At 42.7% G+C, this 72,089-nt stretch overlaps 2 protein-coding genes and 1 long non-coding RNA gene across 3 annotated transcripts; 1 reads left to right on the forward strand and 2 right to left on the reverse strand.

The window, feature by feature from the left end:
• Positions 1-4,927: 4,927 nt before the first annotated feature.
• On the reverse strand, positions 4,928-9,866 carry LOC120322336. The gene is made up of 2 exons (XM_039377384.1): positions 9,099-9,866; positions 4,928-5,060 (listed from the first exon to the last, which is right to left on the reverse strand). The coding sequence occupies exons 1-2, from the start codon at positions 9,758-9,760 to the stop codon at positions 4,964-4,966; spliced, it is 759 nt and encodes a 252-aa protein (XP_039233318.1). The 5' UTR covers positions 9,761-9,866; the 3' UTR covers positions 4,928-4,963.
• Positions 9,867-26,819: 16,953 nt separating this feature from the next.
• Positions 26,820-40,692, reverse strand: LOC120322338 (piezo-type mechanosensitive ion channel component-like). The gene is made up of 6 exons (XM_039377387.1): positions 40,323-40,692; positions 37,404-37,681; positions 37,128-37,295; positions 36,828-37,064; positions 27,252-27,453; positions 26,820-27,190 (listed from the first exon to the last, which is right to left on the reverse strand). The coding sequence occupies exons 1-6, from the start codon at positions 40,622-40,624 to the stop codon at positions 26,893-26,895; spliced, it is 1,485 nt and encodes a 494-aa protein (XP_039233321.1). The 5' UTR covers positions 40,625-40,692; the 3' UTR covers positions 26,820-26,892.
• Positions 33,308-33,977, forward strand: LOC120322340. Its single transcript, XR_005562118.1, has 2 exons — positions 33,308-33,632; positions 33,701-33,977. It is a non-coding gene; the product is annotated as an uncharacterized LOC120322340 (long non-coding RNA).
• Positions 40,693-72,089: the final 31,397 nt, after the last annotated feature.

Below are 72,089 nucleotides of genomic sequence, written 5' to 3' on the forward strand. Positions count from 1 at the left end.
CACACCCGTGACGGCCAAGTTGAGGGCATTCACCAGCGAGACGTGGATGCGACTCACGGGGCAGCACGGATCCACCAAGACTCGCACATCGAATGTCTTCTGCTCGGACCCAATGAGCACGGCAGCGGTCGGAAGGATGCTGACGCTCGTCCGCACCAAGCTAGGCGCGCCCGTCGGCGTTGACAAGGAGCTGCGGGGTGGGGAACTATCCATCGGCGAGGCTGAGCGTCGTGACCCGGTCGAACCCACCTCCTGACGCCGTTGAGGCTGAGGCGCTGCTTGTGGCTCGCGCTTCCGTTGAGGCCTCGAAGAGCCTGGCTGTTCACCGCGGATGTGCAGCAGAGTGTGGTGGGCCTCTCGGCAGATGCGGCACCTCGCTTTGCTGCGACACGACCGACCCGAATGCTCGTGGGCCAGACAGTTAGCGCAGTACTTGTTAATCAAGACTGCCCGGAGCCGCTTCACAGCCGGCAGTTGCAGGAATCGCTGGCAGCTCCTCAATGGGTGAACCCCCCTGCACACTCGACAGCGGTATACATCGTGGCGGATCGCTGGAGCCATTGTATATGCGGCTACATAAGAAATGGGCAAAATAAAGAAAATAGATGAGATAGATGCGGATGATCATGACACATGGACGACGTAGGACGACACAACTTAGGACTCGTCAGTAGCAGGTTTTTAAAATACTTAAAGTATGGAGGAGTCATTCGACTTATTCGGGCTGTCCATTGGAAGGCGGATCATTTTTGCCACTGGTCTTCGGACGACCCCCCGTGCTGTGAGAGCGTCTGCCACTCTGACCTTGCCGTCCACGCCGGGACAGACCACTTGGATACGCCCAAGTCGCCACTCGTTGGATGGCAAGTTCTCCTCTTTGATTACCACCATGTCTCCAGCCTGGAGATCTCGCGTTGGGAACTTCCATTTATTCCTTTTGTGGAGTTCCGTTAGGTATTCCTCCTTCCAACGCAGGCAGAACTGCTGATTCAGGGCTTTCAGCCTCCGCCACCGATTGATAATGGAGCTGGGACCTTCTTTAACCTCAGGTTCTGCTACCGCAAGTAATGGTCCACCGATTAGAAAATACCCAGGGCTCAGAGCGATAAGGTCCGTGGGATCTTCGGACATTGGCGAGATGGGCCTGGAGTTCAAACAGGCCTCAATCTTCGCCAGGAGGGTAGTCAGTTCCTCGAACGTGTATTTCCCAGCGGTTGTGTACTTGTAAAAATGCGACTTGAAGCTCTTCACGCCTCCCAAAGCCCTCCCATATGAGGTGCGCCAGGAGGGTTTAAATGCCAGGACACATTCTGAAGACTGAGCTGCGATAAAACCGATGTTCTGGTAGCTTCAATGAAATCCTTTGATAAGGACGTGGAAGCTCCGACAAACGTTTTCCCGTTGTCAGAGTAGACGTGTTGTGGACACCCACGCCGAGCGAAAAAACGGGAGAATGCGGCCAGGAACTTCTCTGTAGTCAAGTCCGAGGTCGCTTCGAGGTGGATAGCCCGGGTAGTAAAACACACAAAAACGCACACGTACCCCTTTGTGATTTTGCAGGCTCGACCGACATAACTCTTGACGTCAAATGGTCCTGCGAAGTCCACTCCCGTATGGGTGAACGGTCTGGAAAAGGTGGACCTCGCACGGGGCAAATTTCCCATCAACTGCGTCTGCAGTCTCTTCTTGTGAATAACACACACTCGGCACGAATGTATTGTTCATTTCACCAACATTTTAAGCTTGGGAATCCAGAATTTGGAACGGATCAGTCATTGATCATTAATTGATTCCCCCCATGCAAAGATATGCGATGGATAAACAAGACTTGAAGTTCGGCGAACCCACACCGTGCAGGAAGGATGATCGGATGTTTTTCATCATAACTAAGCATTTCAGATGCTTGTAACCTGCCGCTTGCTCTCAAGACCCCATTCCCGTCAAGAAAGGGGCTTAGGTTCGAAATTGCGATTGCGGGTGGAACTGGTTGCTTGTTGCTCAAACCCTTATATTCGGCGGGAAACTCATTCTTCTGAGTGAGCACAATTAGCCGCTCCTGCACCTCCGACAACTCCGCCGCAGTGAGTTCTGCCGATGAGGCTACACCTTCCCTCCGGCAACTTTTCACCAAACGAAACACATAACCAATAACTCGCAGAGCTCGGTCAAAAGCTGAGAACCTCTCTAGGATTTCAACTGCTAAGGGCACTGCGACCGTGTGACTTTTGACGGGGCGCTGCTCAAGCTTAGTCTCCGGATGGACCAACAACTCACTCGGCCACTGCTCCTGTTTGAGGTGCAACCAAGCTGGCCCACGCCACCACAGTGCGCTGTCCTTCAGCTCTTGGGGTGAGACGCCCCGGCTTGCCAGATTAGCTGGATTGTCTTCGGATCGTACATGTCCCCACTTGCTTCCGTCGGTACACTGTTCGATTTTTGCGACCCTGTTGGCAACGAATGTTTTCCAGGTGCACGCTGGCTTACTCAGCCATGCAAGAACGATCGTGGAGTCGGTCCAGTAAAAGGTCTCATAAACATGAGGAGGCATTTCAGAAATTACTAGAGCTGCCAGCTCCGTGAGCAGCACTGCTCCGCACAATTCCAAGCGTGGTATGGAGATGGATCTGACAGGAGCGACTCGGGTTTTGGATGTAAGTAGATGGGTACTACAACAGCCTTCCTTCGTTTCGATTCGGACGAAAATAGCAGCCCCATAGGCGTCCTGTGACGCGTCGCAAAACGCATGGTACTGAAGTTTCGCAGCTGTATGGAAACGTACCCATCTCGGAATACGAATCTCCTTCAGGGCAGGATAGCCTTCTAGGAACTCCCGCCACTGGGTCGTGAGATCCCTGGGGAGTGGCTGATCCCAGCCCAGCTCCCGTAGCCAAATTTTCTGCATAAAAATCTTGGCTCGGACTACGAAAGGTGATAGCCATCCTGCTAGGTCGAACAGTTTGGCTATCTGAGATAAAACCTCTCGTTTTGTGTAAGCAGTTTGGAGGTGGATCACCATTGGAATAAAAAAGAAACTATCGGATGTAGCTTGCCAACGGATCCCAAGAGTTTTCGCCGTGCTAGCCTCTTCAAGCTCCTCTGCACTAATCAAGTGCTCCTTTGGAACCTCTTGTAGGAGTTTTCTTTCGTTCGAGGTCCACTTCCGTAATGGAAAACCAGCACTCTCAAAAGCCAGCCGAAGCTCCTCGATGGCTAAAACTGCAGACTGCTTAGTGTGAGTGCCTGCGAGCACATCGTCAACGTACATGAAGTTCGAGATGATGTCACTTGCCAAAGGATATTGGCCTCGGATATCCTGAGCCAACTGTTGTAGTACGCGGATGGCTAGGAAAGGCGCACAGTTTACGCCGAAGGTGACTGTATCGAGTTCATAGTCACAGAGCTCTCCATCCTTATTGCGAAAGAGGATTCTCTGAAAGCGCGTATGGGTTGAAATTACCCGAATTTGCCTGTACATTTTTGTGATGTCCGCATTGAACACATACTTGAAGAAACGCCATTTTAGAATCTGGATAGTAAGATCGGACTGCAGTACGGGCCCCGCATGAAGGATATCATTGAGGCTGTTCCCGTTTGATGAAGGATTGGAAGCATTAAACACAACGCGAACCTTCGTTGTGGTGCTGTCTTGTTTGAAGACAGCAAATAAAAATTATTAGAGTCGTCCGGAGAGACTTGGTGCATATGACCTAAATCTAAATACTCTTGAATGACTGAGTCGTACTGCTTTTTTTGACGCAACGTCTTTATTCAGTCGAATCTCGTTTCGGAGGAACTGAGAAAGTGCGATCGACCTGGAGTGCCCAAGGATGATATTGTTAGGCTCTTTAAAGGGCAACGAAACCACATACCTCTCATCCTCGTTCCTTTTGGTAGATTGGACAAAGTTTTCCTCGCAAATCGAGGTGGATTCCCTAACCCGCTTCACTGGAACATATGCTGAGTTGACAGCGCTTACGGGGCTGAGCCGCAACAGTGAGGTTGAGCCATGAAACTTGAGCATGGATGGATTCATAAGGCAACTTAATCAAGTTGAACAAGCGTTCTGAAATAAAGGTTGGCTCAGAACCCGAGTCAATAAGTGGCCGTGCTGAGTATTTGATGCCTAAATGGCAAATCTCTATTAAAGCTGTACTCAGGAGGACCCCTTGAGTGTTTACAGCCAGAAACGTTTGCACATTCGGTTGATTCGTTAATGGAGTGGACTGTATATCTTGCTGGTGGTTAAATGTGGATACGTGGGCCTGGTGGTCAGGATTGACCGCTGACTGGACTGGTGCAGTGCCGCATCGGTGCAGGAGAGTGTTGTGGCGCCCTTTACAAGTATTGCAATTATGCGTGCTAGTGCAATCCCTAAGCAGATGCGTTCTAGCAAAACAGTTTAAGCACAACTTCTGCTGTTTTATATATTTCTCCCGCTCTCCGACTGGCATTCGTAAGAATAACGGACATACTCGGATAGGATGGTTCTCTTGCGAACAAAGTTTACAGGATTGTGGAGTTACCGTCACTCTATTCTCAAAGGTCTGGATCGCCCGCGGGCTATTGTCAGTCCGCAGTGCTCTGGATTGAGCGTTTGGCTTAAAATCTTCGATCGCCTCGAGCGTTCGATGACGATCTTGTAAGAAAGCCTGGAATTCAGCCCACAGTGGAATTTCTGTCTTACTCATAAGGGATTGTTCCCATAGAGACAGCGTTAGCTTTGGCAACTTGGCAGAGCACAGAAAAACGAGCAGGCAATCCCAGTTAGAGGTGTCGTTTTTTGCTATTTTCAAAGCTGTTAAACAATCTTGAATTGTGCTCTCTAACTGTTTTAAGGAATTGCCGCATTCAAGGCCAACAGAAGGTAAATTAAACAAAATCTTAAGCTGACTGTTGACCAGTAGCCTCTTGTTTTCGAAACGATTCTGCAAGTTTCTCCAGGCTGATTCGAATCCATCATTGGTTAAGGGTGATAAGGCCACAATGGATTTAGCCTCACCACTAGTTTTAGCATTGAGATGGAACAACTTTTCAACTTCTGAAAGCCGAGGGTTGTGTATGTAGATTTTTTTTTTTTTTTTTTTTTAAATGCTTTGCTTTTATTTATTGAATCTTCTCATTTACGAGACTAGCAATAAGTGTATCAAATCTTATACTATAACCTAACTAGGAGTCATGTAGACTGAGACAGTGGCCCTGACAAGTTATGACTGGGTTGGAAGGTCTGTACGTTGCAAGCGGGTTCGGCTGGAGAGCCGAGTCAAGACCCTTGCTAGAGGATTTGGGTGGACAGATAGTTTTTCATTGTACGACGCTTTTTGTTGTCTATTTCATCTTTTACTGCGAGAATGCCGAGGTCCCTGTGGATGTTTTGGTTACGAATATACCATGGTGCCCCAGTGATAGTTCGCAGGATCTTTGATTGGGCTCGCTGAATGATGTCTATGTTGGTTCTGCTCGCGTTCCCCCACAGCTGGGAGCCATACGTCCAGATTGGCTTAAGAGTGGAGTTGTAGAGCAGGACCTCGTAGTCCAGGCACAAGGGCGATCGTGAGTTTATAATCCAGTGGAGGCTGCTGGCTTTTAGTTTTAGGTGCAGTTTCTTGCATTTGATATGTCTATGCCATGTTAGACGTCTGTCGAGGTGGATGCCGAGATACGTTACTTCATTAACTTGGGGGATCTGCGTGCTATTCATACAGAGCGGAGGGCAAGTTTGTCTGTTAAGGGTAAACGTTATGTGTTTACACTTTTGTTCGTTTATTTTAATACGCCAGTCAGATAGCCACTTCTCGACTACCACGAGATGGTTGGCGAGTTGGGTTGTTGCACCGACTGGGCATCTGGAGCGGCTAAGGATCGCAGTGTCGTCGGCGAAGGTGGATGTTGTTAGTCGGTCACTCGTGGGAATATCTGCTGTGTAAAGGACGAATAGAGTTGGCCCAAGTGCGCTACCTTGAGGGACCCCAGCTTCGATAGTGTAGCTGTCGGAAATTGTTGTATTACATCTTACTGCGAAGGCTCTATTGTAGAGGTAGGATTCAAGGAGTTTATGGGTGTACCCGGGCAAGTGTGTTTTGATTTTATGCATGAGACCTTTGAGCCAGACACGGTCGAATGCTTGAGATACGTCGAGAAATATCGCGCTGCAATATTCCCTATGTTCGAAGGCTGTGCGAATTTCTGATGTTATTCTGTTTACTTGCTCTATAGTTCCGTGTTTTTCTCTCAAGCCAAATTGATGGGCTGGAATAATGTTGTGGGCCCCCATGTATGGTATTATGCGCGTTAGAAGGCATTTTTCGAATAATTTGGACAGGCATGATAGTAAACTTATTGGTCTGTAGGATGACGGAATCGTGTGATCTTTTCCGGGCTTCGGTATCATTATAATAATTGATTTTTTCCATTTCCTTGGATAGTAGCCGAGACTTATGATTCCATTTAAGAGTTTACAGATGACCTTAATAGCACAGTACGGAAGTTCCATTATCATTTTTGTAGTTATTAGGTCACCGCCTGGAGCCTTTTTTGGTTTTAGCTCCCTGATGACTTTTTTGATCTCGTTCGGCTGAAGTGTAGTTGGCGTGGATTCAGTTTCGAGGTGGATTTGCGGAGGAACATAATCCTTTGCTGCAGGGTTCGGCTGGAATACGCCTCTGAGATGTAAGGCAAATGATTCGGCTCTATCTTTGTCGCTGCGGGCCCAGCACCCTGAAGAATTCCTTATAGGGGTGACGGTTTGAATTGGAGAGCTTAGATTTGGGTGAGCCCTCCACAAGGGATGCTTTGTGCTAGTTGGCGAGAGTTTTCCAATATATTTAAGTTGTTCATTTTCAGCTTCTTGCTTCAGGGCCGGTTTAGATTGCGGGTGGCTTCAGTAAGACGTTGCTTTGAACATGGCGATCTGCTGGTTTGCCACGCTCGTCGCAGACGCCGTGGGCCTTGCCATCCGAATGATCTGTGCGGTAAAAGGTATAGCCTCTTATATAGAAGTTATATCTCCCTGTGAGGTGCGTTTCAACCAGCAGCATGGCGTCGATGTGATTTACGTTTAGGAATTGAGTTATTTCAAGTTTATGCCGTGAAATACCGTTGGCATTCCACATGGATATACGTAGGTTAGTCATTTATTATTTGGACTGTTGTGCTACAAGCAACTGAATTACCATGTTCTGGTTCTGAACAAGGGTTTGCATGGTTGTTTTCATGAATGACATAAGTTCCATCATACTTTGTTGCATGGTGAACATCATAGATTCCAATTTGCTTTGCGGCTGCACTGGAACCTGCTGAACATTTTCTGAGTGAGGCTGGGGCGGATTTTCCATGCCTGTTCTTAGTGCTTCGGCGTAGGAGATTCCCTTGGTTGTATCTAGCTGCCCAAAAGATGATCTGGCTGCCTTGGCGAAATGTTGTTGGTGCGTAGCTGTCGCTCGTCGCATGCGACTCTTCAGCTCCTTGTAGACCGCACAGCCTCTGTAGTTTGCCGTATGGTTTCCTCCACAGTTGCCACATTTTTTCATTTGGGGGTCTTCTTTGTTTGCGGGGCAGCTTACGGAGTTGTGGAAGTCTCCGCAGACTACGCAGACCGTCCGAAGTGTGCAGTATGTCTTGGTGTGTCCATACTCTTGGCAGTTTGTGCATTGAACAGGGCCGTTGCGTTTGTGGGGTTCTTCCACGGTGATTCTTCGATGCAGTAAGAGCTGCAGCTTGTAGATCGGGTGCACTTCGTTTTTCTTTAAGGCTTTGCTATCTGGTTTTTTGTTTCTGTTAACAATATTGCTAACATTTTTGGCACAGAAGCCCCTGGCCTTAAGGGCTTCCTGAATTTGGGAGGGGGTGACGTCAGGCTCTATACCTTTTAGCACAACTTGCAGTCCCTTGCTGCTTTTTAGTTGATAGGTGTAAAAGTTCTTTTTTGTGTCTTCCAGGTACTTAGACACAGCTCGGAAGTGTTCTTCGGACTTCGTTTGAACCTTTGTTTCGTGTATGTTCCCTTTAATAAGCGGAACAACATGGAAATTCTCGTCCCCGACCAGCGCAACAATTTTGTTGACCAGGGCGCTTGAACTTTTTTCCCTTATGTAAATAGGTGGGGGCTTAGGTTTCCTTTGGGTCTCCTGCCCCAACTCTGGTTGGTTGTTGTCCGCCTCTGCTAAGATGGAGAATCGGTTTTCATTGGAGCTCCTCGTTTGATCGGTGCTTTTGTTGGTTCGATTGATCTTTGGTTTATTGCCAACCGTGTTGGGTGGACTAAGCTTGCGCTTAATCTGGATGTAGCGGTCCATACCGGTCTGTATAGCTGGGCCCGCTTGTTGCTTATCGTGGCTAACTGTTTTTGTTGCCATTTTATTTTGTTGTGCGGCCTTTGGGACCGAACTCGCAGTATTGGTAATTGGTTTAATTATTGGTGGTGAGTTTACTGCAGAAATTTTAGCACTGCTTGTTGTTGGAGCTTCATTCAGCGAAGCCGGCGGTGATGGGGTTTGGCATTGGTAACTCCATGATGCGGGAGTTGGGGTGAGCAGAGAGGGTGAGCAAGAGCTGGCTCTCTTGCTGTCGACGGTCAGTAGAGTCGAGTTGCTTTTTGTCGACTTCTGATTTTGATCTATATCTCTAGTTGAGAAAAAGGAGTAGCAAGCATTTCTTGGGTTGACGGAGCTTCTACGCTCATTCTTTTGATCGCTGCTCATTTTTCGAGCTTGTTATGCGTGGCACTTATTTGTTTAAATTAAATTAAATCAAATTTTGAATTTAATTTTGAAATTACGCGCCCAACGTTCGCACCTCAGCACTGGTCTTACGGTTGATGTGGCAACGCCACTCGCTCATGATCGCCCACCGAGATAAGTTGGCAGCGCTGTCAGCTGTTTTATCAGCTGCAAGAATTGCAAACTTATATATTTTGCTAACCACCTGCAACACGCGGTCATTCAGCACGCCTAGGTTACGCGCAGAACTATGGCACAAGTCCACCGTTTGTTTTTGCAGATTTGCCGCTAACACTGTTCAGCACAACCACGTTAACACAAGATTTTCGCGCAGCGCTATCGAAAGACGTCCGCTTCCACGAATGTGTAGACTTTTTTATGTATGTAGATGGCTGAGAAAAGATCCCGAAACGTGGGCCAGTGAACATAGTCCCCACTGAAACTGTCGCACTCGACTGGGGGTAAGCGACACCCTCCTGAGGAGGCGCCGGAATGGAGGCCTGAACGGCCTGTTGCGAGCGTGAACCTTCTTCAATGATCTCGTTGAGGCTCGCTGCGCACCGCTCGTAAACGGCATAACAGTAGTCATACTTGGACTGCATGACTGTTATTGTGTCTGTGGATCCCAGACCGGATAGAGCTTCGGAGCACGCCTCGTATTCCTTCTCCACCTTGTCCCATAGGGCTCTGATCTGCTCGAGTCGCACCCTACTTGTGTGGATTGACGGAATTGTGTCTGTTGGGGTGTTGACTCTGGCCTCGAACTGACCTACTCTATCGGTTATGGTCATGAATTTCATCAAGGCCCTGTCTGCCTTAGCTTGCGCCATTTTTGCGGTTGCTTTATTAACTTGGGGTGAGAAGTCTGAATTCGGTTTCGTGTTCGGTGCTGACCGTGGAACTTGGAGCGACGTGCTCGTGGATTTTCGTGGAGTTGTCGATGGGCTTCTGCTTCCAGTGGGACTTGGGCTTTTAAAGGTCTCTCGTTGAGACGTTTTGGAAACAGTCAAACGGGTTTTTGCCTCCTCACCGTGGCCAATTGGCATATTAAGCTCTCGGAGGAGCCGAAAACCGTGTGGGGGCGAAACAGTCTGTCCACTTGGACAAATACGGGGACGCTGGATAAAGAGTGCAACCAAGCTCGAAACAACTTATATATTGGGACGCTGGATAAAGCGTGCAACCAAGATCGAAATAACTTATATATTGGGATTACGCTGGATTAAGCGTGCAACCAAGCTCGAAACAACTTCTATATTATCGCAAATCCAAATTATCGCATCAATTTAGACAGGGTGTGGGGGCGCAGGACAACGCGTGAAAAAAGATGTGACAATCGGAACAAAAAAAAACACCGGGGTCGCTGTATTGAGCGAGAGACAAAATCAAAAAAAAATGAATAATCGGAATTAATCGATTTAGACAAAGGTAAGGGGGCGCCGGATTGCGCTTGAAAAACAAATGGTAATCGTTACAAATTATGTTATCGTTTTATATAAAACCTAGGGTCGCTGGATTAAGCGCGGAATACACAATAATCGGAATAAATGTTGCTATCGATTGAGAAAAAAAACAGATATGAGGGCGCTGGATCACGCTGGACTATAATTGTTGATGTGGGACGCTGGATAAGCGTGGATGTTCGGCCAATTTTTTGAGACGATATATGCGAATCGGATATGCGAGTAAATCAAGAACGGAGTTAAAAAAAAAAGTATTAAAGAAACAAAAATAAACACACATTGACACTTTCTATGGGAAACTAGAAAAAAGTAGTGTCAGTGTGAACGTTCCTTTATTGGAATAGGCCCTAGAGTGGCTTCCTTGACACATACGTACATATGCTGGTACCAAAGACATTAGAATAACAAGATGCGTAACGGCCATATATTGGTTTTGCACTATGCAGCCACTTTTTTGGTGACGGCCGAAATTGCTCTCTTTTCGCTCGCCAAAAATTGAGGGCGTAAAAATCTAAAAAAAGAATTGACTTGCTTGTGTGAGTAAAAACAATAAAGGAGATAGTGTGTATGTGTGCGTGCTTATGCTAGAAGACGATTTTAGGGCCGAAATCAATTTTGATCTAAGAAACAAATTTGATTAATGTTTTGGTCAATTTCGATTCGTAACTATTATGGTTTGAAAGACTTTTTTTTAATATTCGTTTGATAGAAGCGCCGCTCGAATTAGCTACCGTTTACATATTTATATTTATATTGATAATTAATAATATGTAATATATTATAATCGGTACCCAGGGAACACCACGGGGAGGCCATTACAATTGTAATGGGGTCTTATATTTATATGACCTTCGAGTCGACTTGAAATGTTTAAATGTTTAACATTAAAACATTTCCATGTTCCCCAACTAAGCTAGTTTTCTAACTATTGCTTTTTATTATATATCGCCTCTTTTTTTAATTATATAATTTAATTTTTAAAGTCGTCAATTATTTGAATGTTTATATTTTTTTCACTTATGAGATAAAATGCTGAGTTTAGCTTGACTTTTTTGTCTATTGGCAATAACAGTCCACTTGCAATGCTTAAAAAGCAAAACTTTTATAAGTTTTTTTAAAAGATCTATTTTATGCTCATAACATTAATTTTCTACATGAAACCATAATGAGAAATCACTACTCTCATTTGTGCACTTAATGCATTGGTCTACAATAAATTTTTGTATACACATTTGTTTTTTATTATTTTTAAAAATATTTTCAAAAACTTTAATGTGTATTTTACAAATATTAAAAAATAGATCAGATGGTGCCTTTAGTTTTCCAAAGTCCGATTCTGTCGAGTAGTTTTTCTCATGTATAAAAAGCTCTGATGGAGCTGTTAAATGCTCGGTTTCTTTTAAAATTACCGATCTGCATTTATCGCAACTGGATCCCTTTGCAATATATCCAACAAAATATCTACTCGAAGTTAATTCAATGGGTATATCATTGCACAAAAAATGATCTATATTTTGGTCAAAGTACCTCTCATTGCCTTCTACAATTTCAGAAAATGATACAGAGTATTCTTGCTGCTGTATTTCTTTCTTTTCAATGCAAGGCTGATATATAATCGAATCGAACTCTATTGGCAACATTACATCATCATCTGATTCGCAATTAGAGTTTTGGGAAAATTTAAAAATGTGTAGGGATATAAGCTTGGCAATTATTATTTTATATTCATTAACTGAAGGATTTCTGCAGTTACCACCTTTTGCTCGAACGCACGCAAATATATTTTCAAGGGGATCCTGGTTAACTCTCCTTGTTAAAAAGAAAAAGTGGTCCGTATGGTCCTTAAATATATCTTTGACGAGTCCAAATATAGCTTCAGTAGTTTGGATCAAGCCATCAAGACAATATATATTATTACCGTGATATTTTACGCTCCTTAGGTATTCCTGCATTTCCTTCAGTTTATGCCAAACAGTATTGTTTACTTGAAGTGTGCATTTCATGGAGTTTTTGTCAGTTAATACTCTGCTATTCAGGCAATCAAAGTAATCATTAACTTTTTGGACAAATGCAGCAGTAGAAGCTGCAACTTCGGGACTATTTCGATTAAATTGCTTGTTTTGGGTACAAGCTTTAATTGCCGCTGCAACTGTGTGACTAAGTGTCTGAGTTGCCAAACATACCCGCATTAGCTCAAATCTAGTTGGATTAACGTGACTCCTTGTTAATTTAGTCATTCTCGTTACTGATCCCTGATCTAATTCATAAACCTCTCGGATGACATCAAAGTCAACTCGTCCGTCAGGGGTTTCAAAATTAGCTTTTAGAAAATTATTTCTAATAGATTTGAAAAGATGCGGAATGTCATAAAACATATAATATTTCTTACTATTTAAGGTAAAGTAAGGTTTCTCATTGGTGACTTCAAGTAATGAGGTACATTTTCTGTTGTTACCTCCTTGATCATAAACAACACCCCTTACTTTGAACCCAATATTTTCAGCAATATTAATGTTTTTATAAATAAGCTTTTTTAAGCAATCGCCTTTTATATTTGTTTCCGGCACGAAATAGTTCAATATAAATTTCCATTTCTTTAAAATACCCCGAATCACAAATACGCAATTGTGGCTTCCCATTTTATTAGAATAAATATAAATAAAATAAAAAAAATATGGAATCTGTTTATTGCAAAATTGATTTCTTGAAGCACGAAGTGCGGACATAAGCACCGAAGAATCATTGTCTTCTTATATTTTTCACACGTCGCACGCTGAATACTCTAATGACAATTATTCTAATATAAAGTCATCTTTTAAAATTATTATGCATTTTTTGTACATAGATTGTGCTATTATTATTTCTGTGTTAAATTTGAATAATTGTTATGTTAAGGCAATGCAAGACTAGAGTTTTTAAGTGGTGTCAATTTATAAAAAATAATATAGATTTAAAGTCTAAGAACTTCTAAGATGAAGGGCATATTTTGTCATTTTTACAATGCATGTGCATACGTGTGCACCAATACAGTGGTCAGCTGTCGCTGTATGCGTACAAGAGAGCTGGTGGCTCTAGGGCTCTCCGCTCTCTGGCTTTTGAATAAAATTTCGAGAGAGCGAAAAGCCACCACGAAAAAATCGTGTGCAAAAAAATCGTATGGCGTTACGCATCTTGTTATTCTAATGTCTTTGCTGGTACACACATATATATATGCAATATGTATATGTGTATATGTACATCGATCGGCCAACATACATGGAATGTCTGTATGTTTTTGTGTATGTGAAAGTTTGGGTGGCGAATTTTGTTTTTTATTTGGTGTTTTTATTGGAAAGTTACAGAATATACACACGAACATATATTATTGCGCAGGTGGCCACTAGTTGATAGTGAGCGGATTTTGATCGCAGCAATATATATGCGTATGTATATACATATATGGTGGGGATTTTGGCACCGTACTTATCTCGGCAAAGCGCTGGATGATCTCGGGCGAAGAACCAAAATGTAGAGACGTCGGGGGCCGGAAAAGCTGGTGTCGCAAATATTCCCAGAGTTTAATGAAACAAAAGGTGTTGGAGTTCGTCCTTCTCGTTTGGGGTTTTATTTTCAAGTGATGTCCTCATATAAAATAACGGCTTCGTCGGTCCAACTTCCGAAACATTCCGCCAACAGCGATGCTCCGCTGGCGGGATACCGGACTCAGCTGTTCGGCATGAACACGTATCAAGACGACATCATCGTGATTGGCCGCACCCTAGAGGAACACAAGAGAAACCTCAGGGAGGTATTCCGCCGCTTGAAGAAAGCAAACCTGAAGATAAACCCGGAGAAATGCCAGTTCTTCAAACAAGAACTTCTGTACCTAGGGCACCGCGTCACAAGCCAAGGGATAGGCACGGACCCAGAAAAGGTAGCAGCCATAGCCCAGCTAGAACCACCGTCATCGGTCCGAGAGCTGAGGCAATACCTTGGAGTCGCATCATAGTACCGAGGCCACTCAACGACCTCCTCCGCAAGGATACCAAGTGGACATGGTCACAGGACCACCAGCAAGCCTTCGAGGAGGTAAAAGCCAGATTGGTTACCGACCCAGTCTTGGCGTGCCCCGACTTCGGGAAAACGTTCATCTTGCATACGGACGCCAGTGACTACGGGATTGGCGCAATCCTCACACAGGACACAGAAGAGGGCGAAAGGGTCATTTCATACTCAAGCCGGATCCTTAACGGAGCCGAGAAGAATTACTCGACGACAGAAAATGAGTGCTTGGCAATTGTGTGGGCCATTCGGAAGCTAAAGCCGTACCTCGAGGGCTACCACTTTAAGGTAGTGACGGATTACATGGCGCTGAAGTGGCTGAACAGCATGGAAAGCCCTTCGGGAAGAATTGCCAGATGGGCTTTGGAGCTGCAGCAGTACGACTTCGAGGTAGCATACAGGAAAGGCCAATTGAACGTGGTAGCAGACGCGTTGTCGAGGCAGCCACAGCCAGAGTTGGTCTCAGCAGAACCCGATATGCTGAGAAGAACGCAGGACAAGGGGGCCGAATCAGAGTGCAGCTGGAGTGCAGCCTCAAAAGTTCCCAGACTACGTGTGGGAGGGCGACAGTGTGCGCCGATTTCGTTGGACCACTACCAAGATCGAAGCACGGAAACAGGATGTTGTTGGTACTGATCGACAGGTTTTCGAATGGGACGGACTTGGTGCCTTTGCGAACAGCCACGGCGGAAACATTGCAGAAAGCGTTCAGGGAGCGCATAGTCTCACGATTTGGAGTACCGAAGATGGTGATCACGGTAAACGGTGTGCAGTTCACGAGCCGGGCCTTTAAGAAGTTCCTCAACGACATGGGGATAAAGCAGCAATTTACGGCACCGTATACCCCACAGGAGAATCCGACGGAGAGAGCCAACCGCACTGTGAAGACAATGATAGCGCAGTTTACCGGACAGAACCAGAGGAATTGGGATGAAAGATGGCCCGAGATCATGCTGGCGGTGAATTCCAGTATTTCAGATTCTACAGGCTACTCACCGGCATTCCTGACACAAGGCCGCGAGCCGAGGCTACCGAACGCACTCTATGACAGAGTACGGGAAGGCAACCAGAGTCACCAGAAGGAAACGCTGAAAATATGAGAGAGGTCTTCGAGATTGTGCGGAGGAACCTAGAGAAGGTGTCCCAAGACCAGGCAAGGTATTACAACCTGCGGAGGAGGCAGTGGAAGCCGAGGATTGGTGAAATGGTGTGGTCCAAGGAGCACCATCTGTCAAAGGCGGCTGAAGGGTTCGCGGCCAAACTAGCTCCGAGGTTCGATGGGCCGTACCAAATTGTGGATTCCATATCGCCAGTGATATGTAAGATTCGCCACCTGAGGAGTAAAAAGGAACGCTCGGTACACGTCAGCGACCTGAAACAGCAGGGTCAAGAGGAGATGGAGGATGGGAACGTGGATGCAGAGCAGGGAAGGCATTCAGGAAGGAAAAGGAAACGGCAGCACCTGAGACCGGACGGGGTTCGGCGGACAGCGAGTCCGGCAACCATCACAGCGTCAGGCCAAGGCGAGAGTCAACGGATGCGGACCGCGAGCGGACCAGAGCGTTGCCTCGGGAGCCACCACCAGGGAGGAATATGGTCACGAACGGCGGAAAGGTTGAGGATGGCAGCACCTGAGAACGGACTAGGCTCGACAACCGTTCTAGCGTCAGGCCAGGGCGAGAGTCAACGGGTGAAGATTGCAAATCTAACATCCGTTCTAGCGTCATGCCAAGGCGAGAGTCAACGGAAACGGACCACGAGCGAACCAGAATCCTGCTTCAACAACCACCCGACCAAGGAACCCACATACTCCCGAGGAAAGGGGAGGGGCGGTACAGCAGTACCGCAAGGCATGCCAAATAATTCTGCAGATAAAAAAAATCGAGGATTACAAGGATGAAACGTTTTGTTTATATTCCAACTTACCGCCAACATTTTGTTTATAGTCATCAAAGCTTAGGGAAGGGGGCGCCTCGATCACAAGGCGGTCAATCGGCACTCGATACTGTCAATCGATGGGCAGAAACATCGGAAAAAGCAGCACATGACGGGTTACACTATGGAAACACTATGGTCATCAAGCGGCAGCGCCGCGCCAACAAAAGTTATCGGAAACAATCGATCGACGGCTAGTAGTGTGACCAGATGGCGAGAACCCGAAAACGCGGAATGCGGGAAGAAGAGTGGTGGACGAAGTAGCGTCACGGAAATTCGAATGGGCGGCAAATTTGAGAAAAAAAGGAACGAGGAACGTACTGGAAGGAGATCGGCGCGGTGGAACTCGAGATGGAGCTGGAAGCGTCAACGAGATCTCAGGAGTGTTCCGCGGTAACTGCAAGGCCGGATTCTACATTTTCCTACAACAACAAGGCAAAGCGTAGTAACGGCAGTGCGAAGCCCGGGGAAAGAGAGTTTGGAGACTCTGGGCTGAAGAAAGAGAGTTTGGAGACTCTAGAGGAAGAGAGTATGGAGACTCTGGGCTGAAGAAAGAGAGTTTGGAGACTCTAGAGGAAGAGAGTTTGGAGACTCGGGAAATGGAGAGAGAGAGGGTGGAGACTCCGGACGTGAGAACGAAGTCAGCAGGGTCTCCGAATTGAGACGCAGCTAGCTGAGGTCCAGTACGACGAAGCACGAGTAGTCCAGAAGCGTCCAACAGGCGAAGCCAAACAAAGAAGGGCACAGGATAAGCGGCAGGGATTGTGGTGTAGACCCGGAGAACTCTGTAGGAGACCGCGAACTTGAACCAGGCGATCGCCTAGGTGTGTCCGTGCGATCCGAACAGGCGTGATACCGGCGCCACCAGTCCGAACCAGACGTGGGGTTGACGTGTGGCTGTTCCACAGGCGTTTGCCTTGGGGATCACAGCCGTTAGCCGCCGTGAGTCTGCGTAAGACGACAATTCTCAGCCCAAGCGACGAGCGCCCAACAACGAACGTCCGCCACATACAGGACGACAGGAGCGGTGAGACAGCGGAACGAGGCCGGAGAACAAACCATCCAGCACCAAGGCCGGATAATCAGATTTCTTTGTAAGTCCAAGCACAAAATAAAGATCCAAGAACAAAACTGCGAGTGTTATTACTGGTAACCGGGTGATCACGTTATTCTATAAATTTGGTGGGACGAACGCACAAACTCTTTTGACTCTTCTAGACATGAGAAATATTTTGCTCTTCCTAATTGATCGGGGATAGACTATATACTTATCCTAGGGAGCGGGAATTTATCGGACAGTAGTTTTTTATTTATTTGACGATAGTCAATTACTATTCGCCATCTTTTTTTATTAGAGTCTGGTAGAGCTTTTTTCGGAACAAGTAGCAGGGGACTATTGTATTCTGATACAGATTTGTCTAAAATTAATTTTAGTACTTGGGACTTTATTTCTTCTATGTGACTTTGAGGGTTTCTGTAGATTTTTATATAAACGGTTCATTGTCTTTCAATCTCAATTTTTGTTTATAAAAATTATTTGTTGTAATTGATTCGGTTTCAAGTTCATATATCACTATATTGTATGCATAATTTTTCAAGTGTGTTTTTGAAAAGTGGCGGAAAATTTTGTTTAAGCTTTTCCGTTCTTTCTATGTTATCGGACTTAATGACGTTGTAATTTTCTAATAATTCGTATTCTATTCTGTCTAGGTTCACCATTTGGTTTTTTGGTGTTGTATTTAACAATTAGACAACAGCCATGTTAGCTTTTGCTACCATATTTTCTATAAAAATAACAGGTTGAATTTCTTGGTTGGGTATTTATACATCAATATCGGTCGGACTTAGTGAAATTCTGCGGACTACTTCGTATCTTGCTGGTAGGAGAGTTGTGTTATTTCCAGCATTGTATGTATTTTGTACATAATTCGGATATTTTAAGTTGTGGGGTCTAATTATAAGCCAATCATGATTTGGTTTGAAATCAAGCTGGCAATTCTACTTCTTAATAAAATCAATGCCTAATATACCATCACATGGTATTGGAAATTTAAAATTAACAACATGAAAATTGTGGGGTATTATGAATTTCCCTGTTTGAATTTCTGTATTGATCAATCCGATGGAGTGTTCGACTCCTTGACCTATGCCTTGAATATTTATCTGTTGATTATTATCAACGTTCGTGGATTCTATTACATTTTCTTTTAAAAGTGAAATGTCTGCTCCAATGTGTATTAGGAATGTCAATTTTTTGTTTGTGTTGGCATTTGAAAAATTTGCATACATATTTAAATTGAGATTGATCGAACAAACCAGTTTTGTGTATCTAAAGGTGCCTGCTGGTTTTCCGAGGAACCTTGGACATATGTAGTTGTTATTGCTATTTCCGTTATTATAATTTCTTCCTCGATTGGAATTGTTATTACCGCGATTACCGCCTCCTCGGTATCTCCGGTTACTGTTTCCGTTCCTGTTGTAATTATTATAATTTCCAATATTGTTTCTGCCTCTATTTGAGTTACTATTACGGTAGCCTCTATTTTGACTGCAGAAGAATACTGCGTCGCTCTTCCCAGTTGCGTCGGTACAGCTCCCAACGAACTGGGAAAGCACTCGCTGCATTTGCTAAAATCGGACGTGTTTCTGATACGCTGCGCGGAAAAACCTATTATCACGAAGACGGCTTGGCGAGTTTGGCGGAATAACTGCCCAAAGCCACTCGGTGCTAATGTGCATCATTTCGCCGCGATTAAAAGTGAAAAAACGCGAGCGATTGGTAAATTGCCAATATTTATGACATTGCAATTCGGTGCAGCTGAGAACAACAGCTGACAGCGCTCCCAACTTACGTCGGCAAGTGATCGGAGTTTAGTGGCGTTGCCGATGGTCGCACTGCCAGGGCTGCTCCAACAGCCGAATCGTGTACCGGTACCTAAACAATAATATTCAAACAATATCTAATTTGAATTTCGTTTAGAAGTGGACAATTGTTAGAAATTGCGAAAAACCAACAAATATATACCTATATATAAATTTGTGTGGAGTTGACCAATATTTAGCAAGGGAATCGGCATAAAGGTCGCGGGCTCTGGTGTCCGAGAAGAGGCGGAATAAGCTCCATCAGCCAACGCCTAGGAGAAATCCGTGGCCTACGTGGGACCCCTGCTAAATTTGATGCTCCACGTTCGCAAAGGGTAATTAAGCGACGGTCCAGCTGGGGGCACTGCCCCCGACGACGTGGTGGACCCATTCAAACGAAGCGCCAGAATGTCCAGGTCCCCTTCCAAAGGAGTGGGAATCACGGAGATAACGGAGCGAGCTGTAATGCCAGTTCCAGCGGCTGTGAGCGTAGCGCAAGCCGTACCTCAGACGCTTACGTCAACACCCAGCATCGGTGGAGCTACTGCAGCAGAGGACTTGGCCCCTCAACATTCCTGATGAATAGGAAGAAGATCTCCGACCTCATCAGTGTGCCGTCCCAATATGCACCAGCAAGAACACCGCCTGTTTCGCCGTCTAGGCCACTAGACCTGTCGGCCTACAAAAACGAGGATTTGAGCAGCATCCTGGGCATGATGAACTTGAAAATAGCGGTATTGCTATCAGCTTTCGAGACGCAGCGTCACGTTACCCGGGAAACCAAGGGTGTGATCTCGGAGCTGGCAGCTCTAAATGCCAGAGCTATACAGCTCATGAGGCCAAAGCCAAGGAGGCACCCGCAAAGAGTACGGCAACCCAGAGGGAAGCGCAACCCAAACCTGCGAGCGCCCTGGCAGCCAGCAAAAGGACGCGATTTTGCAGACGCATAAGGTGAACGAGCCTGTTCCGCCCAGCTTTGCGTCCGTTGCCAAAAAGGGTAACAAAAATTCGGAGTGGACCAAGGTGGCACCTAAGAGACTACGGAAAAAACCGGAGGCCATCATAATTAAGAAGACTGGAGAAGCCTCGTACACGGACATGCTCCGTAAACTTAAAGCAGACCCGTGCCTGTCAGAACTGGGCAGCCACGTTAAAAAAATCAGGAGGACCCAACAAGGAGAACTGTTGCTCGAAGTGGAGGGGAAAACTGCTGCAAGCATGTCCGAATACAGGGGAGCTATCGAAGAATCCCTTCGGGAAACGGCTGCGGTCCGCACGGGCGCGCGGAGAATAGCGTTAACCTGCAGTGGCATGGATGAGGCGACGACTGCAATGGAGCTTTATAGCTGTATGGCCTCCCAATTCGAAGGGATCCAGCTGAAACCAAAATGAGAGATGGGACCCAAGTGGCGACGGTTACGCTCAGCGTTAACGACGCAATTGGCGTCCTGAATAAGGGGTCAGTACATGTTGGCTGGTCTCGCTGTCGCATCATCCAGGACACACGCCCCATAAGATGCTATAAGTGCCTGGGCTACGGCCACAGGGCACTCAACTGCAAGGACCCTGATCGCTCGGACTGCTGTCTCCGGTGCGGCGAACAAGGTCACAAAGCGAAAGGCTGTGTCAACCCGCCGAATTGCATGATCTGCAACAGCGACACAGACAGGAATCACCCGACAGGTAGCTTTACATGCCCTACCTTTAAAGCGAGCACAACAAAAGGAGCCCTTAGACGCCGCATCCATGATTAACATACTACAGCTTAATGTTAATCACTGCGCAGCTGCACAGAGCCTTCTGTCCCAAACAGCGATAGAGCGCAATGCTGACGTCATGCTACTAAGTGAACCGTACGTCCCTGGTGTGGAAAATGCAGAAGCTCTTTTCGACTCTACTCGTAAGGCGGCAGTCATATGCTGCAGAAACCTCTACATAGAGGACCAGGAAAGTGTGCCAATGCGTGGCATTGCGTACGCTAAAGTGAAGGGTGTCCACTTATATAACTGCTATGCCCCGCCTAGTGACAGCCCCGACCTTTTCGAGGACTTTTTAGACGACTTGATACACCACGCTAGAGGGCGCAAGCCGGCAGTCATTGCAGGTGACTTCAACGCCTGGGCAATAGAATGGGGAAGCCGGACATCTAACCTCCGAGGTTGGGCCGTTATCGATGCCATGAACCAGCTGGATCTGGTGCTGCTGAACGATGGTGGCAAGCCCACGTTTAACAACGACAGAGATACATCATTCATCGACGTCACTTTTGTTAACCGAAGTCTAGCCTCCACTGCAAATTGGAGGGTTTAGGAGGACGTAACTCTGAGCGATCATGCCCTAATCACATTCAGCGCCCGCTCGTCGTGCATCACACAACGACAGGCAAGGAGCACCCTTGGGCAAGCATAGGACATCAGAAAGCTGGACAAGGACATGCTGGCCTTTAGCATCGAGCAAATGGAGCAAACAAATGGGCATGCGGAATCCATGGTGGCGTCGCTCATGAAGATGCTGGAAGCTGCATGCGATGCATCCGGTCTACTGGTGGAACCACCTACGCTTGGAATGCTTCAGGGCAAGGAGACAGGCGCAAAGATTGAGAGGACTTCCTCAGCACGCGGAACTTCACGAGGCTTTTAGATCGAATCGTGCAGATCTTAGAAACGGCATAGCTTCTGCGAAAGCAAATGCTTTTAAAGAATTGCTGGCAAGTGTCGACGAAGACCCCTGGGGTATCGCCTACAAAATGGTTAGCAACAAGCTGAAAGCCGCTGAAGATGGTACTCCACAGGACCCAGTCCTACTGTCAACCATCGTGCAAGAGCTATTTCCAAATCAGGATACCCTATGGCAACCCGCGCAAGAAATCCCTGCCCCGGATTTCCCGGGTGTCACTGCAATTGAGGTCATCGAAACGTGCAGATCTTAGAAACGGCATAGCTGCTGCAAAAGCAAATGTTTTTAAAGAATTGCTGGCAAGTGTCGACGAAGACCCCTGGGGTATCGCCTACAAAATGGTTAGCAACAAGCTGAAAGCCGCTGAAGGTGGTACTCCACAGGACCCAGTCCTACTGTCAACCATCGTGCAAGAGCTATTTCCAAATCAGGATACCCTATGGCAACCCGCGCAAGAAATCCCTGCCCCGGATTTCCCGGGTGTCACTGCAATTGAGGTCATCGAAACGTGCAGATCTTAGAAACGGCATAGCTGCTGCAAAAGCAAATGTTTTTAAAGAATTGCTGGCAAGTGTCGACGAAGACCCCTGGGGTATCGCCTACAAAATGGTTAGCAACAAGCTGAAAGCCGCTGAAGGTGGTACTCCACAGGACCCAGTCCTACTGTCAACCATCGTGCAAGAGCTATTTCCAAATCAGGATACCCTATGGCAACCCGCGCAAGAAATCCCTGCCCAGCATATACGCACGCATTGAGTTGTTCACTGAGAGCCCGGATGGCCTACAAAGGCACCAGTATGGTTTCCGGAAAGGTAAAAGCACCTTCGACGCTCTCACTGCCTTAAGAGATCTGGCCAAGTCCGCCCTTGATGGAGACCGATGGCTAGGTGGCACCAAGAAGTATTGCGCCATCATCTCGCTTGATGTAAAAAATGCGTTTAACACGGCTGGATGGCAAAAATCCTCGGGGCCATGCGCAACATGGGTATTCCTCGATACCTCAGGATCATCATTGGCAGCTACTTCAGGGACCGTATACTTTGGTACGATACTGACGCCGGGCCAAGAAATTACCAAGTCTCCGCAGGTGTCCCACAGGGGTCGGTTCTTGGACCAATCCTGTGGAACATAATGTACGACGGGTTATTGTCCATTAGCAAGCCCACAGGAGTGGAGCTACTCTGCTTTGCAGACGACGTGGCAGGAGCAGCGGTTGCCAAAACAATACCGGAGTTACAGGACAGGAGCAATGCAGCGATTAGCACAACTATTAGCTGGCTGGAAAACGCCGGTCTAAGTATCGCTGCGCACAAGTCCGAAGTGGTGTTGTTGAGCAGCAGAAAAGCCGTCGAGAGTATCGGGTCTCCCAAATAGAGTCAGCTGGAGTCGTTCATATTGTTGAAAGTACCAGCTTGCATTATAAGCTTTACTTTCTCTATGGAACAGTTTGTGGTCATGGCCTTGATAGCGTGCTGTGTGCCATATTTATTGGCAAATCCAGTGAAAGTCCATCATTTATATATGCACTTTCAAGAGCTTTTGTCATATGCTCAACCAATTTTGTATATTGGTTGGCAGCTTTATTCTTTTGTTGAAGGTTCATCGGCTTTGCTGTTATCACTTCAACTTAATCGCCCTTTACATTTCCTCTAAGGCTCGAAATTACCTGTGTTATGGTAGTTTCACTGCTTATTAGACTTCTTGCTGTTCCTTATAATTTTGTTTTATAACCGAAACGGCTAGAGACTCATGTTCTCTTTTGATTAGATTTACTATGTTTAGGGCATATAAAAAACTTGTTGTTTTCAGCTTTACCGTCAAATTCAGGTATAAGCTTTGATACTGTATTTAGAAAATCAATATTTGACTGTGCCATTGTTTTTTTTATTTCTTGATGAGGGGTTTCAACTAATTTTAATATAGCTGGAATCGTTAGGTTTAAAAGGGTTTATCTTCGATTTTGGTATATTTTTCTTCTTTTGTATAGGCCTATCTGGGTTTATGACGTTTTCAAAATGCCATTCGGCGTCTTCGTCGAGGCGAGCTATTTCTTGCAATTCTTCTGGAATTATGGTCTAGCATATTAGACGGTTCAGTAGTTCTGGTTTTTGGGGAATCTATTATTGATATGGCATTATTGCTTATGCTAATTCAATTAAGCTTATAGAATTTATAAAATTTACTTAAACGTCTGGGTTTATGACGTTTTCAAAATGACATTCGACGTCTTTGTCGGGGCGAGCTATTTCTCGCAATTCTTCTGCGTTTATGGTAAGCCAACAGTAGGCAGTAAATCTGACAGATATAAAAATGCGTGAGTAGAAACGCCCTAAAATGGTTGCGCCAATATTGCTATACTGATATATGTCTATAATCATGTCTAAGTGAATAATATTTGCGATATATATTTAATGGAACGTTTATTTAAATTGGTATTGGTAAAATGGTATTGTAAATAATGTATTTTCTCTCATGATCTTTAAATTGTCATTAGCAGAATTGTTTGCATCTGAGTCTATATATGCTCAGTGCTGGAGACATGGAAATATTAGGGTTGAAATGTGGTTGGCTCACAATTCAATGTTACAAATCAATAAAGGAAAAAAAATCTCCAACCACATTTGTTAATAAAAGCCTATCAACATTTTTTGTTAGTAGTTTCCAAGCAGCGGTTTCCCACCTCGGCTTGGGTTTATTTCTTAATAGTAAGGCAAACTGGGGCATTTGCGTTTAAGCAGCCCGTTTGCGTTTCTTCGCACTTTGGCGAAGCTCGTTCTCAATTTTTTCAAGACGCTCTATGTAGCGTTGCCGGACCGTCTCCTCTTTTGCCAACTTGGTCATCTCCTTGACCAGTCGGCTTTGCTGAAGCAGTTTTACTCTTCTTCCAGAGCGTTTGTATTTTTTCACCTCCTTCCTTTCATTTCGTGCCCGATACTCAGCTATTGTGAGGGGGCGTGGTCCATCGGCGGGGTTTTGCTGGACCGCTTCTTCCAGCGTTGGCAGGTCCCTTTGTATTATGGGCTGCGCATTAGAAAATTGTGGCTCATCTGCCATCAATCGCTGCTTTGTGTTGTTGTGTTTTTATATATTGTTTTGCACATGGTATTTATAACACAACATAACACAGCAGGACTCGAGACCGAGTCACGGTCGCCATATAATAACTTTGTAATAACTTGATAATCGAATTTAGTTTAGTTTGGAGCGTCTGCTCCGTTCCAGTGATTTTATTTGAATAATCCGTACCATGCTGTCATCGGGTGCAGCTGTCCCGCACATGGATGCTTAAGACTATGTACCTTATATTTCGCATACGTATACATGTGTATGCAGAAGGCATATGTATGTTATGTATGGCTTGACCACTTAAACTGCTAAATGCATGCTCAGCACTCTCACGCTCCGCGAGAGATCGTTAGATCGCATTTCAAGAGCTGGAGTGACTGTGTAGTGCTTGGTGGTATTTTTGCGTAGTTTGTATTGATTATTTATTATGACAAAGTGTCACAATGTATTCACTCTAAATAGTCGAAGGGTAGATGCACTACAATTAAAAGAGAAATTACTTCAGTACAGTTGTTAGTTTATTATAACGCAAACTTACCAAAAGTATTAACAACAGATGCTAGCAGTAGTGCGGTTTAAGGCATATTATCACATAGGTTCAACAAAGAACTAAAATATGTATATATATACATACATATTTTGTGTTACAAGGCTAAGATAGTATGGGGAATAAATGCATATAACGCACTGATCGTAAACCTTTGCTAGGTATATTCGGTTAAACAAAGGGATTACTGTTGATGGCTTCAGCACGTATTTAGAGATGGGAAATATTTATACCCGTTACCGTAGAGTAAAAGGGTATACTAGATTCGTTGAAAAGTATGTAACAGGCAGAAGGAAGAGTTTCCGACCATATAAAGTGTATAAATTCTTGATCAGGATCAATAGCCGAGTCGATCTGGCTATGTCCGTCTGTCCGTCTGTCTGTCCGTCGGTTTGTCCGTCTGACTGTCCGTCCGTATTAACGTCGAGATCTCAGGAACTACAAAAGCTAGTTGAGTTGAGACTAAGCATACAGCCTCCAGAGACATAGAAGCAGCGCAATTTTGTCGATTCATGTTGCCACGCCCACTCTAACGCCCACAAACCGCCCAAAACTGCCACGCCCACACTTTTTAAAAATAATTTGATATTTTTTCATTTTTGTATTAGTCTTGTAAATTTCTATCGATTTGCCAAAAAACTTTTTGCCAAGCCCACTCCAACGCCCACAAACCGCCAAAAACTGTCAGTGTTGAAGACTCTCCTTCGCACTTCCACTAGCTGAGTAACGGGTATCATATAGTAAGGGATCTCGACTATACCGTTCCTCTCTTGTTTTTGAATATACAGTAGTATATACAAGGAACATTAAATACTGCTGACGGACTTTCCAGAATGCCAAAATATATTCAATCCAATGACGTTGAGGAATTTAATTACGAAAATTTCATACAATTGAATAATAATATGTTTAAAATATGTTTTAGGGACATATCTCATGAAACAAGAAGAGATTCTATTTTAGCAGAATTCAGTGATGCTATAAAAAATGGTACGATTTTAAAATTAAGGGATTAAATATGTTGCGGTGCGGGAAAATGGGAAAAGTTAGGATTTTTATAGAAGTATGTAACCATGTTTTTATAAAATTCATGTTATTTGTTTTGTGTAGTACAATGTGTCATATGTAAAATGCGCTTGAGATCATCAAAAAATATAAATAATTAGCTAATTTATTACAGTTTGCGCCAAACGTGTTTTTATACCCGGTACTCGTAGAGCAGGCAGAAGGAAGCGTTTTCGAACATATAAAGTATATATATTCTTGATCAGGATCAGTAGCCGAGATCTCAGAAACTACAAAAGCTAGAAAGTTGAGATTAAGCATACAGACTCCAGAAACAATTTTGAAAAATGTTTTGAGTCACGTCACGCGGTGACTGCGGGTGGAAAATACCGAACTTATCGGTCAAGTAACTGTTTCTAGATGAGTCAGTTTCATTTAGAAACCACCGAAAGGCACCCTAAGAGAAGACCACAATAAATAAGTGTCCCAAACAAATTTAAAGAATTCGAATTTATTTAATAAAAAATGCATTCTTTATACGTTTCACGTCACGTTTTATACATTTCACGTCCTAAGTTAGAGATTAATTTCGTTGAATACTTAGCTGTGAACTAGAACCAGCATCTGAAATATCTTCTTTAAATCGCGTCCATTTTATAAGTGTTTCTGGAGATCGATATAAAAATATAAGCTTTCCATACAAATCCTCTTCAAGCCGATATTCCTGTGTTTCACGAACTAAATATATATCTGTGCACAACTTCAGGACTCGATCAACATATGGCAAATCCTCAAACATAATTCGCCTGTGCTTATTGGATATTATAGATCGGATAATTCTGGAGACTAAATAAACAAATGTTGTATATAGTCCAATAATCCTAAAATAAAGAGTTATCTGACTAATATAGAAATATATACAATTACAATATGTACACATACCCAGTTTTTTCTAAAAAACTCATAGCAGACGGAAACGATTTATCATTAAACACGTACAGGACGACTCCTTTTTCGCAGTTACTCAATGGTAATGCTGACAAAATATCCCTATAAAATCTGTCTTCGCAATAATCATTCATTTCCCACCAGTTCACTTGATTTGCTGCTTTTTTTTTCAGTATTATTGGACGGTTAAATTTACCTATTAAAATGAAATGGCATATTTAGGTGTCTGCGGGCTTAAAAGTTTAATAGAGTAATTCTGTATTGAAATGTATGTAACAGGTAGAACGAATAGTAAAAAATGTTGCATGTGGAAAGAAAAGTTGAATATACACTTTTGTAACAAAAACACAATTGTTACGGAAAGACACAAAATTTGTTTGGAATTCAAATTGTCCGAAATCTTATGAGCGTATTAAAAGAGAAATCACATCAGATCAGTTGTTAGTTTATTATAACTCAAACTTACCAAAAGTATATGCGGTTTATGGCATATTATCACAAAGGTTCAACAAAGAACTAAATTATGTATTCACGAATTCAGTCCGAGCGTTTAATAAAAAAAATAACACGGTTGGTTTGTGATATATTATTAAACGTTTTATTTATTCCAATAGAGGAAGAACTAGAGCCTTCGGATTATCACTTAGTTGGACAATGCATTTCGAAGTTAAAATGGGCTTTAGCTAAGCTATCGCAATTGATAGCGTACTCAGAACTGAACCACCTTATAGGGACATGTTTGCGTTTATATAGGCTGATTGGGATAGCTTAGGAGTGAAGTTTAAGAGAATTATGTTATAATTGTTTATTAAGAGAGAAGCTCTCAAAAAATATGACAGAGAAGCTCCCGAAAAATAGGAGTAATTGGAGAATCCTGAGACCATTGCGTGGGCGGAAGTTTTTGTTATTTCAGTTGGCCTCGCCAAGTGGTCAAATGTTTACGATTTGTTATTTCGCCACAGAGTCTAAACTTTGGAATATGATGCTGTGCGTAAATGACAGCTAAGCTTAATCGAAGGGCTCTCGATCTTTGATTACATTTTGTTCTTAGACATTAACGTGTGAGTTGTTACAATAGTGTGTGTGGTTTTGTACTTAGACATTAATGTGAGTGTGTGAGTTGGGGAGTTGTGGTTGTAGAAGGGATATGTATATATACATACATATTTTGTGTTACAAAGCTAAGATAGTATTTACTGGGGGAAAAATTCATATAACGCACTGATCATAAACCTTTGCTAGGTAGATTCGATATTCGGGTATCTGTCTGTCCGTCCGTCTGTCCGTTCGTCTGACTCCAGAGACATAGAAGCAGCGCATGTTTGTCGATTCATGTAGGCACGCCCACTCTAACGGCCACAAACCGCCCAAAACTGCCACGCCCACACTTTTGAAAAATAACTTGATATTTTTTCATTTTTGTATTGGTCTTGTAAATTTCTATCGATTTGTCAAAAAACTTTTTATCACGCCCACTCTAACGCCCACAAACCGCCCAAAAATGCCACGCCCACACTTTTGAAAAATGATTTAATATATTTTCATTTTTGTATTGGTCTTGTAAATTTCTATCGATTTGCCAAAAAACTTATTGCCACGCTCACTCTAACGCAAACAAATTGCCCAAAGCTGCCACGCCCACACTTTTGAAAAATGTTATGATATTTTTTCATTTTTGTATTAGTCTTGTTGATTTTTATCGATTTTCCAAAAAAAAATTTCCACGCCCACTCCAACGCCCACAAACCGCCAAAAACTGTCAGTGTTGAAGACTCTCCTTCGCAGTGCACTAGCTGAGTAACGGGTATCAGATAGTCGGGGAACTCGACTATAACGTTCTCTCCGGTTTTTTTTATATATTTTTTAAGGCTTCTGCCGACCGTAACCCCTGCCAGTGCAAGTGTGTGGTGTAACGAACATTTATTGAATACTTCGGCTGGATGTTAAACTCAAGAGAAGTGCAAACGCAAAAATTTTCTCCGGCTGGGCTCGTCGACTATGGGGGGTGGTAATTTAGCTACTTCTCTTGGATTTGATTTTACTAATTATAAAGTTTAAAGTTTGCGTGAAAGGACAAGCCAAAAAATAGGGGCACGGGATAACACCAGTCTTAGTCTGAATACACGGAAAAGGATAGACATTGACAAGAAAAGGAAAATGTTGCACTATATCATCACGAACACCTACTTATCTCAGATGGAATTGAGATACTTTTCGCCCTCCCAACCATGGCCGTTCTATTACCCTATTTATATTCTTAGATTGAACGGCCCCTTCGGTGTTCATGGGTCTCATGGGGTTAAGGTCATGCCGAGTCAAAAATTATGGTTTTTCAAAACATTATAAAAGTTTATTTAAAAGCTAAAAGGAGACGATATATCTGGGAACATGCTAAATTGAATATAAATAATAGGTATAAATAAAAATAGGGATAAATATAAGTGACTATAAAGGTGGATTAAAAATATTATATATAAAACGTTCGATTGTAATTAAGATCATTTAGTAAATAACACAAAAATTAAGCAATAGTTAAATTTGAAAAGCTTCTCATTGTTTTTTTTTTTAATTTTTTATATTCGGCTATAATTTTAAGGCGTGAAGCCGATTCAAGCAAATAGTATTCGGATCAAAATTGAGAGCTTCGATTGCAGCGAACGTTTTGAGCGCATTTGTTAATTTTTTTATTTTTTTTCTGCCTACATAACTCTGTGTCTTCTTTAAGGTTTTATTTGGTTAATTTACTTTGTGGGTTTGCAGAGTCATTTTTAATTTGGGGAAGAAATTGAGGGAAATAGAATTTTAATATAACTTTACTTTTTATATATTTTCCCTCGTTGAAAGCGCTTTCAAGGGCCTGTAAACGCTGCAGAAAATTTTATTGATATTCACTTCTTTTTTTCCAAAATATTTCATATTAAATATTCATATCTCATTTTTTCCAAACGATAGACATATGGGTTTTTATACCGAGCAGAGGCGAACACTCAAAACAAACAAGAACCACTCAATTTTTCTTCGCCCAAGCTTTTTTCTTTCTCTTGGATCTTGCCGTTTTTTTTCTTGCCGGATGTTTTACAAATTTCGCCGGCTGAACACCAAAAAAATAAGAATTAAACTAATTCTACTTAACTAAAATCAGGCCATTTTCGGCCTATAACTTTCTTTATAGTTTTTATACCCGTTACTCGTAGAGTAAAAGGGTATACTAGATTCATTGAAAAGTATGTAACAGGCAGAAGGAAGCGTTTCCGACCATATAAAGTAAATATATTCTTGATCAGGATCAATAGTCGAGTCGATCTGGCCATGTCCGTCTGTCCGTCCGTCTGTCTATCCGTCTGTCCGTCTGTCTATCCGTCTGTCCGTCTGTCTGTCTGTCCGTCCGTATGAACGCTGAGATCAGGAACTACAAAAGCTAGAAAGTTTAGATTAGGCACACAGACTCCAGAGACATAGACGCAGCGCAAGTTTGTCGATTCATGTTGCCACGCCCACTCTAACGCCCACAAACCGCCCAAAACTGCCACGCCCACACTTTTGAAAAATGTTTTGATATTTTTTCATTTTTGTATTGGTCTTGTAAATTTCTATCGATTTGCCAAAAAACGTTTTGCCACGCCCACTCTAACGCCCACAAACCGACCGAAGCTGGCACGCACACACTTTTGAAAAATGTTTAGATATTTTTTCATTTTTGTATTCGTCTTGTAAATTTCTATTGATTTGCCAAAACACTTTTTGCCACGCCCACTCTAACGCCCACAAACCGCCGAAAAGTGTCAGTGTTGAAGACTCTCCTTCGCACTTCCACTAGCTGAGTAACGGGTATCAGATAGTCGGGGAACTCGACTATAGAGTTCTCTCTTGTTTTCTTTAATTTCCTTTCACATTCGGCCACCAATTTTCTCTTTCCTTCTTAGATCTTTTTTTGACGTTTTCTCGGGCCTTAGACTACACCGCTACCTAAGTTTGACGAAAAACCAATACCGGCGCTACAAGATTCGCTTACCCTGCCGTTCTGCAAATCAATGCTTGTTATTTTAACTTTTCACTTTGCCACTGCCCAAACGGGCTTTATAACGTGAACCAATATTATAACTATTACGAAGCAAATCGCACACAACTGCTCTTGACCAAAGTCGGGAGGTGAAAGAAAATCTTAGACGTCACCAATCTGGCTGCCAACCAACCTACTGCCCCTAGGAAAAAGAGAGATGTGCCCCAGAGGAAGTCGACATTTGGGCCTGTTGCTCTCCTCTGCCTTTCTTTTGAGCCACTTCTTTGGTTTGAATCACATCAAGATGGCGCCTATGAATATTCGGTCGTCGATCTTATACTACAAGCGCTACAGTGATTCAAACAACAACCAATATAACATATATTCGCGGCCAAGCCTGGAGAGGATTAAGTAGCGCCAAGCGAAGAAAACCCAATTTTTTATACTCGTTACTCGTAGAGTAAAAGGGTATACTAGATTTGTTGAAAAGTACATATGTAACAGGCAGAAAGAAGCGTTTCCGACCATATAAAGTATATATATTCTTGATCAGGATCAATAGCCGAGTTGATCTGGCCATGTCGGTCTGTCCGTCGAGATCTCAGGAACTACAAAGCTAGAAAGTTGAGATTAAGCATACAGACTCCAGAGACATAGAAGCAGCGCAAGTTTGTCGAATCATGTTTCCACGCCCACTCTTACGCCCACAAACCGCCCAAAACTGCCACGCCCACACTTTTGAAAAATAATTTGATATTTTTTCATTTTTGTATTGTTTTTGTAAATTTCTATCAATTTGTCAAAAAACTTTTTACCACGCCCACAAACCGCCCAAAGGTGCCACGCCCACACTTTTGAAAAATGTTTTGATATTGGTCTTGTAAATTTCTATCGATTTGTCAAAAAACTTTTTGCCACGCCCAATCTAACGCCCACAAACCGCCTAAAGCTGACACGCCCACACTTTTGAAAAATGTATAGATATTTTTTTCATTTTTGTATTAGTCTTGTAAATTTCTATCGATTTGCAAAAAAACTTTTTGCCACGCTCGTTCCAACGCCAACAAACCGAAAAAACTGTCAGTGTTAAAGAGTCTCCTTCGTACTTCCCTAGCTAAGTAACGGGTATCAGATAGTCGGGGAACTCGACTATAGCGTTCTCTCTTGTTATACCCGTTACTCGTAGAGTAAAAGGGTATACTAGATTCGTTGAAAAGTATGTAACAGGCAGAAGGAAGCGTTTCCGACCATATAAAGTATATATTTTCTTGATCAGGATCAATAGCCGAGTCGATCTGGCCATGTCCGTCTGTCCGTTCGTCTGTCCGTCCGTCTGTCCGTCCGTCTGTCCGTCCGTCTGTCCGTCCGTCAGTCCGTCCGTATGAACGTCGAGATCTCAGGAACTACTAAAGCTAGAAAGTTGAGATTAAGCATACAGACTCCAGAGACATAGAAGCAGCGCAAGTTTGTCGAATCATGTTTCCACGCCCACTCTAACGCCCACAAACCGCCCAAAACTGCCACGCCCACACTTTTGAAAAATAATTTGATATTTTTTCATTTTTGTATTGTTTTTGTAAATTTCTATCAATTTGTCAAAAAACTTTTTACCACGCCCACAAACCGCCCAAAGGTGCCACGCCCACACTTTTGAAAAATGTTTTGATATTGGTCTTGTAAATTTCTATCGATTTGTCAAAAAACTTTTTGCCACGCCCAATCTAACGCCCACAAACCGCCTAAAGCTGACACGCCCACACTTTTAAAAAATGTATAGATATTTTTTTCATTTTTGTATTAGTCTTGTAATTTTCTATCGATTTACAGAAAAACTTTTTGCCACGCCCACTCTAACGCCCTCAAACCGCCCAAAGCAGATACGCCCACACTTTTGAAAAATTTTTTTGATATTTTTTCATTTTTATATTGGTCTTGTAAATTTCTATCGATTTGCCAAGAAACGTTCTGCCACGCCCACTATAACGCCTACAAACATCCAAAAACTGTGTTTAAGACTCTCCTTTCCCTTCCACTAGCTGAGTAACGGGTATCAGATAGTCGGGGAACTCGACTACAGCGTTCTCTCTTGTTATACCCGTTACTTGTAGAGTAAAAGGGTATACTAGATTTGTTGAAAAGTATGTAACAGGCAGAAGGAAATATTTTAGTATCTGAACGTCGTCAAAATCGTCTTTTATGAATTCAAATTGTATGTTATAATAGTTAAGAGGTCTTTCTCTTATTGAAATGTGACTTTGGTTGTCTTCTGGTGCACTATGCACCAGAAAGTTCTGCTTGCATAGCATCAGAAAAGACACCGGATCCAAGGCAAGGCCTAGCGTTTTCGTAAAACCGCCTCCATCGTCAAACCTCACGTAAGATTTCCTCATTCTTGGACCTTGCGCCAGATATACCTTTTATCATACCATCCTACGATTCTCAGGAACTCAAGAGAATGCAGCGACTGTGCCCTATGCCGGAATGGACGCTCAAGGTGGCCGCAGTCACACGGATAAATATCGTCAGCAAAGGTGGAGTGGGAGTAAATTTTAAAGGCACACTTTGAAATCTCCCCTGAAGGATGTAATTGGATTTCCCACTTAAAGTACAGTTAATTTTCAAAAAGTACAGTTCTGCGAGATCGTTGAACATTTTTCTTAATGTTTCTTTAAGCTTATCAAACACCTCCAACCTCACATAAAGCTCCTTCTAGTGTTTAACGCTTTCTTTTATTATAAGGGCTGTTCTTGGCATTACTGCATATGATGGCGAAGGATTTAACAGCTGTAAGTGATTTAAATATATAAAGCAGCAAATAATCCAATTCCATAATCCATAATCCAATTCGCGCACTACGTACATTCAATATTGCTAGAGTACAAGTAAGAGTGATAAAGAGAGTTTAGATGCTCTGGCAGTTTCTTGGTTTGGTCACGTAGATAGGAAATAAGCTGACGATATAAATTTGATATCGATATAAATTTTGCCAACTAACTTCAGCAACCTTTTCATGTCTTGTTAAGTCAAAGACGGAGTGGCAGAGAACCACCCCGTTACTCTAAGAGTAAGGGTATACTAGATTCGTTGAAAAGGATGTAACAGGTAGAAGGAAGCGTTTCCGTCCATATGAAGTACACTGGTAGGCACAATTATTTTGACGAAATGTTCTATCGTGTTCCTCAGTACTCTTTGATCAACAGCTTTCAAATAGTGCACAAAAGTTCATAAATAGCATATTAATAATAGCATATAAAAAAAGTAGCAAGAGTTTTGGTTCAAGCTGATCAAAGAGTACTGAGAAACTCGAAAGATAATTTCGTCAAAACAATTGTGCCTACCAGTGTATATGAAGTTTTCCTTTTATGATATTCAATAATAACTGCTTGTAGGAGGGCGTCGTCCTCCAGAGATAAGTTGAGCAAGCTTGTCGAATTTGGGAAATTCCCACGGCGCAAAGAACACCACCGAAGAAGAAGCGGGGGCGTCGAGGGCATGAGTTGTGATTTGTTCGGGTGCATACATGAGACTGACTTGTAGCTTAAAACTAGAGCGGCGCTTTTACCCGCTTTACATCGCTAAAGCGGGCGAGGGTGATCGACGGCAACCGACCGCGGAGCTTGGAGAGCGCTAGTGCTGACAAGTGGGGCGAGCGCGGACAAGAGGGCGAGCGCGGACAAGACCGAAAGATCTGTGCGCAGAGGCGATACAGTGGCCCCTCACATCAACAAAACCAAAAAAATATTTAAAACTTTAACTGAAAATTCGTAGGATTTTTAATCATTTACTGTGGTGCCTCAGTGATAATTCTGTACTGTAAGGGTGGCCGCCAAGGTACATCACATCGTTGTGGAGAACAAATGTTTTTGCTATATAGTTATTTATTTACACTTTTATTTGTTCATTTTATTATTTTATCCACCACCACTCTAATACCACGTTGTAGGTTGCTAGAATTGGGCAAGTCGGAATGATCGAGTCTTTGTTTGCAAATTTTGGCGTTTTTTTCTGCTCGTTCTTAAGCATAGCCACAGTGTTGTAAAACACCAAGTATAGCCATAGAAAGGATCTTTCCGTTTCTAAAATGCAATCGTTGAATCTCACAGCGAAGACTCTATTGTGTGTAGATTAATATATCTTTTAATTTCGGTCAGAATCATTTTTTTTCAGAATGCCTTTAGAGAAGGAGCTTAGACTGGCACGATAATGAGCTTATTGGCCCGTACGATGGTTATACTAACTAAATGATGGTTAATATGATAGAATTCTAGAGTCGGGTTCGACGACTACCCTATACCCACTACCCCGCTAGTGAAACGGCGGAGCAGAAACAATTAAAAAATATCAAAACTGTTTTGGGCGATTTTATAGAGTAGGTGTCAACAAACTTGCGCTTCGTTTATGTCTGTGGAAACTAACTGGTTAATGTCAACATTCTTGCTTTAATAGTTTCAGAGATCTATACGTTAATACAGACGGACATGGCTAGATCCGCTCGGCTATTGATCCTGATCAAGAATATATATACTTTAAATGGTTGGAAACGTTTTCTTTTGCCTCTTACATACTTTTCAACGAATCTACTATACCCTTTTACTCTACGAGTTACGGGTATAAAAATATCACAATTTTAGGCGTGTCAGCTTTGAGCGGCTTGTAGGTGATAAAAAGGGCGTGGCAAGATAAGTTAACAAACTTGAGCTGCGGATGTCTCTGGAATCTGCATGCCGTATCTCAAATTTCTAGGTTTTATAGTTCCTGAAACCATGTCGTTAATACAGACATAGACAGTTCGACTCGGCTATTGGCTTCCTTACACCTGTTATATACTTTTCAAAGAATCTAGTACTTATATCCCTATTCTTCAGAAGTAAGGGGTATAAAAAGTATAATCAAAAATTATGTGAACATTTTTTCGTCTTGTGGGCGTAAAAAACTTTTCCACTTTTGTGGGCGTTACAGTGGCCAAGATATATACAAAAAAAATTTAGCTATTGAGCTTTTTCTATAGCTGTTGCTATTAATAAATAGCCGAAGAACGTTTTGTCTATTTTCCGATACTGTTTATTTGGTTATTATACTGCCAGCTAGGACCGACCAAGAGCTATATCGAATGCACAAGATAAGTCTTTGCCGAAAAACGAAGAAGTGACAATTGGCGGGACAGACAGCGGAATGCTGCGCCCAAGTTTAATGTATGTAGATAACTAAGAGAAGATGGAATGAGCGCCGTACAGATAAATTCGTGTGAGAACAGTGGTTTGCACTGTGGGCATCGCAACTGCTACTACTGACTACTTCTGCTTACAAGATTACAAGTATAAGATAAGTTTACTGCACAGTTTTGGCGGCTGCATACCCCCCAAAAATGAAACAAAAAAAAATATTAATATAAAGTGTCAGCTTGGCTACGTTCTGAGTCGCACTTGCTCAGCATAGGCGTCAATAGAAACTCCTATTTTACAACTTTTAGCTGAGCGTCCATACAAACAGGCAGACTCTACCAAAACCGGGTACCAAATATTTTAAAAAGACTTTTACATTTATGAATGTTGCAAAAGTTGAGTACATACCATCATAGTCCTTAATAAATTTTGCATTAGCTTGCTGTCTTTGCACAGTGAGAAACTTAGGTAAAATGTTTGGTACAATAACTTTCTCATTGGAAAAATCGGCAGACATAAGTCTAACTAGCTTATCCCTCGTATATATTTTGTTCTCCGTTAGTGTATAATTAGTTTCATAGATTACAGCTTCTGGTGTCAAATTACATTTTAAGGTAAGAGTTAAATGTATTTCCAATGGTGCACCTAAATGATTTATAATTGTATAATGCTAAATATACCTTTTTTGCGTTTTATTAAAAAACTCACCATTTTTCAAATCATGTAATAAACGATCTTTATCGGGTGGCGGCATATTCCATAGAGATATGGAGTTTTCATAAAACTTAATAGCGGTAACATCAACCGCGTCATAAAGCATCATAGAATCCGATGCATAGTTGTTTAAAATTATACGGTTAGTTAACTTTTGAAAATCTGCGTTTGAAAATTGAAGAATGTCTGAATTGCTTTGAGATACATATATTGGTTCATAATGATTTATTTTTAGTGCTATATCAGCCTTTTGTGGTATATTAGGCTTACCAACAGTTCCAACAAGTGCAAATAGGAACAGTGGACTCCATATCAGGGCAATGAGAATTAATATAATTGTGCCGCCAATTAGGAGTTTAGAATACAAAGCTTTCGGTTCTCCTCGTAGAACGGGGAAATCTGTATCCATTTGCCTATAGCAGCGTACAATAAATACCGACTGGAAAATGTCTTCCATTTTTATCCATTCCATTACCGTAAGAGTTGTGTCTATGCATACCCAGTCTAACATGGTTCGAAGAATATATAAAAATGGAATTTCCATGTAACTAAGTAAATAATATTTTAATTTTACGCACATAATATAACATACATTTGATAGAAACTTGGGAGAGTAAGGTATCTGATTCACGATAATAGCAATAATTAAATGTCCTCATGAACATGTCCTCTAAAAGGTTTTATTGACAAAAGCCGAATTGTATACATATTTTTGTAAATATCTGCACTAATCAACATTTTGAATATAAAGATTACTTTCATATTTAAAAAACAGTCGTCGCAAAAGAAGAAAGAAATTTAATTATTTAATTGAGTTAAAATATATATTTTTTTATTAGGGTATACGGTTATATCCACTTCCACGTTAGAAAGAAATTTAATTTGTTTTAAAGCTTTATGGAAAATAGCAAAAGCTTTAGATGTACTTTTACAATAAGATATTTAATTTTAAAATATTGAATCCGCTTGTTCTTGCTATCGATCTCTCGTAGGTCCTCCGAAAAATGCTTAGTATTGAGCAAGACAAGGTGTGCAAAAAAGAGTTTTCACGGAGAGAAGTAGAAGATGAACCGGAAAGCTACTTCAAAACCATTAAACAACACTCCAATTTAAAATATTTAGGATCGCAGTAATCTAAAACTACAGTCATAAAAATAAACCTTAAACTAATAACTATGCTATGTGGGATTATGTGAACCGCAAACTAATTTGGGGGCTCAGCAAAGAAAAAAAAAGAAGAACGATCGACGGTGAAATAAGAATTAGAGTTGAAATCAAATACGTAAAAAGCAGAACATAAAGCCAAAAGAAAATCAAACAAGAGTTGGCCAATCCTTTATCCGGAAAAAGTGAAATCGAATACAAGTACACTTTTTTATATCTTGATAACAAACAATGAAATCGGCAAATGAAATCAAGACGACGCTGACAAAATCTGCCTGCGAAGTTACAAAGGTGATCAGAAAACAGTGTATACCGAATTTCGCTTTAAACTTTCGAGATATTTGAAGGCTCAGATCGATCGTTCATTGGCGAGGACAATCTGTCAATAGATGTGTGGGTAAAAGGGTTTGAATACATACGTAGTACGGCTTTTGCATCACGTCCTTGCAAAGATGCTTGCCAACCGTGAGCGTGAATCAACTTGAGTATAGCTGAAAACACCATTGTTAGCTGAATTCAAGTCAGCTATATAAGCTCATATCGGAGAGAAATATTAAAAAAGTTTACAGGAATACGTTTTTCAACTGACAGAGTTAGCTCCCAAAGGAAACATTGAAAACAGTTCTCTGTTTCAACAAATTTATAGAAACACTTAAGTGATACGAGATTCTTCACGAAAAATTCAAAATTGAATATAGGATGTCAATGATAACAATGATAGCAGTTCAGAACATAAACTTCATCAAAGATATAAAATTTTAGAACTTTGGAGCTTAATGGCATAAATCTGCAACTTGTAAAAAGGCATCAAGACTGAAACATGTATTCCGGTACAAGAGCAATCAGTGAAAAAATGGCAGCACCCAACATTTGTAAGATGACACGACTCACGCATTTATGTACATATGTGTTGAATAAACTAACAAAAAAAGTGCACTTAATAATCCAAAGTTAAGGGAGTGAAACATACATCCTAGCGGGTTTCGTAAATCAGACAAAAACAATATCAACCCGCCAGAATCTTTTGATTATATTTTCTTAAGAGAACGTGTAGAGTTTGTAATGAAGTTGGGGCTTGGTAAAGAGTCTTGCAAGTGGAAATAAGTTCATTTCTTAAAATTGATATCGAAGATTACGAAATCGTATTTAAAAGCATTAAAAATACTGCAAGCATCACAGCTAAAGAAACAGTCCACAATATTGTCAAATCATACAATCCGGAGAGCATAAGTTAACAATCATTAAAATGCATTTAATTTTGAATGGCGATACTAATGGTATCATCAAGACTTCCGCGCCAGAATACAGCAATCCAGTGGTTCTGACCAAAAAACGTGACGGACATTGCTTAAGACGAATTATAGGCAAATAAACAAAAATATAAACAGAAAATATATTTTGTTGCCACTCATAAAGGATAAAATGACGTTTTCCAATTCGCCAAGCGTATTGCAACGTAATGTAAACGCTATCTTCAGCGATTTAACAAGCAAAGGAGTGTCAAACGTTGACGACAAAATAAATTAAAACCGAAGAAAGCGCTGTAGAGAACATCACAGAACTTTTTTTATAGCTGCCAAAAGTATAATCTGAAAGCAATTTAAAAATTTTTGTATTCCCATAATATCTGACAAAGGATCTGCATTACTTCGGAGCTATATTGCAGAAACGAATTCATTAAACATCACAACTCGCAGTGGCGCCTTAGATACTTATGGGTTACAAAATTCATAACTCTTAACTGACCCATTAAAAAGTTCGTCAGTAGTGTAAAACAATACATCAACTAACGGATTATTTTCTCAAGTATATGCACATACAAAGAAAATTGTTTTTTACTTAGAGGTGGATATAACCCCCTAAAGATTTTAATTTTTTTTATTTAAAAATTGATAAGAGTTCTGTTGTATTAATCGCAATATAAACAAACTAGCCACTAACTGTTGCTTAACTTAATTATTGTGTACCATTTACTCTAACAGAAATTTCTATCAATATCTGTGAACCACTTTGGCCGCAATTTACATTTTAAATGCTATATAGTTCACCAATGAATATCCTTTTGTAAATACATTACCCAGAATTCGTTTTGGGTAACCACATCTTATTTGGTATGCAGATAGTAACATATGAAGGCATTTTATTAAATAAAATAAAACAGGGGCAGTTTCACCAAAACTGTGTGCTGTTATATAAGGTACCAAGAAGAACATCCAAAAGTGAATTCCCACAACTGAGATGAAGTGAAAAACTATTTTATATATAAGTGCTTTTCGTAGATAAATAGCGCGTTCAGTTACAATTGCAATAAACTGCACGATCAACATCAAAAGAAATGTAAATGGAACTTTGTTTCCTTGAATATACGTCTCCAATACACTAGTGCTATATTTATAACGATACTAACATAATTATAATATTATTACTATTTTATTACTATATTACTATTTATTTATATATATTTATGTATATATATAAAAAACTTTTTTGGTGATTGATTTAATGAAAAAACAAGAGAGAACGCTATAGTCGAGTTCCCCTACCATCTGATACCCGTTACTCAGCTAGTGGAAGTGCGAAGGAGTCTTCAACACTGACAGTTTTTGGTGGTTTATGGGGGTTAGAGTGGGCGTGTCAATAAGTCTTTTGGCAAATCGAGTGAAATTTACAAGACTAATACAAAAATGAAACAAGAGAGAATGCTATAGTCGAGTTCCCCGACTACCTGATACCCGTTACTTAGCTAGTGAAAGTGCGAAGAGAGTCTTCAACACTGACAGTTTTTGGCGGTTTTTGGGCGTTAGAGTGAACGTGGTAAAAAGTTTTTTGGCAAAACGATAGAAATTTACAAGACGAATACAAAAATGAAAAATTTTATTAAAACATTTTTCAAAAGTGTGGGCGTGGCAGCTTTGTGCAGTTTGTGGTGCAGTTTGTGGGAAGTGAAACGCGGAGTCTTTGTCTGCTTTAAAATTCTGTGGTTTTCCCATATCGTTTAAAATTCTAGTAAGGGCTCGTTTTGCCTTTAACCAATCTCTATTGTTTGTTTTAATAGGTGAAGCAAATTTAAAATATACGTCTATACAAGATAATAACTGTTCGTTGTCAGTTGCATAAAAGTCAATAACATAAATTTCGCGTGGGTTATTACTTTTCAGAATTTTCCCGTTACTATGTGGTTTAATGGTTTCTCGATATGCTTTTTGAAAAACTAAAAAGCCTCTGTCGTTTTCCAGGTAAATAACACTGTTATTATTTAAAACGTATTTAATGATATCTTTGGCCTTTGTCAGGGTCATGTCAATGTATTTGATGGTCAGTTTTATTTAGGAAAAGTTTTTCGATGTCTCTACTTGCTTTACAGTATCTTTTATAAATTCAATTCGTCTTGCAAAATAGTTTATGGGTTTTTCTATAATTTCAATGTAGGTTTCGTTGCTTTCTGATGAACTGTGTATTGTTGCTGCTGTTGACATATTTTCTTCTTCGCCTACCATGTTTTTTTTTCTTTTTTCAATTTTGACGCTTATCTTGTTTATCTTCTGAATATTTGATTTTGAAATTATATTCACTAAGTCTAATTTGCCAACGTTTTAATTTTATGTTAGGTCCCTAATATTATTTAGCTAAACAAGGGGTTTGTGATCGCTCAAAATCTCAATGGGCGGAAATATTTGGTTGCCCAAACCATAGCTAGTAGTTCCTTTTCAATAGTGCTATTTTTTTTTCATGATCATTTAATGTTCTGCTTGCAAAGCTTACTGGTTTATTGTCTTGCGATAACACGGCTCCTATGGCGAAATTTGCTTGCGTCAGTAGTGACTTAAAATTTTTTTGTGAAATCAGGGCAAATCAAAATTGGGTCGTTCATTATAAGTGTTTTCAATTTTTCAAATGATTTATTGTATTCTTATTTTTTTGTGAAAAGAAGAAAGCGCAAAAGCTTAATGTAGGTAGATAACAAGAGAAGAAGGAATGAGGACAAGGACAGATAAATTCATGGCGGAACAGCGGTTTGCACTATGGGCATCGCAACTGCTACTACTGACTACTTCGGCTTACAATATTACAAGTATAAGATTAGATTCTCGTCGTTCCCTGGGGGTAGAACGACGTTGTCCACGGCTACGCCAGGCTTTGGGGTGCGCCACTTGAAGCGCTGCTGGAGCAACGTTAAGTATTCTTCCTTCCATCGCGACCAAAAGATTTGCTGAAGAAAGGAGATGCGCTGCCAAGAGTCAAGCCGATTATAGTCTAGGCCCGTTATATCTGGCTGGTCAAACGACGAAGGCGGACCACCATTGAGAAAATACGCCGGAGTGAGTATGTCCAGATTGACAGGGTTCTCTGAAATGGAAACCACAGCGGGGTAGAAATTATGCTTGGTCGTTGTCACCTCCGACCGTGGAGGGATGAACCGCCAGTCTATCGTCTCCGAAAGGCAAAAATTATCAACGGAGCCTTGATGCTCGCTGCTGAAGTTCCAGAAGTTCATTCTTGGTGCCAACAAAATTGGTGGCGTTGTCTGACCAAATTCGCTTCGGCTTCCGCCGGGTGCATATGAACCCATTGAGTCCGCACAGAAACGCAACTGTCGAGAGATCCTTGATCAGCTCCAGGTGTACTGCCTTGGTTGCAAAGCATATAAATACGCAGACGTATCATTTAACCGCAGGCTTGTTGCGAGTATCCGACTTGTGAAAGAAGGGTCCACAGAAGCCTATACCAGCAACCTGAAAAGCGTAAGATTCCTCCAGCGCTCCTTGGGAAGATCCGCCATTATGTGCTCTATCAGCCGCGGCTTAATCCGAAAACATCTGATGCATCTATTCACGGCCTTGGTAACCGACTTCCTCGCCCCAATAGGCCAATATTGGGATCGAATTGCACCCAGAAAAGCTCGAGGTCCGGCATGAAGATTGGTTTCATGGTAATGCTAAATAAATACCAGAGTCACAGGATGGGACCTTGGAAGGATTTTCGGGTGGCGGCCATCAAAGCCCAATGACGAATTCCGGAGGCGACCGCCTACTTTAAGAAGTCCAAATTGGATATGACGAGGACTAGACGAGGAAACTCTTTCCAGCGATGTTAGGGAATGCATGTCCTTCCATAACTGCGCGCGCTGCACCAAACGCAGCATCATCTGAGTAACCTCTTGAATGTGTGAGACGGTGAGCCCAGGATGACGAATTCCATTACAAAATTTGTAAATGTAAGCAAACACTCGTTGTAGTGAGGGCTAAGCATTTGCAAATTTGGAGCTAACAATTACATCCACGTACGGCGACTTTACGATGAACACACTTCGACGAAGTTCAAGCACCGCTTTGTCAGGTCAAACAGCTGTTGGCTAATCTCTTTTAGGCTCCATAAGATAGGCGAGTCCATGCGCCCAGAGTGACGACTCGCTAAGCTCAGACGGGAGGGATCCTCTTGATAAGATTTCAGTTGGATTTAACGCTGTTGGAACATTACACCAAGCCGTGGCATCTGTCAGCTCCTGAATGGCAGGAACCCTATTTGCCACAAATATGTCGAGTCGAGTCGCACCAACAATAGTAGCGTCCTTTAAATACTTTCAAGCCATCTATATCCCTCATGATTTTAGCCAGAAGATCCCCACCACAAAGCTCAAGCATTGGTACTGTTATGGTCAACGGAGCTATGCGCGACTTCGAACAAAGCAAATGGCAAAAACGTTGCTCCCCTTTAGAAATCACATAAGCGCAGGCTCAATAGGTATCAATGCTTGCATCGCAAAAACTATGCACCCCAAGGCCAGACTCTGAGCTAAAAACAAACCGAGGGAAACTAACATGACATATCCTTTAAAAACTGCGACATATATCAAGCCATTTCGTGTTATGGGCTTCCGGGAAGCTTTCATCCCAGGACAGCTTTTCCTTGCAGAGCTGCTGCAAAAAGATTTTACACCTTGTGATTACAGGACCGACCAGGCCGAGAGGATCGTAAGATTAAGAAATCGCAGACAAAACAGAGCGCCTGCAGGGTCTCAATGGCGATTGAAAGGCAGAGAACGAAAACAATAGCTGGCCGGAGGCGGGATCCCAAGCAAGACATAAAGTTTTGGAGAAATCGCTACCATCTTCAAACTTCATGAACGACTCCTTGTCCTCGGCGGGCACACCCTCCAGCACAAGCGGAATGTTAGAGCACCATTTCCTTAGCTTGAGCTTGCCCTTCGCAAGAATGCCAGCCGTCTGCTGCATTATGCTGGAAGTATCCTTTACGTTCCGGAGCCAGAGATGGAGATAAGATCATCCACGTAAAAAGCACGCCGAAGGATTTCTGATCCAATGGGAAACGCTGCCTGCTCATCGATTGACAACTGCTGCATAGCCCTCACGGACAAGAAGGAGGCTAGTTTGGTGCCGTAAGTAACTGTGTCGTGTTTGTATACTTGGAGGTTAACGATCGGGGAGTCCCTCCACACAATGCACTACAAATAGCTATCTTCTTTCGAGACCCTTACACATCGGTACATTTTACATATGTCTCCTGTAACGGCAACTGGGTGTGAGCGAAATCGAATTAGGATGTGAAATAGCTTGGGCTGGATGAACGCGACAGCCATTAACACATCGTTAAGCGAGTAACCAGTGGAAGTGGCAGCTGATCCGTCAAAGACAACGCGAAGCTTGGTGGCAGAGCTGTCCTCCTTCATGACGCAGTGATGTGGTAAAAAATATCGGCACGAGCTGACTTCGAAAGCAGGCAAAGCGACATATGTCCCAGATAACAATATTCCTTCATGAACGCCGCATATTTAACCTTCAAGCCAGGGTGTTTAGTAAGCTTCCTTTCCAGCGACAAGAATCTCCGAACAGCCTGAGAATAGGAATCGCCTAAAGAATCCAAATGGAGTTTTAGCGGCAAACGTACCGAGTAATCGCCAGCTGGCAATCGGGTGTAATTTTTAACAAAGTGGGCCTCGCAATCTAGCTCCTCCTTTGTGGCTTGAACTATTGGGCCGGGTCAATTTTCTACCTCCCAAAAGCGCTGCAGAAGCGAATCAAGTGCAACATCAATGCTGGCTGAAAAAGGAACGCGTGAATCTATTAAGCTATTTCCGCGCGCAATGTTTAGCTATTATGCTTTTTCAATAGCTGTTGCGAGAAATAAATAGCCGAAGAACGTTTTGTCTATTTTCCGATACTTTTTATTTGGTTATTATACTGCCAGCTAGGCTCGACCAAGAGCTATATCGAATGCAGAAGTTAAGTCTTTGCCGAAAAACGAAGAAGTGACAATTGGCGTCACAGACAGCCGAATGCTGCGGCCAGGCTTAGTGTAGGTAGATAACAAGAGAAAAAGGAATGAGCGCCGTACAGATAAATTCGTGCGAGAACCGCGGGTTTGCACTATGGGCATCGCAACTGCTACTACTGACTACTTCGGCTTACAATATTAAGAGTATAAGATTAGTCTACCCCACAGTTTTGGTGGCTACATTACCCAACAGGAATAAAGGGGCGAATGAACCGTCGGTTGTGGTGAGTGTTTTTGATTTGATTAATGTTTGTATGTTTATAGCTGTTAGTTGAGTTAAGTGTTGGTTGACTACCGGATATTTTTGAAACCGTATAGACCTTCTTGTTGTGCGGTTTGCTTTAATTTTTGAACGATTGAAATGTCATATCTTGCTAAGGTCATGAGCAACCTGTCGGGGAGTGTATTTTGTATAGTAGTTGCCATTGCTTGTGTACAGCATCAAACATTCTCTAATGCTAACTTATTTATAATTACAGTTGACTTATCTTCTAATTGTTCTAATTGTTCTAGAGTTGTCGGTAATGCCCAGTTTGACTGCGTGTACCGCAGCTTGGCAGTGACCTGTAAGAATTCCCACTAACAGTCTGCAGTCTTTCCTTGGAAGATGCAGCACGTAGTGACTGAGTTTTGCGTTGCGCTCTTTGCGCATGTTTTTTGAAATTTTGCAGGTGGTAGAAGTTCTTCTCCATCTGCTTTTGGCTCGTGCGTCGGCCCGTCTTTCCAGTTCGCTTTGAAGCGTTCTAAGGGAGACAGGAGTCGCAAGTCCATCGCCTTCCTTTGCAAGTTCGTCTGCCGTCTTATTACCATCGATGCCCTGGTGGCTGGGAACCCAGTAGATCCTCACTGACGTGGTCGTGCTAAGGATATATAGTGCCTCCCTGCTTGCCAGTACACTTTTGGAACTGACTGCTGACGATTGCATGTATATTATCGCCGCTTGACTGTCTACGAACAAGTTGACCGCTTCATGTGGCCGGTCAATGCTCTGCGCAAGCTCTGCTGCTTTCCCTATGGCGAATACTTCCGCGTGGAATATGCTGCATTGGCTTTGTAGCTTATACGACAGACTCATTTCAGGCTCTGTACAGTATATGCCCGCTCCAACTCCTCCTTCCATCATAGACTCCATACATCAGAGTTGGACGCACCACCGAGATGTAAACCCAGTGCATTAGAGCGGGTAAGAGGCCCCATGTGCTGCTAAGCAACTTCTTGGATGCATATAGCGCTATGGTGGCCTTTTCCACCATCTCTAGTACATTGGGCTTCCATGTCAGCTTGCTGTGTAAAACAATTCAAAGGTACTTGACTTGTGTCTTCGGGCTTAGCCTGGATGAGTTAATCTTCGTCTTGTCCGCGTTTATAGTGAGTCCTACCCTCTTCGCCCACTCACATATCTCCCTGAGCGTTGATTTCATAATCGAGCTGTGTCGATGAACAGACTCCCGTATTAATTATGCTTAAGTCGTCAGCATAGGCTGTTATCTTTGCGGTCTTCCTTTCGAATCTCTTGATCAGGTCACCTACCGCCAGATTCCACAGGAGAGGCGACAGGACCCCGCCTTGCGGCGTGCCCCTATGTGCTCCTTTCACCATAGAGGCGGTGCCCCAATGGGATTGTACCCGTCTACACCTTAGAAGATTTCTTGTCCACAAACTGATAGCGGGGGGCGTGTTGGCCGCTTCTAGGCGATCCATTATAGCGTCAGTGGTCACGTTGTTGAATGCTCCGGATATATCCACAAACACTCCGAGAGCATATTTTTGGTTGGATGACAGTAGTCGTCTTGCATCATTTCTGATGTATATGTCCAGCAGCTTTTCTATCGTCCTGAGTAAGAAAGAGGTGACACTAATCAGCCTGTAATCCTTGCGGCTCATATGGCTGAACTTCCCTGCTTTTGGCAGGAAGGCAATCCTAGGGGTCCTCCATTGGATTCTTCTTGTAATCCCTGAGTAGGATCTTGTATTCCCCATTGATTATATCATTATTCGCGTCTTTGGCGATTTCTCGGAGGTTATTGCGTAAAAGCGAAAGATTACCACTCCACCAGGGTGGCCTGGTTCTATTCCTGGCTCTAGATGTCAGGCATGCTGCGCGTTGCGCATCTAACAATTACCTGAAGAGGGTCTCTAGGGACTTTGCTGTCTTCAGCGGATTTGACTAGGCCCGGGCCAGTCGCGAGTCGTGTCAAGATTGTCTTCTTGAACTTCCCCCAGTTAGTGTTCCGGCGGTTTCTGAAAGAGGTTGGTTTTGGGAGAGTGTTTTAATTCGCATAGGAATTGTATGTACTTATGGTCTAAGAAAGATGGTCTCTCAAGGACTCTCCATTCTGAAACCGTAGTACTTTGTCCCCTTACGAGTGTTAGGTCTAGCACGTTTGAGGAGGTGGGGCCAACAAAGGTGTGCTCTTCCCCCACGTTAACTATGCATAGGTTGATTGATAGGCATCCCGTACCCTGGATAGAGGATGTCCTCCGTCCCTTATTTATCTGGAGGACTGCACTCTGGCCCCCCCTCCTTGGGTGATGGTGCAGAACCTTCCAGTCCGCGGTTGATATATCCGGATTCTTCCGCTGCAGTAGCTTCAGCGCCCGGTCCCCTTGGTTTGCGATGGGAAAGAGAACCTTCACCTTAGTAATGGTCGGGACTAGCTCCCCGTCCACCACCTCTAGCTGGCCCCCCCCCCACCACTCCTCCAATTGGCAGACCGTTTGCGTCAGCCACTTTCTCGTGGGGTCATCTAAGCACTTCAGGATTTTGACCCCGGCCACCCAACACCATCAAATGTGGGCATGGGGGCCTCAGGAGCTTCCTCCATCCGTGCAAACAATGTGCCACGATCAAGTGTCGTTTGGTCGCCTCACTGACTTTAAGCCTCTTCTCGGGCTTCTTCGCTTTCTGGGGGGGAGGGCCTACCTCCTGTTGGCGAGTCCACACGTTGATGCCATGTTGGGGAGGTTGGCGAAGTGCAGCCGGCCCTCTGCGACCCTTTGCTCGGCCCAGGTTAGCTTTGCCTTCTTCTGTGGGGACAGGGCGGATTTCCCTTGAGGCGGCTCAGGATGCGAAGGGCGGCTTTATATTGCGCCTTAGCCTTCATCCCCTCGCTTGAACGCTTCGGCCCGTCCCTGCGCGGGGAGCTCGTGCCTGGTTTCGGCGAGCGGAGGAGGATTTCCTCCTCTTCTTTAGAGATCTGTCCAGGTCCGAGTCTGTATCGGCTATGGCACCTTAGCGGCTTAGCCTCCCTTGAGTCGTTGTTGTTGGGGCAGTAGCATTGCAACTGACATGACCTGCTCCCGTCAAATCAGAGGTTTGACCGCTGGCGACACGCAGAGAGGATTGCTCCCCTTCGTGCCCGCCGATGGTAGCAATCACGCCTTTGGGGTAACATCCCTGCCCGAGTTGAGTTGCTTATGCTGTCTATCTTACAAAGAACCCTTGGTTAGTTTTCCGGGAATAGAAGTAAGTTACCCTTAAAAGAAGTGCGATACAATCTTCCTAGTAGTTCCTCCAGGGGCGTATGAGTCTTGAATTCCGTGATTAAATATGATCGCCTTCTGTCGAACGTCGTTCGAAGGGTATAAGTTCAACAGGTATTCAATACGTCTGATGAACGAGCTGAGATTTGATGGGTCTCCAGAGAATTGCGTTACTTGGCGTATTTGCCAAAGTAATTGAGACAGATTTTCCGCTGTTAACGCCATTTTAGTTATATGTATACGTTACTTTCAATTCTTGTTTACAGACTGCTACAGTATGTCGAGACTTATGCCTTAAGTGAAGTGCACTGTTTTAACTTTTTGTTGTTTTATACAATAGTAGCGGTCGCACTTTTGATTAGGTCAATAGAGTGAAAGGGTATACTAGATTTGCTGAAAAGTACGTAACAGGTGAGCGGAACCGTTTCCGACATTGTACAACGAATCTAGTTTACCCTTTTATTCTACGAGTAACGGGTATAAACATTGTGACTGAGTGCCGAGGGCCGCTGACGTGTGTCGTACGGATCGATTCACGAGAATATAGACGCGATAACAAAAGAGTATAGAAATGAGGAAATGTATAGATATTAGTAAGATCTAATTACATTGATTCCTTCAAGAGAGACAGAGAGTCAAGATTAGAGATAATAGAAGAAAGTCTATTATAGTCAGAACATAATACTGCGTAGGGGTGCATGCAACTCAAAGTTAAATCTACTATGATTTAAGACTGTGGATAAGTAGTTTCTAGTGTATCTGCTCGGAACAGAAAATTTAGGCAAATAACCAAGTCGGTACTATCAACTTCACCACAAATAAGATCGAATTTTAAGTTTAAATGAAAAGAAATGTCCTTATACTGGAGGCATAATTAAACATCGTCTGCGTACATAGTAGACGTGAATGTGTTATTCCAAAGGAAAGGTCGTTTATAAATAAGGAAAAAATGGGAGACTCCGGATGCGACTCGGAGAATGCAAGAAAGAGAATTCTTAAATAGGACCCGTTGCGTTTTTCCATTCAGTAAATCAAGTTTCTTTACTAGAAGATAATGATTATTGTTTCATAAAACCATGCTGACAGGGTGATATAATGGACCTACAAATGCTGGAAATGAGGAGTAATAACATTTTCAAAAAGCTTTGGGACAGTTGAAAATTTAGAGATTCTTCTGTAATCGCTCGCATCCAATTTGTTACATTCGTTATGGAGAGGTATCACAAAGGACTTCTTTTATATAGGGGGTACTGCGAAGATTCCAGAGATAAGGTAAACAATTTTAGTAGAGGCTTGCGCAAGGCTTTCGCCCACAATCTAAGCACACAGCCGGGGACTCCTTCGAGGCTGACTGGCTTAACACGCTGAAGATCGTAAAGCAGTGATTCGTTTAAAGTGGGACAAAATATTTAATTTCACGTTGAAACCACGAGTACGGCTGAAGTTTACATTTCTTAGGTGTGTCAACTCTTTGTTAAACCAAAAAGGTTAGTTAGAGATAAACGGATAGTAAATTGGAACACAAGAGTTAAAATATGATTGAATTGTGGTATAAATTATTATGTTGCTGGAGTAAAGACTAATTAAATTCAGATATAAAATTATTGAGCCTCAGAATGCTTGCCTTGCGAAAGCTATGAATTTGTTTGGATGACTTCTCAAATTTCTCTTTTATTACGGCACCGATGTTGATTGTCACCTCGAAAATAGGATAATATGGATGGATAGGATATATGGAGTAAGAATTGCTACTCTGAACAGAAACACACTTTCAGAACTTATAACAAAGCATAGAGGCATTAATCGACCGAAAGAATTTCTAATATAATTAAGACGTCAATAAAGTTTAAATGTGTATCGTACACAGAAAAAAGTTTTAGTATTTATTCACGAATTTACATATACTAATTATATTAATTATAACAAATTGCCGCGTGTAAGAGGCCAAGCTAAGAAGCAGCGATGGATGCCGTGGTCGTCGAGAATAGAGAAGGCCTCTCACGATCTCGATAATTGTTACCGCCGTAATTTAAATTCAACTAGGCAAAAAAGGCGTAACTCTGAAAACCTTAGGAAAAAATGTTACCCATGCGTTACCCAGTTTTACATCGGCGATTATTGGATAGGGAAACACTTGTACGAAACTTGAGGAAACACTAACGAAGGAGAAAGAACAAAGTTTTTTTTAAAGCTGCTCGCTTTCCTAAAATTAAACAAAAATAAAGTTGTTTATCTAGGCCCAAGTTAATTAGTGCCTCAACCTTTCTTTAAAAAACTTTATAAGTACTCAATATTAAGCACAATTACAAGTGCCGCCAACCATTTGTGAAATTCACACGCATACCTATAAGCCAAGAAACACACGTACACGTATGAAGGCTATGTATGTGCAGAGCTCTATTGAAGTAGATCACGCCAGGGACCGACGCCATTAGTTGTGAAATTATCTGTGACTAAAAAAAAACTGCATTCTCATACACAATTGCACAGTCACGTGCGACTTGTGCAAACTTGTCGACGATACCACCTCCACCTCACAGCAGGCCGCTTGCCGAAAGATGGCAATCCTAATAAGCCAGCTGAGATTTAATATACTCCATGCAAAAAAAGACTTAATGATAGAGATGGTAGAAGAGACACGACAAGTAGGAAAGAAATATATCGAGCACAGCAGCAGAGGACACAGGAAAGGCACATCCTATCATTTGAACCAACTGCATCTCAACTAGACTGCAACCCAGCAGACTGGCCAATCTTCATAAGCATTTACGAGAAGAGCTGCTCGGTAGCCGGATTTTAAGACGCTGAGAACATGCTTCGTCTCCAGAAGTGTATCAAATTCTTGGAAGATATTAACACGCTAAAATCCTTCTTTGGGCGACCGGAACACATCCTCGACTGGCTCATCGACAAAATCCGTAAAATAAGTATACACAAAGATAGATGGGAGTCCCTAATTGACTTTGGGATGGCAGTGTGCAACGCGTGCGCCACAATGGAGGCCTGTAACCGTACGCACATTTTGACAACCCAATGCTTCTGCGCGAGCTTGTTCACAAGTTGCCCACTCATCATAAATTAAGCTGGGCCATGCATCCACGCAGTACTTCTATCCCTGTTGTAAAAACATTCAGCGACTGGACTCTGCACTCATCAACCGGAGAAATATGTAAGTCCGAAGACGATCCGGAGGAAGACGCCAAAACCGAACCCTTCATGCGTCATGTGCAAATCCACCGAACATTAAGCCGCCCAATGCGAGAAATTTAAAAGTTTGCCAGTTTCGGAGCGACGTCATATAATCAACGACGCCAAGGCCTGCTACAGATGCCTAAAGATGCACCGTCGCAAATGTTTTTCCAAACGCGATTGCGGCGTTGATAACTGCCCATCTAAACACCACCCTCTCCTTCACAGAGAAGCTCGAACTCATCAGTGCACACCATCAAGGAACTGGCCTTGAAGAATCATACTTTCGAATCCGACCGGTAACACTATTGGGAACGGAGCAAAGGTCGACACGTATGCGTTTTTGGATTAGGGCTCATCTGTAACACTTATCGATGAAGGAATTCGGAAGCTTCTCAAGGTTCCTCTTTCTTCTAAACCACTTTGCACGCAGTGGACCGATGACACCACCCGTATGGTGGAAATATCTCTCAAAGGCCAGGCTCAACAACGTGCACTCAACACCTTGCCCTTCCTAAGCAAACCGTTAACGCACATAAACTTGGCAGCAAATACAAGCACCTACATGAATTGTCCATAAAATCGTATTGGAATGCTGCACCGATGCTTCTAATCGGCGCAAACAACTGGACCTTTGGTGTTCCCCGCAAAATTCGTGAAGGAAGACGCAACGAACCTATCGCCTCAAAATGTATGCTAGGATAGAGTATTCAGGGCACAAGTAATGCCACCCAAAATTATTCCCTTCATCACTGCGTTTGCAACTGGGACGACATCGAAAAGACGGTAAGAGAAAGCTTTAACGCAGACCCTATAACACCGCGGGAACTCTTCTCTAAAGACGACGAAAAGGCTACAGGAATTCTGGAAGAAACATGCAAGAAAGTAAATGGTCGCTATCCAATTGGACTGCTCTGGCGAGAAAAACTGTAATTCTCCAAGACAGCTACCCAAACGAATCGAATGTCATCGACACAAAATTAACAAGAATTCAGAGCTAATCGATAAAATTAAAAGGCCAAATTGAAAACCTAGTCGACAAAAACTACGCTTTCGAACTGGTAAACAAACATATAGCTGAGGACATAATCCGTGTATGGTACCTCCCTATATTCATCGCTCTAAGCCCAAACAAGCCAAATACAATAAGATTGGTTTGGGATGCAGCTGCAAAGAGTCACGGGAAATCCGTCAACGACTTTATGCTGAATGGACCCGATTACTTAAACCGGCTAACCGAGGTTTTTATGGCACTCAGAGTAGGTCGTATGGGCGTGTGCGCGTACATCGCTGAGATGTTTCATCAAATAGCTATCCAGCAAAGCGACATGCATGTTCAACGATTTCTGTGGCATAACAAGGGCGACAAAACACCCCGCACATTCGCCATGCGGGCAATGACATTGCACAATAACATTGCGCGCCCTGTATTGCACACTAAGTGCGCGACAAAAATGCACAGGAGTTTAAGGATCAATGTCCCCGAGCTTTCAAGTCAATTACAAAGGCTCATTATGTGGACGACCTTATAGACAGCTACACCGACGACTCTGAGGCGATCGCAGTAACAACAGAAGTCCGAGGCGTTCATGCTGAGGGAGGATTCACTATAAAAAATTGGATCTCGAACTCTACCGCCATCCTCAAACATTTTGGAGAGCGCCGAACAACATCCGAAAGAACTTGGTGGCCCGGAGAAGGTTCTTGGTATGTATTGGAAACCCTCGAACGACGTTTTTAAGTAAACTTTTAGATTCACGAGACTTAAAAGAGACGTCCTAAATGAAGAATCCATACCAACAAACCGAGAAGCCCTACAAGTATTAATGTCGATTGTTGATCCCTTGGGCCTGTTATCCTGCTACACGATCGGCCTTAAAATGCTACTGCAAAAAGTATGGCGAGCAGGCATAGACTGGGACGAAGAACTGTCCGACACCCTGCTCACGTCATGGCAACATTGGGAAACAGTCCTGCTTTAAGCAACCGAATTGGAATATTCTCGCTTCTACTGCACTTTGCTGCCGAATGCCGACAAGATTGATCTGGACACATTTGTAGACGCGAGCGAGTCCGCCTACGCAGCAGTCGCATATCTTCGTATCAAGCGAGGAGCAGACGTCGACACAGTACTGGTAGCAGCCAAATGAAAGGTCGCCCCACTAAAACCATGGAACTACTAAAACATGGAACTACTGGCAGCTGTAATTGGAGTGGGCCTCGCCAAAAAGGCGATGAATGTTAGAAGGCTCAACATCAAGACCGTTCTACAGTGGCTTGACATGGACCCACGGAATTTTCAAGCCTTCTTTATGCATAGAGTTGGATAATCGATAACACGAGTCGAAACCAATGGCGATGGATTCCCACAAAGCAAAACGTTGCGGACTCAGCTACCAAATTCAAAACTCTTGACGCTTATCGCTGGTTAAAAGGCCCTCAGTTCCTAGTCAAGCCAGAAAGCGAATGACCACTACAAGACATTATTCTCGATACCAGCGAGCCGTGTGAACTACGTAAGCATATCTTCGTTGTATACAAACTAAAGTGTTTTGATTTTGCAGTAGAATACTTCTCTGATTGGAGACGCCTATACAGAGCTGTGGCAACATTCATGCTACACATTCAAAGAGTATCCCAAATGTCTCGGGAATCAACTGCCGAAAACGTTAGACCCGAAATCACAAATAGAGCAAAATCGTGGCTATATAAACAGGCGCAATCCAGGGCGTATTCAGCTGAAATAATCGCTCTAAAAAATAATTCAGCCATTGACAAGTCAAGTTCGTTGATTGCCCTGAATGTTTACCTGGACGAAGACGGCGTACTACACATTTAGGGAAGAAACGATAACATAAATCCCGACAACGCCATCGTTCTGTCAAAGAAGTCCCAAATCGCATTTTTAATTACAAAATATTACCATGAAAAATCACATCACATAATGCACGAGTCAACGATAAATCGTATTCGAGAGCTGTATAAAACAGTTCGAAAGGCCTGTCAACTGTGCAAAGTAGTGCGAACTGTGCGAAGTACCTAAAATGGCTTCAGTATCAGTCGCCCGCCTAGCTTGCTTCGAGAGGCCCTTTACATACACGGGAGTCAACTACTTCGGTCAACGTTGGCAGACACAAGGAATAACGGTGGGGAGTCCTCTTCACCTGCCTGACGTTGACAGCCGTACACATAGAAGTGTAAGCTCATGCATTATGTGTCTGCGGAATTTCATGACACGTCGCGGGACTCCAAAAGAAATGTTCTCTGACAATGGCACAAACTTTAAAGCCACGGAGAAAATAATGAAAGAATTACAAAAAACGACTTTGATGAAATCACCATAAAATACGAAGCAATTAAGTGGCACTTCAACCCGCCTGCAGCACCTCATATGTAAGGCGCATGGGAGCGAATAGTTATTCGCAGACAAATTCTGGAACCGCTGGGTTAAGGAATATACCCCAGATTTAACCAGACGCAGCAAGTGGTTCACGAAACGTTCCCAAATAGCTATCGGCGATGTCGTTATCGTTGTCGATGATCAAGTTCCGAGAAACATGTGGCCAAAAGGACGTATTACTGACGTAGTGATGTCCAAAGATGGACCAGTACGCAGAGCTACAATATGGACACCAAAAAGGCATCATGGTCCGCCCAGTGGCCAAGATTGCTGTCCTAGACGTCGGTTTTAAAATTGGTGAAGATCCGAAGGACGTTCACGGAGGGGGGAATGTTACCGCAATAATTTAAATTCAACCGCCAACTAGGCTAAAAAGGCTTAACCCTGAAAACCTTAGGAAAAGTGTTAACCATGCGTTACCCAGACTTACATCTGTGGTTATTGGATAAGAAAAAACTTGTACGACACTTGAGGAAACACTGACGAAGGAAAGAACAAAGATTTTTAAAGCAGCTCGCTTTGCTAAAAAAAATAAATAAAAATAAAGTGACTGCCACAAAAAGTAGTTTATTATTGCTCTTCCTAGGTCCAAGTTAATTTGTGCCTCAACAATACTCGTGTAAGCTATCGAGTTCGATCACACTATTGTAAGCTGCTGAGAGTTGCCACAGTACACCCCTCCTAGAGTACCAGTTGGGAGAGGTATCTCGCTGGGAGTATGACTCGTCCAGATTTCGATACCTGCGTGGCAGGTTGAGCGATTGGTGCATTCCTTTGTTCTTGTATTCGGAGAGGTTCCTCTTTAAAGATGTAAGTTAACACCAGAAGAATTTAAAACAACAAATAGCCAAAGCCTGCACGTGCATCCGGCCGTAATACCAGAAAACTGCAATATCAGCGTGTGGAGCGCTTCCCGCGGAAGCGCTGACGGCAACCAAAAGCACCGACGCGAGCAGAGGCAGCGACGGAGTTGGCACCGCCGCAGGCAGGGGGAGCGACGGAGCTGGTGGCATAAATGACACCAAAACATGTAAACCAAGTTCAGTTCTAATTTTTATTCAAATAAACCCGGACCTCTGGTCCGAATAACTTTCTTGTGAAACCAATTATTAATGTTTTACTTAACTTGTATAGTGGTTTAAGACGGTCGATAAAAACATAATTGTCCTTTGTGCGACCTTTGAGAGTAGTATTTGTCGTGTTTCGCTATTACTTCAAACGGATCCTCGTAGTTAGGTTATAACGGACTTTTAACTCGTGTTTACATTGATTTAGATCGTGGTAAATAAACTCTTGAGGCGTGTGGTGGCGCACTGGCTTAGTAGTTGGCATCTGCGATATAATTTTCCAAAGAGCCTCGGTGAACTCAGACTCGGTGAGATTTTCAGTGCTTGATGAAAAAAATCCACCAGGAACTCGCAGTGTTGTGAAGTGCAGCGCACTTCGTACGGACAGACAGACGGACAGACGGACGGACAGACGGACATGGCCAAATCGACTCGGCTATTGTTCCTGATCAAGAATATATATACTTTATATGGTCGGAAACGCTTCCTTCTGCCTGTTACTTACATTTCAACGAATCTAGTATACCCTTTTACTCTACGAGTAACGTTTCCGACCATATAAACTATATACATTCTTGATCAGAATCAATAGCCGAGTCGATTTGGCCATGTCCGTCCGTCTGCCTGTCCGTCCGTATGAACGCTGAGATCTCAGGAACTGCAAAAGCTAGAAAGTTGAGACTAACCATACAGACTGCAGAGACATAGACGCAGCGCAAGTTTGTCGATTCATGGAGCCACGCCCACAAAGGGCCTAAAACTGCCACACCCACACTTTTAAAAAATAATTTGATATTTTTTCATTTTTGTATTGGACTTGTAAATTTTTATCGAAATAAACTATTGAGGCGTGTGGTGGCGCACTGGCTTAGTAGTTGGCATCTGCGATATAATTTTTCAAAGAGCCATCACTAGCAGCGCACGAGTTATCGGTGACGGCACAAGCATGCCTTCACCTCCCCCGAAACCCCCACGGGCAGCGACCTACATATGAGACACTCAACCCGGACACACTCCGCAGCAAAGTCATCAACCCACACTGGATCAGCAGAGTCAGGATTCCCAAGAATCCAACCGAAGCACTGGAAGGGGCATCCGGATAAAAAGTGCTGACGCAAGGGGTTTCGCAGACCAAAAGAATTGTACGCTAGGCTTAGAGGAAAATTTATTCTGAAAATAAAATCATTCTGTCACCGAACTTCAAACGAGTCGCTTTAATTACTACAAAATCCTCCTTGGCTTAAATACAAAACCAAACAGATCCTCGCCCACGACATAACTGGCGCAGCCGGAAAAGGAACCTAAAGGAGATCCAGGACATCCAGAAGAAGGATATGAAGATCACCGGGATATTCTTAAATATTATACTGTAACGCAGGTAAGCAGCCGGCCAAGTGACTTCAGTAAGTGAGTGCAAATATAAAATAAAGAAAGAAATGAAATTAAAAAGAATGCAGTGCATCCGAACAAATTGTAAATTCCGTGCGCTTAAAAGAAAAACAACCGACTCCGAACATACAAAAAAATAAAATAAATAATTTTTACACAAAAATTTATAGAAACATATTTTTAGCAACGATCAATCGCTGATCGCCGCTATAAAATGCATCGCGCATTAAAATATGTACACGCCTAATATGTACCACAAAAAAATAAATAAATAATTTTTACACAAAAAAAATTTATAGAAACATATTTTTAGCAACGATCAATCGCTGATTGCCGCTATAAAATGCATCGCGCATTAAAGTATGTACACGCCTAATATGTACCACAAAAAATAAAACAAATAATTTTTACACAAAAAAATTTATAGAAACATATTTTTAGCAACGATCAATCGCTGATTGCCGCTATAAAATGCATCGCGCATTAAAATATGTACACGCCTAATATGTACCACAAAAAATAAAACAAATAATTTTTACACAAACAATTTCTATGAAAACATATTTTTAGCAACAATCAATCGCTGATTGCCGCTACATAATGCATCGCGCATTAAAATATGTAAACGCCTAATATGTGCCGCAATAAAAATAATAATAAATAATTTTGCATATTACACAAAAATTTTCTATGAAAACATATTTTTAGCAACAATCAATCGCTGATTGCCGCTACATAATGCATCGAGCATTAAAATATGTAACGCCTAATATGTGCCGCAATAAAAAATAATAATAAATAATTTTGCATATTACACAAATTTTTTTTTATGAAAACATATTTTTAGCAACAATCAATCGCTGATTGCCGCTACATATTGCATCGAGCATTAAAATATGTAACGCCTTATATGTGCCGCAATAAAAAAAAATAATTTCCCATATTACACAAAGAAAAATTATAGAAACATACATAGGCGGCAATCAATAATAATTAATAGCCGCTCATGCATCGCGCATAAATATGTGAATATAGCCACACTGAAAAAAAAAGGGAAACGAAACCTATGTGCCCCAACTTAACAAATGTTAGTGCTCCGCCACCTAAATTAATGCTTGTGTGTATATAAGTGCGGCCGATCATTTCTTTCTGTGTGCCGGGGAAGAAAGGGGAAACCGGCACCGACAGCAGTTCGTAGGGAGCCCCCTCCAGGCCTCGGCAACAGCACTTAACAGTCGACCACTTGAGTTTGTTTACGTAGGCACACATACTTGCATGCACGCCGCAGCGTCCGGCCGCTACATTGTAGACGGTGTCGCATGACAACATAAAACTATATTCAGTAAAATCGACAAAACGACCGCCGCGGAGTCGGATGCTTTTGCGCAACGGATGCTAAAATAAAAATATACAAATAATCAAATTTTACGACTGCAGTGCACAATGTATCAAGAAAACACTTAGAAAAAAAGAGAAACACTGCACTGAAACCACTTGGCTCGGCGGCTTTATTAGATTACTTTTTATCGATTGAGTAAACAATTATTAACGACACCCACTTGCAGATCCCAACGGATCAACCCATACACTACACAATAAAAAATTTTTACGAATGATAAGTACAAACAAACAAAACATAAATAAACATCGTAATATATAAAATCTTACATTAGCACACAAATACATATATATATATATATTTTTTCCATACTATTACACATACACATTTTTTATACTCTAGTAGTATAAAATATCAATATACAGATAACCAAATATCGTCAAAGATAGATAGGAAAAATTAAAAAGGGAAAATAAAAAAAGAAATAGGCCGAATATCTTAACGTTATACTTACGCGAATTTTCACTTGCGAATAAAAGGGGTTCCGTAACCTAAATGTCAAAGAGGACAATAGTGGACAAAACGAGGTCCAGGCTAGGTCTCAGGAGTAGCGGTAGTCTACCGGAAATTAGGGAGGAAGAATTAATAGCCATGGATTCGGGACACGCCACCGGGGGTTCTAGAACCACCAGCCCGATCCCCGGCGGTTCGAATAGTATAGGGAATATGAGCACTGTCCTGAATACTTCAATTAATACTACTCTGTCCACTACATTGAATCCTAAAGATATTTTAGCATTTGTTAAACAACTACCGACTTTCGATGGGACCCCGGGGACCCTACAGAAGTTCATTATAAGCGTGGAGGAGGTCATTATGTTAATTAGAGGAACTGACCAAACACCTTACGGACAGCTATTGCTGCGTACGTTGAGGAACAAGATAATAGGGAGAGCGGACGAAACTTTAAATATGCTGGATACTAAGCTGGAATGGGATAGTATTCGCGACAACCTAAAACGCATGTACGCATGCAAAAAGACGGAACCCATACTAATATCTGAAATACAGAACCAACCAAACGGTCTCTCCTTCGGGAAGCTTTTTTACGAAATTACCAGGCTCAGGAGTGAACTACTTACACTGCCAACTAATTCAGAACAGGGGGTCAGTGCGGAATCAAAAAGAGCCCTCTATGATGGCATTTGCCTAAATGCCTTTTTAGTCGGGCTCCGCGACCCGCTCAGAACAGTCATTCGGGCTAAAGGGCCGTCGACCATTGAGCAGGCCCACGAATGGTGCCAGGTGGAACAAAGTTTCATGTACCAGAGACAAAATAGGGATAACAACTATAGTAACAGCTTCGACCGTAACAGGTCTTATCAAAATAGATCAGGCGGACGCTTTGAGCGTAACCGCAATTACCCCTCGAACAATTATAGGCAGGACTATAGGAGTAATAACCCTTTCCGACAAGAGGAGTCCCGGAACTACAGTAATAGGGGGCGTAACAACTCCAGGGATGGATCACGCGACCCGCAATCAAATAACTCAGGTCGGCGTAACAGATCCCCCCAAAGGGCCCCCGCCAACTTCAATAACATTGATGACAGCGTAAATTTTCAACAAGGAGCCTCGACCGACAAGTCGGTTACTTAAGTAACAAAACTCCTGGCTCTGCCCTTCCCTATGTAACACTGACTCATTTTGACCCCCCCAAACTCCTAAAATTCCTTATGGACACCGGGTCATCCTACTCATTTATCGACCCGGACATTATTCCCCAAGAATTGACGCGGACACTTGACCAGGACGTAAAAATAACCACTGTCTTGGACAGTTATACACTAAAAAAAGCAACGACACTACCTATACCGAGGGAGTTCGAGGAGCAAGGGGTCATGAACCTCCTGCTCTTCAAATTCCATCCCTTTTTCAACGGACTCCTCGGTATAGACTTCCTAACTCAAAATAAGGCAAAGATTGATATTGAGAATTTAACCCTCAAGACACAATCTGCCTCAATTCCAATAATGACACGAACTAACAGGGGTACACAGGAATTGCACATTCCACCCCACAGCAGATCTCGCGTCAGACTGCCTGTAGACATTAGCAAGGGACATTTTTCCGTCAATACAGTGGGTATTAGTAACAACCTTACCATCACGGGGGGCCTCTACACAGCTATCGACGGACACAGTTACTTTGAGGTAACTAACAACTCTCACGACGAACGGACACTCTGCTTAGACCAACCAATAGAAGTTACACCGTATAATGAAGACGAATACAACCAAATCTACAGCATGACACTGGGGCCCAACCCCAATGAAAAATACAAACAACCAATCGACCACATCCGGACGGAACACCTAAACTCGGAAGAGAAAAAGGGACTCCTCCTCGTCTGCAACAAGTTCCGGGAGCTGTTCTACGATGAGAAGGAGACTCTCACCTTTTCGAATGCCGTCAAACACTCGATACCAACAACAGACGATATACCAGTACACGTGAAAACATACAGGTATCCTTACATCCATAAAGAGGAGGTACGGAGCCAAATAAAAAAGATGCTAGAACAGGATATAATCCGAAATAGCCACTCACCTTGGGGCGCACCTGTCTGGGTTGTACCCAAGAAAACCGACTCGGATGGCAATAAGAAATGGCGACTGGTCATAGATTTCAGGAAACTGAATGAAAAAACCATCGCCGATCGATACCCCATTCCCAACATCAACGAAATTCTCGATAGCTTAGGCCGTGCCACGTATTTCACTACCTTGGACCTGGCAAGTGGGTTCCATCAAATCCAGATGAACCCCGAAGACAGGGCTAAAACAGCATTCTCGGTCGAAAATGGCCATTACGAATTTACTAGAATGCCCTTCGGTCTAAAGAACGCCCCCGCCACATTTCAGCGTGTTATGGACAATGTCCTAGGTTCATTAATCGGAAATATATGCCTAGTCTATCTAGACGACATCATAATATTCTCCACTTCATTACAAAAACATTTGGGGATATCGAATTAGTCTTCACAAAACTCCGTACGGCCAATCTAAAAATTCAAATCACCAAGTCGAACTTCCTACGAAAAGAAATAGACTTCCTGGGTCACGTGGTCACCCAGGAGGGTATCAAACCAAACCCTATTAAAATAATAGCTATAAAAGGATTTCCCTGTCCCAAAACCCGTCGGCAAATTAAGTCTTTCCTGGGACTTATAGGCTATTACAGGAAATTTGTAAAAGACTTCGCGCGAATTACCAAACCACTAACCAAACAACTAAAAGGAGGGAAGTCGGTAATAATCGACAGCGAATTCCGCGAAGCCTTCGAATTCTGCAAAACTCTCCTTATAAACGACCCCATTTTGAAGCACCCAGACTTCACCATGCCCTTCACCTTAACAACAGACGCGAGCAACGTCGCATTGGGAGCAGTGCTGTCACAAGGACCAAAATCCTGCGACAGACCAATCTGCTTCGCGAGCAGGACCCTTAACGAAGCCGAAACCCGTTACTCAACGGTAGAAAAAGAAATGCTGGGAATCGTCTGGGCAGTAAAGTACTTCCGACCGTACCTCTACGGCCGGAAATTCAAACTAGTTACTGACCACAAACCCTTATTAGGCCTAAAAAATTTTAATGGCCAGAACGCAAAACTCATTCGCTGGAGGGATGCCTTAAGCGAATACGATTACGAATTGGAACACGAAAAGGGTTCCCAAAACGTCGTCGCAGATGCACTAAGCAGGGTAGAACCGAATACCCATGTGAATGTCTCGATACCAAACGACCCGGAAGCAATCCCGATATCCCCGAGTCCACTTAACGTCTTTAGATTACAGGCCACCTTTACAATCTCACCAGACCCATCACGCACAACCTGTGCCCCATGCAGAAACAAAATTAGGAGACAGATATCCGAACCTCTCTTTAACTTAGAAATTGTTACGGATATCTTAAAAACTTTGCTAAAACCCAATAAAACCTTAGCCGTGTTCGCAACCGACGAAATTTTCGGAATAATACAAGAATCTTATTCCAAATATTTCGCGGGAACCAACCTTTATAAAATCCTCAGGTGCTTAACGTTCCTTAAGGAACCCTCAAGCAACGAAATAGAATCGATTATCAAGACAGGCCACACAAATAATAACCATCGGGGGGTGGACGAGATGTACACCCACCTAAAAAGGGAAATTTACGCGCCCCATCTGAAAAGCCTCATCACACAAGCAATTCGGAATTGCGAGATCTGCCTCACCCTCAAATATGATAGGCACCCGCAGAAACCGCCTTACAAATTGCTAGAAATCCCAAGCAGACCACTAGACATCTTACATACAGACATCTATACTATCAACAAGACCTACAACCTGACAATCATAGACAAATTTTCCAGATTCGCACAGGCGTTTCCATTACCTAATAGGAACTCCATAAGTGTCACTAAGGCATTCAAAAATTTCTTTTGCCAATTCGGCGTACCTAAAAAGGTAATCTTTGACCAAGGAGCCGAATTTGCGGGTACCGTTTTTACCGACTTCCTGGGACAGTATGACATTGAAGTGCATGTGACTTCCTTCCAGCAGTCTAGTAGTAACTCGATAGTTGAAAGGCTCCATTCGACCTTAACAGAAATCTATCGAATCATCCTCACGAAGAGGAGGGAAATGAACCTAGATCTAGATCACGAGGAAATTATGTCGGAGGCAATAATAACATACAATAACGCTATACACTCGAGCACGAACCTAACACCGTTCGAACTCTTTAGTGGCCGCACCCATGTGTTCGAAAAAACAGTCAAGTTCAACAACGAACATGACTTCTTAAGCAGGCTTCATGAGTATCAGAGTAAGCTCTATCCAGTCGTCAAAACACACCTAGAAGAAACAGCCAGCAAACGGATAAACAAACTAAATGAAACTAGGGAAGACCCCCTTACTCTGCCTGTCGGAAGCTCGGTCTTCCGTAAGGAAAACAGAAGGAATAAAATTACTCCCAGGTTTAGCAAACATAAAATTTCTCGAGATAATGGGGTCACCGTGCGAACAATTAAAAAGCAGAAAATACATAAACAGAAAATTAGGAAAATCTCGTTACCTACAAACCCATAAAATTAAAAACTGACCACCTCGGAATTCTCCTCTTTACAGGCTGACGTTAGTCAATAGCCAGCGACTAGAAATAAATAGACTAGGTGAGGAGCAAACCCTCATTAAGCTCAACATGGGAACGGCCCGGACAATAACATCATTTATGACAATCAAACACCTGATCCACCTGGAAGAATACGAAGCTACTACAGACAAATTACACGAATTAATTACGAACCTGCCGGACCTGCCGAACATCGTCGAAATAAGAACACTATTACTTAGGAAACTTAATCAGATAGAACAGAAATTAACTTCACTTCTACCTAGCGAAAGTAATAGCAGACCTAGGAGAGGGCTCATTAACGGACTAGGGACAATAATCAAAACGATCAGCGGCAATATGGATGCCACTGACGAAGAAAAAATTAATTCCGAATTAAAACAATTGGGGAGGAACGCGGAAAATACAGCGCAATTTCAGAACGAAACATTAATAAGGTTCATGGAAATCACAGACCACATAAACAAAGAGCAGGAGATCATAAATAATTTCATCAATTTTAATCAGAATAGGATATCTAAGGAAATAGATACAGGACTCCAAGATGCAGAATTGAATATATTTTTGACTAGAATCAATATTAACTTAGATCTTCTCTACACACATTTGGCAGGTATAGCAGAAAGCCTATTATTCGCAAAACTCAATATTGTCCCCAAATACATCTTAGATAATGCTGAGATACAAAAAATCAAAATGTCATTAACAGATCAAAACGTTAAGATAAAGGCAGACTACGAAGTTTACAACCTACTATCACTCGAAACTAGCACAGAAAAGAAAACAATTGTTTTTGAAATTAAAATACCAATTTTGTCTCCAAATAATTACACACTGTACCAAATTGTAACCATACCGTTCAACGGGACGGAAATTGTAAACCTACCAAAATTTATTTTAGAGGATAGAATAGAACTTAAAACACTAAACACAGATTGTATTAGAGTTAATGATTTATCAGTTTGCGAAACCCCCACCGACCCCGACAACCCAGAATGCATCCATAACCTGCTAGCCAACAAGACAGCGACATGTACCGTGGTGGAAACCATAACCCAGACACGGATCTACAGCCCCATAGAAGGACTCCTGGTTATCCTCAACGCAAGAGACGTTAATATGACCTCCGATTGTATACCGAGCAAAAGTTTGAGCGGGTCGTTTATTATAAATCACGACAGTTGCTCCATCACCATCAACGGTACGAAATATGCCGACGCCACCGTCACTATGACCGATAGATGGCAGATGGATATAACAAAGACCAACGACGTTAAAACCATGCCAGCCATAGAACCCATCAACCTTCAACAACTGCACCTCAGTACACTCAAAACCAAGTGGGCTATCAACACCATGCAGAGCAAAGCGGCGGACCACTTGACAACGATATATATATTGATCGCAAGCTCTATCGTACTAGCAATCGCCGCATGGATCTGGAGGAAAGACAAGATTATCTATGCAACTACTTCCCTGCCAACCACCGGAACTCCAGCTATACCTTCGTTATGGCCCTCGTTCCGTCTTGAGGGGGGAGGAGTTATCGGTGACGGCACAAGCATGCCTTCACCTCCCCCGAAACCCCCACGGGCAGCGACCTACATATGAGACACTCAACCCGGACACACTCCGCAGCAAAGTCATCAACCCACACTGGATCAGCAGAGTCAGGATTCCCAAGAATCCAACCGAAGCACTGGAAGGGGCATCCGGATAAAAAGTGCTGACGCAAGGGGTTTCGCAGACCAAAAGAATTGTACGCTAGGCTTAGAGGAAAATTTATTCTGAAAATAAAATCATTCTGTCACCGAACTTCAAACGAGTCGCTTTAATTACTACAAAATCCTCCTTGGCTTAAATACAAAACCAAACAGATCCTCGCCCACGACATAACTCACGCCCTTCCTTTATGTATATATGCCACAGTTGTCATTATTTCTAAATGTTGAACATTCTTATATTCAACAGACTTTTTTATGCTTTTGAATATTTCAGGAATGCGTTCATGACGTCATCGAATATACTTTATCGTTGTTGTTGATTATTCTTTTACTAGAATGTAGCCTAGTCGCAGCACCGCTGTCTAAGCTAAACAATTATCATTTTACTTTGTGATTTGTTGTAGTTCTCTCCTTATTAGCGCAAATACATAAATACATACTAAGCAAGGCTGACGCGCTATTACTCATCGCACAGTTACATTTCGTTTAGTCTTGTAAATTCATCATATTCATATTCATCCGAACGTCTACTAACTGACATTTCATTTTGTCCATTGGCCCTTGACTTGTAATATTTCTATTAAAAGCTCTATTTATTTATTCAGAGTTTAAGGCCCTATCCGATGGCTTCCGGGATATACGGAATAGATTTTTGTTTATTGAATCTTATTTTAATTTTACCTTAATGATCATCTTGCTACGATGTCAAATCCGACAGCTTCCATACAAGCAACTAAGCCCTCAAAATTGTTACTTTAGGTGCCAACGGGAGATTCGCATAATGTACAGCAATAACCGCTCTGAAAACTTATACGCCAGGCATAAATAAATAAAAAGTACAATATCAATTGTCTGCTGAATTGGCTTCTGGTTTACATCCTTTCGAGTACAAGTACAAGACGTGTAGCGTTTAACGTCGCCCTGAAAGGATTTGAGGGTGCCACTCGGCATGTAGAAGTCGTGCACTTCTAGCGATGCTCTGCGCAATACACGTCGTAAGCTGTATGTGTACGCTAAATGAAGAAAGGATTAGAAGGAGGAACAATCTGAAGCTTCTGGCGGACCAGCTCACACAGAATCGTGATGAATATCGCGAACTGTGCAGAGCTGTGAAAAGAGCGGCCAGAAAGGACAAACAAGCGCTACTGGATTGACTTGCGACAGACGCAGAACAAGCAGCCGGCGAGAACAACATGCGCTCGTTATACCAGCAGATTGCAGGGATTGCCGGAACCCACCACAGACGGACCCAGCCAGTCAGGGACCTAGAAGGCAACCTCTTATCCAATGATGATGCACAGATCCGGAGGTGGCGCCAACACTTCATGGGAATTAGCCACACCACATCACTAAACGTGGCTACGGACTATAGAAGCATTGCGTCACCAAGTGGGAATACCAGGATACCCTCTACACCCCCGCATATAAGAGAGATTGTGAATGCAATAAAGAAGCTAAAGCGCAACAGGGCAGCCGGCGAGGACAACATACCAGCCGAACTGCTTCAAGTTGACACTCACCTGATGGCTGATACGCTGCATCCACATTTCGCATGCATATAGGAAGGCGAGACTGTACCTGACTCCTAGAAAAGTGGAATCATCGTGAAGCTCCCCAAGAAAGGCGACCTGAGCGACTGCAACAACTTGAGAGGGATAACACTGCTCAACAATAGCTATAATATCATAGCTACACTGCTGAACGAACGCCTCCAGGAAAAAATCGAGCCAACAATCCGAGACGAACAGGCAGGCTTTAGACCACACAGGAGTTGTGTAGATCAGGCAATGCTTCTATAATTACCGAGCAAGCTGTGGAATGAAGAGCCCCGCTTTACCTCCTGTTCATTGACTTCAAGAAGGCGTTCGACTCAGTTGAAAGGGCAACAATATGGCGATCACCTGCAAGGAGAGGAGTACATGCAAACCTCATGGCTATCATCAAATCGATGTATGACGATGCCAATTTGGAGGTACTGCACAACGGGAAAACAAGAAAAACTTTTCAGACGAACACTGGAATTCAGTTATTGAGCGAAGTATGCTCGTCGCGGGATTACGTGGAGCCTCACCAGACACCTTGAGGACTTGGACTATGCAGACGACATCTGTCTTATCTCTCATAGACTCAGCGATAAACATAGAAAAAGTGATGACCTCGTCAGGATAGCCAGCAGCGTCGGACTCGAGATAAACGTAGCAAAAGCACAAGCTATGCGATTCAACCACTCCAACCAAGGAAACATCATCATACATGGGAACCCAATCGAGTTCGTCAACAGTTTCATATACCTTGGCACCATAATATCCAACAATGGTGGAGTGGATGATAATGTCTCGAGTCGCCTTGGCAAAGCCCGCTCAGCTTTTGGGAGACTATACCGCATTTGAAAAAATCGAAATTGGAAGAAATAAGCCGGCGAACAAAGCTTCGGACCTATATTGCGTGTGTGAAATCCATACTGCTATACGGAAGAGAGACATGGCTCGCAACGAAGAAAGTAACGCAGGAATGGCAGATTTTCAGCAACAAATGCCTGAGAATCATGTGTGGGATATTCTGGCCAAACAGAATAGCCAACACAGAGCTGTGGCGCGTTACGAGCGAGCCCCCGATACACACCTAAATAAGGAAGAAGAAATGGATGTGGATAGGGCACGCTCTCAGGAGAAACCCTAGTAACATAGTAAGGATGGCACTGGACTGGAACCCCCAAGGAAGCAGGAGGGTAGGAAGGCCAAGAGCAACATAGAGAAGAACTGCTCAACAAGAACTTGACCAATTAACATCACATGGGAAAATGCTAAACAGACAGCACAAAACAGAGTTAGATGGAGGGCTCTCGTAGAATCCCTAAGTTCCCGAGAGGAATAAGAAGGAATTAGAATAAAATAAAAAAAAAGTCCAGTCAGGCGTTAGGGAAACTTTGATGTTATGCGCCTCCCTTTTCTATACCCACCCTTCCTTGGTAGCAGGTGAACGTTTTCTATTAGGTACTTCTTGTTTGATGATATCTAAGTTCTATTGAACTTCATTGTTTCCGCTTTATTTCTCTTATTGGACTTAACTTTAATTTCATCATTTAGACTTTAAATATAAAACAGAATTTAAATAAAACTACCAGTTGTTGGTTCCTTTAGGATAAAAACAAGACAGTTTCGTGCGAGATATAAAGGTATTTGGAGCTTTAACATTGCAGCTACGACGACACTGTATGTCACGAGTTAAGGTAATGAACTATCGAGACTTTTTTTCGGACATTATTGATTTCAATATTGAATATTAAATGGGCTCGTCTATCTATCTCCTCACAGCTAGCGAAGTCGCATGCTATATATTGCAAAGTTTATGGCATCGCAACCGCGTGCAAAAACCGCGTGTCACAGGTTAATTAAATCGATTCTCTTGGCAGAATGATTTCTTTTCTCCAGCATTTGTATTTATTGGCGCCGTTAGATCCCTTTGGCCAGGCGCAACTCGAGGCGCAACCAACGAGTACGACATGAGTAGGTTCAATATCTGAACGCTTCATGATCTCTAATCGGATCACACTCCATTTCTGGCGGAATTGAACGCTAGGCCGCTAAACAGAATACAACGCACACGATTAATTGCTCACGGTGCTTATGTAAAAACTTTTAAAATGTACCCGACGCAAACGATTGACATGAGCATGGAAATCCAAGGAGCACATGGTATTGATAAGGCCATTAAAATCTTCATGACAAACTTGAAACAAGTAGCTGCATACGCTACACCAGGTGCCTGAACTCCACAATAGCTTATCTACTTCGACTTATTCGAAAGGACAGAAAAGAATGTACATATAGAAAACAGCATAAAAGAGATGAGTTATTGGAAAACTTCGGTACAGATGCTACAACAAACTACTCTCTTTGGAAAATATCTAAAAATAAAAGTGTTGGACTACTCAAAACTCAGCTTTAAGGAACTCGACAGGAGGCTGATGTCGCATGTCCCAGGAAAAGGAAGTAGCTTTTGCTAGAAATCTGGAGCAACGATTCAGTACCGTTTGGTAGCGGGTTCATTAGAAACGCCACTTGAAATGGCACTTTTAGGCGATCCAGTCACTCTAGAAGAATTGCATTTTCTTGTCAGTAAGCTGAAACCAAATAAAGCCACGCTTGACGATCTGATTAATTAACAGAACCATTCGACTGTTACCGTATCAGGATTTTTTCACTTGGAAAAATTATGGAGAGGCTTATCCGTAACAAACTGCTAAAAGTTTCTGCTGCTGTCAAGACGATCCCAAAATTATAGTTTTCCGGATCCAGCATGGCTCACTAGAATAGCTACATAGAGTCAACTTTACGTTAGAGGCTGGTTAGGATGGTTAGGATTTCTTTGGAAATACAGCAAGCATTCGATAGAGTGTGACACCCTGGGTTCCTGCCCAAAGTTAAGAAATAAGTTAGGATATGTCCATTCAGCAATCACTAGATTTAATCGAAATGGTGTTTTAACAAATACTGATGACACTGCAGTCTTAACAAGAAGCAGCTGCATTAACATTGGAACCAGCGGACTACAGTAGTACATATACGCATTTCCGAATTGGGCATCAAATTGGAACATTGGTATTGGTGCAGACAAATGTGCAAACGTTACATTCGCAACCCGGATAAAAAACTGCTCTGGTGTCTCACTTAATGCATAAAACCCATTACTTTGGAAAACATGTCACTCCGGTATATCAAGCATTCAAGTCCAAGATTGCAACATTATGCTGGCTGATGGCACCAGGAAACAAACTGTCTTTGAATGCGTACATATACGCATTTCCGAAGTGGAATCATCGTGAAGCTCCCCAAGAAAGGCGACCTGAGCGACTGCAACAACTTGAGAGGGATAACACTGCTCAACAATAGCTATAATATCATAGCTACACTGCTGAACGAACGCCTCCAGGAAAAAATCGAGCCAACAATCCGAGACGAACAGGCAGGCTTTAGACCACACAGGAGTTGTGTAGATCAGGCAAACACACCACGCATAATTACCGAGCAAGCTGTGGAATGAAGAGCCCCGCTTTACCTCCTGTTCATTGACTTCAAGAAGGCGTTCGACTCAGTTGAAAGGGCAACAATATGGCGATCACCTGCAAGGAGAGGAGTACCTGCAAACCTTATGGCTATCATCAAATCGATGTATGACGATGCCAATTTGGAGGTACTGCACAACGGGAAAACAAGAAAAACTTTTCAGACGAACACTGGAATTCAGTTATTGAGCGAAGTATGCTCGTCGCGGGATTACGTGGAGCCTCACCAGACACCTTGAGGACTTGGACTATGCAGACGACATCTGTCTTATCTCTCATAGACTCAGCGATAAACATAGAAAAAGTGATGACCTCGTCAGGATAGCCAGCAGCGTCGGACTCGAGATAAACGTAGCAAAAGCACAAGCTATGCGATTCAACCACTCCAACCAAGGAAACATCATCATACATGGGAACCCAATCGAGTTCGTCAACAGTTTCATATACCTTGGCACCATAATATCCAACAATGGTGGAGTGGATGATAATGTCTCGAGTCGCCTTGGCAAAGCCCGCTCAGCTTTTGGGAGACTATACCGCATTTGAAAAAATCGAAATTGGAAGAAATAAGCCGGCGAACAAAGCTTCGGACCTATATTGCGTGTGTGAAATCCATACTGCTATACGGAAGAGAGACATGGCTCGCAACGAAGAAAGTAACGCAGGAAT

Source organism: Drosophila yakuba, unplaced genomic scaffold, assembly GCF_016746365.2.
Source record: "Drosophila yakuba strain Tai18E2 unplaced genomic scaffold, Prin_Dyak_Tai18E2_2.1 Segkk5_quiver_pilon_scaf, whole genome shotgun sequence".
NCBI classification, from domain to species: Eukaryota; Metazoa; Arthropoda; class Insecta; order Diptera; family Drosophilidae; genus Drosophila; species Drosophila yakuba.

Bases quoted from the DNA above. Each gene is read 5' to 3' on its own strand.
- LOC120322336 (XM_039377384.1), bottom strand. From the start codon at position 9,760: ATGCCAATTGGCCACGGTGAGGAGGCAAAAACCCGTTTGACTGTTTCC. The intron at 5,061-9,098 runs ATACATAAAAAA...AAAAAAATCTAC, and splicing joins ATCTTTTCTCAGCCATCTAC to ATACACAACCCTCGGCTTTC.
- LOC120322338 (XM_039377387.1), bottom strand. From the start codon at position 40,624: ATGTTGATCGTGCAGTTTATTGCAATTGTAACTGAACGCGCTATTTAT. The intron at 37,682-40,322 runs GTAAATTGCGGC...TTATTTACTTAG, and splicing joins AACTATATAGCATTTAAAAT to TTACATGGAAATTCCATTTT. The intron at 37,296-37,403 runs GTAAGCCTAATA...TTTCAAACGCAG, and splicing joins TGCACTTGTTGGAACTGTTG to ATTTTCAAAAGTTAACTAAC.